The sequence below is a fragment of the Muntiacus reevesi genome, chromosome 1, assembly GCF_963930625.1.
Source record: "Muntiacus reevesi chromosome 1, mMunRee1.1, whole genome shotgun sequence".
Taxonomy (NCBI): Eukaryota; Metazoa; Chordata; class Mammalia; order Artiodactyla; family Cervidae; genus Muntiacus; species Muntiacus reevesi.
This window is the reverse complement of record NC_089249.1, coordinates 6,112,577-6,184,665: the sequence shown is the minus strand read 5'-3', so window position 1 is coordinate 6,184,665 and position 72,089 is coordinate 6,112,577. Positions and strand designations below refer to the sequence as shown.

The following is a 72,089-nucleotide window of genomic DNA, read 5'->3' as shown; positions in this document are numbered from 1 at the left end:
AGGACTTTGAGATATGCATGCTCAGATGAGACTACTGGAATAGTAATGACAAAGTAATAATAATTTGTAATTATAGAGTGGTGTAGTGGTTAGGATATCAGTTTTTACTGTACCAAGTAAGTTCAAAATATTGGTGACTTAATATAGAAGGTTATTTTTCCTTTACAACATGTCTAGGAAATGTGACCAGGAATAGTAACGTAACTGCACAGTTTCAATGACTCAGGATCCGTCTCTTTTGTTTTTCTGCCACCCAAAAATGCAGCTTAAAAAAAAAATTTTCTTGAATATAGTTGATTTAAAATATTGTGTTAGCTTCTGGTATATAGCAAAGTGATTCAGTTATATATGTATCTGATAGTTTGCATCTGCTAATCTCAAGCTTTCTTGGTGGCTCAGATGGTAAAGCCTCTGCCTGCAATGTGGGAGACCTGGGTTCACTCCCTGGGCTAGGAAGATCCCCTGGAGAAGGATATGGCAACCCAGCCAGTACTCTTGCTAACCCCAAATTCTTGATCCATCCCCCCCACCCCTCTTTCCCCTTGGCACCTACAAATCTGTTCTCTATGTTTGTGAATCTCTAAACATTCAGCTTTTATTCATTTCTAAGATGGTCACTCTGGCTCCAGCCATCACAGTCACATTCCAGCCAGAAGCAAGGATAGGTGATGGGGAAGGGAGTGTGTGTAGCGAGAAGAAAAGGTGGATACAGACTTGCTCTTGGAGTACATACACCAGTGACCTGAACTTGGTTGCCTAACCATGCATAACTGTGAGGGATGCTAAGCTATTCTACACCCAGCTTCACCTTACATTACAGATGAGGACAAAAAAGCAGATATTGATAAATTTCAGTGTCCCATTTTTCCTCACAAGCAGGTTACAGATCTTAAAACACAGCAAGTGAATCATATTTTCTTCTCAGCGTGAGACAAGTAACATGGTCAGTATTATTTCCCTTTTAGATGAAAAACTAGGCATAAGTGACAAGTGGCCGATGTTGACTTTGAACTCAGACAAATCTATAATGACAACCTGCCCGCCAATGCAGGAGACATAAAAGACACGAGTTTGATCCCTGGGTCGGGAAGAACTCACTTCAGTATTCTTGCCTGGGAAATCCCACGGACAGAGGAACCTGGCAGGCTACAGTCCATGGAGTCGCAGAGTCCGGCATGACTGAAGTGACTGAGCAAGCATGTTCCTATTCTTTCCACTAGACTGGGATGTTTTCCGTTTAAAACAATGTGCAGATGGAGCTTTTCTGACGTTTCTGATTGTTTCCAGTAAGTAATGACAACTTCTGCCCCTCCAGACACCTAATTCAGACTACCCCTTTTACTCTCCTCCCTACCCCACACCTCCCACTCCCATCCCTCCAGACCCAGCTGGAGAGAGATTTCTAGCTCCCTCACTTTGAACTCAACAGCTGCCAGGAACCAGAGGGCTATATTTTGTGGTAATTTTAATACTGGTTTTGGGAGCAGCCTTTCAGTTTAATCCTCGGCAGATAAACTCACAGTAGAGAGATTGGGAGTTATTGACGAAGACTTGCTGGCTGTAGGAGATTGGACAGTTATTAATCTTTTCAGCTGAGGTTGAGGGAGCCCATTTTAATCAGAATTTGTCCAGGAATAATCCTTTCTTTAAATTCGGGTCCAATCCCTCCAATAATTGCAATCAGGGCAGTGCTCTTTGGAAGGTAGTGTGTTAATATGGAGTTTAAAGGGATGAAATTGGCCGACTGAAACAGTCCCAGAAAAGAACCCAATGAAATCTCTGATTAATGCTCTTGCATAATTTAAGGTGGCCATGGTGGAAGGGGTGTAACAGTTACTGTCCTTCCACCTGTGTCTAGGGGAGACTTGTGTGCGGTTATGCCTCATGTGACCCTGGAAAATGAGAAAAAACTAAAGACCCTTATGACTCTCTAGAGAATTTTACTCCAAGAAAGAACCCATAAAATAAGAAAAGATTATTTTCAAACAAGTCGATGGGGGAAACTTCTTATGACAGTGCCATTGAGTAAATATATAATCATATTTCTGTGGGGAAGACAGTATCAATCAACTGTAAGCCAAGAGACCACATATGTTCATTTGAGATCTTTCAAAAGCAGATGCCAATATTATATTAAACAAGCAAGAGAGTTGGGGGCAGAGAGAGATGCCTCTGAAAGATTAAGGGGAGGGAACATACGTAGGAAGGGACATCCCTCAGACTGTAATGCAGGTCTGATACCTATGACAGGAGAGGGGAAGGAAGCAGGCTTGTGCAGGAAGAGACTCTGAGTGCAGCGTAGTCATGAGAAAGCTTTGGCTGTGTCGGTCATGAACCCCTGAGCCCAGATGGCCTGTTGGAGCAACCCTGCACGCTGCGGGGCCTGTCTTGTGCTTAGTCATCCACTAGGAGCACCACACAAGTCACGTGGCATCCATGGTGGTGCATCTGGAGTCAGTGATGCCCCCTACCATGGGCTCTTTTTCAGAAGATCCCAGTAGCCATTTCCAAGGCCACTACACCTGGGTTCTGTTGTTTGGCTTGAGTAATTTCCTTCCCAACTTGGGTTTCAGTTTCCTCATTTGTAGAGCAAAATGCCTGTAGCTAGTTGCCCTTTAGGTCCCATGTATTTCCTTCCATCTCTGATTTTACAGTCTCAACCTTGTAAAGGGTGAATGTGTGTATATGTCGGGCAGGGTCATGAGCTGGGGAAGGTTGGAGCAGAGAGAAATGTGTTAACGGCTGGGAGGAAAGCTACATCATTTCTTAAGGTATCTTCTTTCTGTCTCAGCCCTTCTCCTTTTCCAGTCTTTGTGCTCCAACCTGGGCAGTGTCTGAACTGGCCACAGCTTCAGCCTGACCTAATCTAATCTATCAGAGAGGTAATGAACTATAAAAGTGTGGATTCAATTACAATTAGAGGGGAGTTTTGTGTTGGCTGGAGGCTGGTGCTAGCCAGAGAATAGAAACTCAGGCTAGGTTGAAAGGCCCCATCTGTGCAAGCCGGGTCTGCTGTTAGGGGCTGGGCAGAACCCGACTGAACACAATGAGAGAAGAGCTGAACTCCCACCAGTGATTTTTCCAAAGGGATAAAAGTATTTTTAGATTTCGTCTTTTTTTCAGGACAGGACCAGAGTAAAGAAAGACTTCCTTGATTTTCTTGCCTTAATTTTTTGGCTAGAGCCCAGGCATACCCAATCTTTATGGCTTTGACTTTCCTCTTGAGGCCTCCTAGAGCCTCGCCTCTCACACTCTCCCCTCTCTCTAAATGGTAAAGTGTTAGGCAATGGGATAGGCTGTCCTTCGGGTTTCAGGAAACATCTCATTCTCTAGGAATCCAAAAATTCTGCTGAAGAGCCTTAGAGATAGTCATTCTTCCTTTATTTCTGTAGTCCAAAATTGTACCCATCTTTCAAAGTACAGCTTTCTGGCATTTCCTAAGGATGTACCCTCAGAGAAATCTCAGAGAGATGGGATTTTTTTGCTCTCCTAAACTTGCATTCCTCTATACAACTCTCCCAGGCAAATCTATCCTATTTTGCCTTGCATTAGAGACATTTGTGTTCTTGTTTTCACTCACTTTTCTTATCATCTTTACTGTGATAAATCTCTTTGATTTCAGGGACTCCCCCAGCCCCACTAATCTCTATATCCTTTGCCCCGAGCCCATTGTTAATTAGTGTATAATGTTCATTAAATACAAGCTTATGAGAGAATAAATACAAACTTGAGAAAGATTGTCCCGGCTGTTCTCTTTTATCTCTTTGCTACCCTACTTTCTTGCTTTGCTTAATTTCCTTTTTCAAAGGGAACACTGAGCAAACCAGTTAAAAAATAAAGTGAATTTTAAAAAGCAAAATTTTTTTTCCATGCTATTAGCATGGAAGAGAAGACCCTTGTTCCTTGACCCAATTATAATTATTCTAACCTGAAATGTTATAATTTAAAGTATAAGTTTGTAGAGTCCCACTACAATATATGGCTTTCCTGAAATTCCATATGAACTTAAGATGGTTTCAATATTCATCCGTCTATAAGGCAATGTGGCAATATTCTTTACATATAGATATTTTATTTTTACCTTTAATTAAGCAAGTAATAAAAGCATACTTTATCCCAGTTCTGTCTCATACTAGTTTTATGATATGGGGCATACAAACTTCTCTGTGCCTCAGTTTCCTTATTTTTAAAGCAAGTATGATAATTGCATCTTCCTCAAAGATCTTTTGTGCAAATGTTGTCTTATAAAGCAAGTAATAATTAAATATTTGCTGTGTTTATTATTTTACAGTCAAAATAATTAAAATAGAGAAGCAAAATTTTTAAAAACTCTATGAAAGTCACTCATAATTCACTATCATGTATCTTGATTTCTTTGGAGAAATTTTTTTAAGTGGCTAAAACTTTTCTTTCATCTTTCAGTGGACACATTTGTGTTAGCGACCGAACCGTTAATATTTTGAGAATTTATAAAATGTTGAAAAAGAGGGCTGGACCTACGTCTTTACAGAGGCTCTCACATTAGACCAATCTGACGAGCTGAAGAACACCTGGCTCATGCAGGGTGTGAGAATTCATGCTCTGTATTAGGGAGTGGGACCCACACACAGGAGGGCTTCTATTTTAAAATCAAGCAAATAACATGAAAATCAGATGCAAAATAAAACCCAGATTAGCATATAATCACATTAGCAGACTAATTGAGTCAGGAGCTCAGCACTTTGGGTAATAAGGTTGCATCCTTCAAAGGGAGAGCAAGACAAAGTCCAAATTGTTTATCCATCCTTCTATTTCAATGCAGAGCAGAGGGTCTTGGGACCAGATGTGGCCAGGGTCCCATCCGGGCACTTCGCACAGTATCACTTACTCTAGGGGACCTATAAGAGGGGATTAGGGGTCATAGACTAGTGGGGCAGCCCCCTAAGGCCTGAAGGATTAGCATTTGATGCAGTCAGCTTTGCAGAAAATCGGACTCAGATGAGGATCTAACCTCCTTTATTTATCTTTGTTTTTCAAAAGCTCCACGAGTGAGGGGGTTTCTCTCTCTTTTCATACTGCGACATTTTTTCGTCCAGAGGAGCCAGAGTGGGGACAGATATGTTGGATCTACAGGTATTGGACAAATCTGAAATAAACTGCCTTTCCTTAAATCCAGACTTCCTCTCTTTCTTTTGGACCTTTGTTATTTCTGCATAGTTACCTTTTATCCATTCTCAAATATTTTAAATGGAATTAGTTCCTGTATTCCTCTTGAGTCTGAAAGGAATCAGTAAAATAAATCCTTATTTTCTAGCCCCCTCAGTGCACTTGAAACAGTTGTTAATGTTGCTACCTTTGCTTTCAGTCTCTCAAAATTTATCTGCATAGTGCTTAATACATATAGTCAGGGTTTTCTAAGCTTCCTGTCTAAATCATTATAATATAATGGAGAACACTAGAACAAAATATTCTAGAACCGAATGTAATTATACATTTAGATTAATTGCTAATTCATTTGGTTTACTTCCTTCAATTTTCCTGATGAGTAGGATAAATTTATGAGATATTTTGGAAGGTGTTCATGACCCCAGGTCTAGATATTGGATGACAAAGCCATATCCAGGATCATTCACTTTCATAACAGTGTTCTTTTCACTATATTCCTGATGAACAATCATAGCTGACCCTTGAACAATGCTGGAGTTAGGGGTGCTGACCCTGGTGTAGTCAAAAGTACATATATAACTTTTGACTTTCCCCGAACTTAATTGCTAAAAGCCTACTGTTGACTGAAAGCCTTATCAATAACATAAATAGTTCACTAATATATTTTGTAGGTTCTATGTATATCTACATGTATTTTATGCATTCATGACACATCTAGCTTAATTTTTTTATATTTATAGGCTATGCAGTTTGTAATATTTTTCAAATTGCTGCAATTCCCAAAAAGTTTTCCAATTTATCCATTGGAAAAAAAAATCCAGGTATAATTAGATCTGCATAGTTCAAATCCATGTTACTTAAGGGTCATTATATTTCATTTGTCTGTTTCCCTCTACTATTTTTTTCAACATCTCATAAAGTTGCAATTCTTACAACTTATCTGCAGCAATTGAGATTCATCTGAAAGTGGAGTATTTTGTCCCCATTTATTTTCTCCCTCAAATTTGCATTACACATTAACCAAAGGGATCAAACATTTCTATGAAATACTCCTATTTCCTACCTTTTTCTCTGAGGCATATGAAAAGCACAACAGCAAACCATACAGAACCAATTTCTTAGTAAATCTTCAAGCTAATAAGATGCATAGACGTTCTTAGACTAATGATGCTTTTAATATTTATTACTTGTGTGGCAGTGGGCAAGATTCTCTGTAAGATTCAATTATATGCACTGTATGTAGAGGGTTCCCAGGGGGCTCAGCGGTAAAGAATCCCCCTGCCAATGCAGGAGACGCGAGAGACGATCAGGAAGATCCCTGGAGGAGGAAATGGCAACCCACTCCATTCTTCTTGCCTGAAGAATCCCATGGACAGAGGAGCCTGGCAGGCTGCAGTTCATGAGGTCAAAGAGTGGGACATGACTGAGCGACTGAGAACACACACACTTAAATCGACACATGGAAGTGAAAAAAGTGAAAATGGAAGTTGCTCAGTCATGTCTGACTCTTTGTGACCCCATGGGCTGAATACGCCATGAAATCCACCAGGCCAGGATACTGGAGTGGGTAGCCCTTCCCTTCTCCAGGGCATCTTCCCAAACCTGGGTCTCCTGCATTGCAGGCAGATTCTTTACCAACTGAGCCACCAGGAAAGCCGGCACCAACCAAATAGCAGTCTGTAAGCAAAAATATTTCTTAAATTGTCTTAAACTTTGTAGACTTGGCATGGAGACAAAGGGAGTTTAAAAGGAGGAGAATAAAACAGAGTTTATGGCCCAGAGACATCAATAATCCAAAGAAATGCCTGAAATCCGAAACTGCCAGCTCATAGACAGAATTCTAGTTTCTGATTCCACATGTAAGGGGCTTGGAAGTTCCCTTTCTGTCCTAGCAAGTAAAAGCTGAGAAGACTGAAAAACCAACAACTCTTCTTGGATTCACAAGAGAGGGGAGGACGCAAGGCAAACCATTATCCCGGAGATTGAGGAGACAGACAGGAGAACACAGGTGATCCAATTCACCAGAGCAGAGGCTCACACATGACTCCGCTAAAGGCGAGGCACCTGTGCTGCAGATGATGGATTGCTGGAGGCTCCGTGCGGACACCTCTGAGAGTGAAACTCCAGGGCATCCCATCACGAGGAGCAGGGACGCACAGGTTTGTGATTTACCTGTGGGAGCTTAACCAGATTCTCGCAGCGATAACAGAAAAGTCACTGGGTGCTTCAGGCAGTTGGAGGGAAAGAAACAGCTTTTTGTTTTTGTTTTTTACTTGGCGTATCATTGCTTTACAATATTGTGTTAGTTTCTGCGGAACAACGAAGTGAATCAGCTATATATATACACATATCCTCTCCCTCTGGGACCTGCCTTCCACCTCCCCTCCCCACCCCACCCGTCTAGGTCATCACAGAGCCCTGAGCTGGGCTCCCTGTTCTATACACATAGCAAGTTCCCACTAGCTATCTAGTTTACACATGCTAGTGAATTTATGTTAAGTCTTGTCTCCAAATTCATCGCACCCTCTCCTTCCACCCTGTGACCACACGCCTGTTCTCTACATCTGCGTGTCTATTCCTGCCCTGGAAATAGGCTCATCTGTTCCATCTTTCTAGATCCGACATTCATGTGTTAATATACCATATTTTTTCCTCTTCCCAACTTACTTTGCTCTGTATGACAGCTTCTAGGTCATATCTCTACAAAAGACTCAGTTTTCTTCCTTTTTTATGGCTGAGTAATAATACCATTGTATATATGTATCACGTAGTTTTGAAATATTTTGGAGCACTCTATTCTTAACAAGGCCTGCCTTCTGCAGAAACAAGTTCACCGGAGCCTGACTGACTAGCGGGTGTCAACGCCCCATGCCAGCCACCTCTAGCTGTCGTGTCCCCTAAGCGGGAGAGGAGAGAACTGAGAGGTCCTCGTGATGCTCAGTCCTGAGGCACAGGCTCCTTAGGAGACAGAGACCCTGACTGTAGGATGATAGGGGCTTCTCTTCTTCACGCACCTCACAACCACATCACAAAAGGTCTACTTGTAACAGTTCCATTTACCCATTATGATTGAAAGGTCGGGTATGTTGAGGCATGCCCCCAAAAAGTGCCGCAGACAAGTTCCGGAGGCTGGCTAAACTTCCGGAACCGACCCCCTGCAGCCTGGCCCAATCAGGAGCCGACACGGAGCCCTTGGACACCCACCGCCGCTGTAGCCCGCGCTTTCTTCCTTACATGGAAGGACCTGGCCTGGACGCCGGCCCGGGCTATAAAACCTCTCCCCACCTCTCAAACCTCGCAGACTCCCTTCGTCCCCTCGCTCACCCGCCCCCGGGAGTTCTGCCTGAGAGCGACCGCCCAATACAGGCCTTTACCAACGGTCCTTAGAGGTGGCTCTTTCTTCCCGCGGCGTTTTCTAACAATGATATGTCTGGTTATTAAGAAGAAATTGCAAGGCATACCAAAAAGGTAAAAAAAATCCCCTCAATTTAAAGAGACAGAGCAAGCTTCAGAACGAGATATGACAACGCTGTTGAAAGTAAAACAGAAATCAACAAAATTCTGTAAAGCAATTATCTTTCAATTAAAAAATAAATAAATAAATAAAAAACTGCACCCCCTGCAGTGGAAGCACAGAGTGTTAACCACAAGACCATCAAGGACATCCTCACAGATGTATTTTAGAAGTATCTTCAGGCTTCCCTGCTGGTTCAGTGGTAAAGAATCCACCATGCAGGAGACGCAGGAGACACTGGTTTGATCCCTGGGTCAGGAAGCTCTCCTGGAGAAGGACGTGGCAACCCACTCCAGTATTCTTGCCTGGAGAATTCCACAGCAGAGCCTGGTGGGCTACAGTCCATGGGATTGCAAAGAGCTGGACATGACTGAGTGACTGAACACACACACACACCCACCCACACCCACCCACACCCACCCACACACCCACACACCCACACACCCACACACCTACCCTCCAGGATTTCATGTTGGGATAAAAAGCATAAGTTGCTGATCCATTCTTCAAGGGCATTGATGCCTAGGCAGAGACAGATATTACACTGCCACAAAATATATGATGCTTGCCACTATGAAAGTATCGATCAAGTACTACATGACACAGGAAAAGGAAATTTGTATAGACAGAAGACAGAGGCTGTTAGACGATTAAGTTATGCATTAAAGGATAAAAGTAGAGAGAAGCATTCCAAGCAACGGGGATGCCAGGGCAAAAGACAAGCTTGAGAATAACTGAGTTGTGCTGGGAATAAGGGATGTTCCAAGAGCTCACTGGGCAGTGCTGGTGGTTGGTGATGTGTGTGGAGGCGGTCGGTTAAGGATGAGTTCAGATAAGCCATAACTAAATAATGCCATTCTGATCTTACCAATGATAGGGGACACTGGCATTTTTTACACAGAGAAGTGGCAGGATTCAAAGTCAGTATCCTGGTATCCTGGTTCTAGAATTGGTTTATTTTGGAGAGTATGCTTAGCACACCAGTGTATCCTGGTGGGATTTTTGTTGTCTGTTAGGATGGTATGGTGTGTTTTCTCTGAGTCGGATTTAGGGAGACATAGATCACTGAGGGCCTCATTGATGAGTGAGGGGTGGATTAGAGGCAGAGATGGCCCATTGAGGGAGTTCTATCCCTAGACCTGGACTCCCCGCCCACCCCTCTGTGTGCTCATGAGAGACTTTTTCAAGGTGCCAGTCTGGTATTCATACCCCATCTGTCATGATTCCGGCCGCAGCCCTGACTCTTATTACAGTGGTGGGCAGCCCCCTTCCTGGCCACCTCCACTGCCCTCTCACCCAGCCTCTGCACCCAAACAATCGGGTGGAGTTCGGTTGATTGTTTCCTATGGAAATCAGGCATGTGGAGCCCAGGGGGAATAGCTCTAGTCTCTTATATTCATTTTCTTCCAGAAAGGACAGGGTTTGGGGAAGGCAGTTTCTAGCCCTTCACATTTGTCTGAGAGAGAGGGACAGAGAATGATTTAGGGTAGAAAAGGGTGAGGCAGGAGCAACAGAACTGCTTGCTTACATCACAGACACTTCTGATGGAAAAAGAACTCCAGATTTCCAGGGTGTTAAAAACCAAGAGAGGCAACTTCAATCCAGCTATCCCAAATGTTAGTAGATTAACAATGTGAGGATATTATCATAAAGTAGGATAAAGAGACACCTCATTTGTTCTATTACACCAAGAATTCTATAAGCAATCATAACATCATCTAGGGCTGCAGGTCATTTGCTTATTTTTGTTCTGTAGTATAGAGCTGCATAAAAGCATTTTTTCCCTTTTAACTTGGTTAGTTATTCAGTGATGTTCAAAGAGCCAGAAAGCTAATGTGCAGATAAAAATATCTGCAGGTTTGACAATTATTTTAGACTTCATGTGGGTAATGACTTTTGATAATTCTTCATTACTTTCTAACTAAACTAGAACTTCTAGTTCTAATCTAACTTAATCTATACCTGTACCTCCTAGACATTTTGTTGTACGTTCAAATTTGTATTAATTGCACCTTGCCTGTGGCCCGCCCTTTGTACCTACCCGAACCCAAATTTTTGCAGAGAAAACAAACATGAATTACTGTGTAATTATTTTTTAAAATTCCAAATTGATGTATTTTGTTGGAGAAACTTTGATATTATGAAATCAGGAATATTCCTGCCAATTGGACATGTGTATAAATTGGAGGTTGATCTAGGCTCAGGGCCCAGGTGTTCTCCCTGGGGGGCGATATGGGTGGATGATGCGGGTTGGGAGTTGGATCAGAGGGTGAGTGAATGGACAGACTCAGACAGCTGAGGTTTTTGTTTGATTTGATGATTTGATTTGATTTGGGAAATTTGTTCCTTAGATACAGAATAACCCTGTTCCTTTAGTTTCGTTTGCCTAGTGTTTATTTTTGACAGCATCTTATTAGCACACCTCCTTCTTTTTTTTAGAAATTATAAGATTTCCCATTTCTTATTCAATTAAGTAGTAACACTGAGGACAGTCTGTCATTCAAAGCCTCCACCAATAGCTTAAATCTATTACCCTAATCATTTACCCAAATATTTCTGCTTACAAACTTTATATACACTTTTAAAAACAGACCCCAATTTTTTTCTACTAGTACAGGCTCTGCTTTGGACTTTCCTAGACAGTGCTTTTGCTCCTACATGCACTTTTGCTTGGATTTCTTATAATATACCCCTCTCTCACTTCTGAGACATCCCATTTTTGCCGATTTCTTGAAATCAGTCAGATGGAATTTGGCTCCTTCATTTAAATCTTCAGGATAGTTCTTACTTCACTGATGTTATTTGCAGGTTTTTTGTATTAACTTTTTAAAAGCCACATATCAATTTCACAACTGTAGTCCAGGCCCTCGTTGGGGTAGTGGGTGACCTCGTCTTATCCTCATCCCCATCTCCACCCCACCAGGTCCCTATACCTGAAAAATACATTCCCTCTCCTACTAATCAGAGAAGAGGTAATACACATTTTAAGTTATATGTGTGTGTGTGTGTATGTGTGTGCTAAATCGCTTCAGTTTTGTCTGACTCTTTGCAACCCTATGGACTGTAGCCCTCCAGGCTCCTCTGTCCATGGGATTCTCCAGGTAAGAATACTGGAGTAGGTTGCCATGCCCTCCTTCAGGGGATCTTCCCGACCCAGGGATTGAACCCGTGTCTCTTATGTCTCCTGCATTGGCAGGCAGATTCTTTACCATTAGAGCCACCTGGTAAGCCTATATACATAAAGTTGGAAGATGCAAAGATACTGAAATTCACACACACACACACACACACACACACACTATATATATATACCTTTGCATCTTCCAACTTTGGATCTCTATTTATTCAATGTAAAGTTAAAGGGGTTTGATTCAATGGTCTTTAACGTGTATGACTGATTGATTGACAAAGTGTTACAGATTCTACAGAGCTTCCTAACTGCTTCATTAAGGGCATTCTTTATGATTGTTGGAGGGCAGGGACTAGCCTTTAGAAAGGGTGTCTTACAGAATCTGTCTCATAAATATTTATTTGAATTAAAAGCAAATGTCTAGAGTCTTCTTTACTTTGAGAAGTTCAAATAGATTCTCTTCCCCCCCTCTGTTGCCTCCCCAGTTAGCAGAAACCCTGCTGTGACTGTGCTGTCCCCGGGCCTGGGTCACAGCTTGCTGAGGCTCACTCCGCTTTCCGGAGGGGGCTGCAGACGCTGGGGGGTGACAGATGGCTCAGTAGCAGCAACAGTTTAGGAAGGAGTCACCGAGGGGAATCTGAGAAGACATGTGTCAGGTCTTCTTAAGAGGTAGAAGAAAAGACCAAAGGGGATGTAAATATCGTGTTGTTTCATTTTGGCAAATTTGTTGTTTTGGCACATTCGGACTAAGGAAACACAAAATCCAAAGCTTCTTCCTTGTGTAAAGACTTAAAATTTCCACTTTCTCTACCATCTTCAGAATTTTCCAATCGCTCTGTCCCTGCCGTCTCTTCCTGGTGAAACTCTTTCTGTACCTTCTGACAGGTACTTTTTTCTGATTCACCAGGTTCTGGGGAGGGGTCAACACCTCTCTCTGGCCCAGGGTTAAGGCCCTAACCTGACACTTAAGTTGTAAGCCTCAAGTTCTAGAACACTGAACTTTCAGGGCTGGTAGGAGGCTAAGGAGCCACTGAGATTTAAACACCTGGGCCAAGGCCCTGGAGTGGCAGGAATGACCAGGGTATGGACAGGACAGGGGTCCGCTATGATTTTATTTCCAGTTTGTCTTTGTGCAAGTGATTAAATCTCATGGCGTAATCACCAGGCTGTTCACTCAAGTGCAGCCTTGGGGAGAGCCCCTCCCTCTGGGGCCATTAATTCTGGAAATCCTCAACTTTCTAAACCTATTATACCAGCACCTCAGTCGGGATTAGACAGGGTGTCCATCTAGTGGCAGCACAGAACAGTAGCTTGGGAGAGCTGTGTCCCTTCATTCTCTCTAAGATGCTGGGAGACAACAGGAAGGAGTGACCTCGGGAGACCAGTCAGCCCTCTCACCCGCACTAGGCTGAGGCCAGTGTTTCATAACACTTCCTTCGGGCACATTCTTCCAAAGGACCAATCTTATTATTTATGTGAAAGGCTATCACTGAGTGCTTTATAGTTTATGAAAATGTTTTACAAAAGCTACAACTTTTATCACGTATAATGCTATGGTAGATGGTCATGAGAGATGGTTAATATTAAAATGTAAGTTATACTAATAGGATTTATACAATTAAGGATATTAATTTAAAAGAGGGCTTCCCAGGTGGCGCTAATGGTAAAGAACACTCCTACCAATGTAGGAGACTTAAAAGACAAGAGTTGGATCTCTGGGTCCGGAGATCCCCTGGAGGAGGAAACGGCAATCTACTCCAGTATTCTGAAGATGATTTAAGGTGACTCTGACCATTTCCTAGATGGGAAATCTGATGTACAACATGAACAATGACCACAGAAGAAATCAGGGTCAAAATGAAATCAGACTCATCACACTGGTTTTCAATAATTCTAATATACACAGCTGGCCCTCTGTATCTTAGGGTTCTGACCCGTGGATTCAAACAACTGCAGATCAAAGATATTCCAAAAAATTCCAGAAAGTTCCCAAAAACAACACTTGCGTTTACTCCACGCTGGCAACTATTTCTGCAGCATTCACATAGCAAAGGCTTCCCAGGTGGTGCTAGTAGTAAAGAACCCACCTGCCAATGCAATAGATGTAAGAGACTTAGGTTCAATCCCTGGGTTGGGAAGATCCCCTGCAGAAGGAAGTGGCAACCCACTCCAGTACTCTTGTCTGGAGGATTCCATGGGCAGTTGGCAGACTACATACAGTCCATGGGCTTGCACAGAGTTGGACACGACTGAAGTGACTTAGCATGCATACAGGTATTATAAGTAGTCTAGTGAAACTGGATTCGCTCAGTCGTGTCTGACTCTTTGTGGTCCCATGGACTGTAGCCTACCAGGCTCCTCCTCCATGGAATTTTCCAGCCAAGAGTACTGGAGTGGGTTGCCATAAGTAATCTAGAGATGATTTAAATTATATGGGAGGATGGGTGTAAGTTATATGCAAATACTATGCCATTTTATATAAGGGACTTGAGCATCTGTGGATTTTGGTATCCAGAGGGGTCTGACAACCAATTCCTTGTGGATACAGAGGGATGACTGTACTCACATATCAAACAAATGCCTTCTATCTAAGGCACTTGTTTCTTGAACATGCCTGAGCCTGAAGTGAGAATTCAGTTATCCTTTGAACTCAGAGCAGTAGAAATAGGATATTCCTCCCACATTTTCCCACTCTCTTCACCAAAGGTGTTTAGTGGGGTTTAAAAGACAAATTATTACAAGTCTTAAAGGAGGTAAGGGGGAAAAGAAACCATATCACTGAGATAACTGTGGGGTGCTTTACATTTGTCATTCAAAGCTTAAACCTAGCAATAATTTTAAGAGAGAATATAGTGAAAGAACCCAAATTGGAGAGAGCCTGAAAGATTTTCTGATGTGAATCGTCATATATTGGAAGAAGTGCTAAGTGGCACTTATGCAATTTCCTGCCTAAATACTTTAAATCCTTAAGGGGCAGATGAAACATGTTTAGTGATTATTTATTCAAAATAGTCTCTGTGTCTACGTAAAACATAACAACTGTCTGGTATAGTGATAATCATCCTCATTTTATACAGGAGTCAACTGAATATTAGAGATTTAAAGCTAAAATGTCACTCTAGCTCACACAGCTGGTAGTTGACTCTAATGTTCTTTCTCTTTTTATTATGCAACAGGTACGCCTTGTTTTATTGCACTTCCTTCTTTTGTACCTTATAAATACTGCAATTTTTACAAATTGAAGGTTTGTGGCAGCACTGAATGGAGCAGGTCTAATGGAGCCGTTTTCCCAGTAGCGTTTGTTCACTTCATGTCTCTGTGTCACATTTAGATAATTCTTGAAATATTTCAAACTTTCCCATTATTGTTGTACTTGCTGTTGGTGATCTGTGATCAGTGATCTTTGATGCTACTACTGTAATTGCTCTGGGGCACCAGGAACTGCACCCATGTAAGACGGTGAACTTGCTTGCTGATGTGACAACAAAGGATTTAGAATAAACCATAAACTTAATTGATAAAGCAGTGACAGGGTTTGAGAAGATTGACTCCAAAATGGAAAGAAATTCTACTGTGGGTATGAAACTATCAAATAGTACATACTACAGAGAAACCATCCGTGAAAGGGACAGTCGATTGATGTGGTGGAATTCATTGCTGTCTTATTGTGAGTAACTGCCATAGTCTCCCCAACCTTCAGCAACCACCACCCTGATCAGTCAGCAGGCATCAACATCTAGGCAAAGTCCTCCACCAGTAAAAGGATTACGAGTTGCTGGATGGTGTTAGCATTGTTAGCAATATTTTAAAATGCAGGTACGAATGCTGATTTTTGGATAAAATGCTATTGCATACTTAATTGACTATGCTATAGTGTACAAGTAACTTTTGTATGCACGGGAAAACCAAAAAATTTATGTGACTCACTTTATTGTGATATTCAGTTTATATTGCGGTGGTCTGGAACCAAGCCTGCAACATCCGTGAGGTCTGTCTGTGTGTGGATGTTACACACCTAGACTTCTGCTGTCCCATACATTAGCCACTGGCCACATGCAGATATTTAAATTAATCAAAATTAAGTAAAATAAAATTTCTGTTTCTCAGTCACATAAGCCATATTCCAAATGTACAACAGTCCCATGTTGCCAAGGGTTACCCTACGGGACAGAGCAGACATAGAACATTTCCGCTGATGCAGGGAGTTGTAGACAGAATAAGATCCTGTCTAGGTGAGAAATGGTACCATGTAGTGAATGAGGGCCAGGCTCTAAGAACCCACAGATTTGGGCTTGAAGCCTAGTTTCTCCACTGTTAATTTGATAATCTTGAGTGAGTCACTTCTTTAAACCTCAATTCATTGGTTTGAAGCATGAGAACAAGAAAAGATTTCCTCTCAATAGGTGATTATGAGTCAAACGGCAGAATCTCAGAAAACTGGCAAGCATGTGGCAAAAGTTAGCTCTTATTACACACATTCAAGTTTTAAGAAAATAACTAGGTTTTGTTAGAAAGAAGCATAAAACTGGTTCGATTTACTGGAGTTGTAAAATAAGCCAGTTTGGTGTGGGAGCTTCCCTAAAAGGCATACAGGAAAAATGTGACATTCTGCGCAGACCTGGGCAAACTGGGAAGGTTAGTTCCCTGACTGCATTTAGCCTGAAGAACGTTAGTAAAGTCAACTTAAAGATTTACCTATTTTTTTTTTATTACTAATTTGTATTGGAGTATAGTTGCTTTACAATGTTGTGAGATTTTATAGTCTACTATTACTTTAATCTAGCAACATTCATTCATTTTGCAGTTAAACATATGAGGTTCCTGTCAAAAAGAATTGATATCCCAGTTGCTCCCATTTTGTTGTGGGAAGGGATTAGAAAATAGGAAGACCTGCAGGTCAGGACTGGGACTAGACAAAGAGGAGCAGGACCCAAGAAAAAGCTGCTTGTTGCCTAGTTTTCATGTTTTATTCCAAAGCATCATTTCTCTTCGCGACCACCATCATTTGGCTTTGGGTTAGGGGAAGGGCATGTTGAAAGATTTTTACACGACTAGGGACTGGGCCCTGGAGGCCAGACGAGGTTCTGATTCCAGTTCTGTCCATGAACTGCTTGTTTGACTTTGGAAAACTGCTTGTTAACTTTTCAGAAATTAGGTTTCTTTTTTGGAAGGTGAAGGGAAACTTGGGCTAAGTTGATCCTGAATTTCTTCCTAAAGGTAACACTTCGGATTTAACGGGGACATCTCACTCAAGGTTTTCTGAGCATAAAGTCAGTGCGGAAGCGGTGCTATTGTGGGGACGTGCTGCCACCTCGTGGTACCTTGGATGGTCTGCATGCACTCCTTTGGAAAATGTCCGATTTGATACTGAATTTTAATACTGGTTTCTATTAAAGGAATGCAGATATTTGCTTACTATTTGGATGTTTTAAGATAAATACTTGATACTTGAGCTTGTTTCTAGTGACTTTAAGTAATCGGGCACCATGTCTATACACATAATTTTTTTTGGTGAAAAAGTTGAATGCATTTCATGAACTTCTGAGATTTAAGTCAGTTATTTCTTAAACTTATAATACAAGGTATTTATGTCATCCACACAAGCCAAATTTTTTTCTTAGTAGTTTTTAGAATATGCATTTCTCAGTACCATGCACACATGCCCCTTTATATAGAGACATTTTCTAGGACAGTATCTTAACTACTAGTGAGCATCCTCATCAGTCTATTGCAGGAACAACAACAGACTAAGTATGTACCTCCATTCTCCAGAGTGGAGCTACCCGCTCCAGTATTCCTGGGCTTCCCTAATAGCTCAGTTGGTAAGGAATCCACCTGCAATGCAGGAGACCCCGGTTCAATTCCTGGTTTGGGAAGAGCCCCTGGAGAAGGGAAAGGCTACCCACTCTAGCGTTCTGGCCTGGAGAACTCTCTTTGGGCCACAAAGAGTCGGGCATGAATGAGCGACATTCACTTCACTTCACATATTAGTGTGCCTAGTATGTACCTAGCGTCTTTTGTGTTGTCATTCGTCTAGGTACTTAACAAACATGGCTTTAAAAATATAGATACTAAAGTATAGATCTAAGTACTTTAGAAATATATTTTGAAATGTATTTCCTTGTATCACTTTTACCTCGTGCCTCTCTTCTTCAAAGTTTAATCAAGCTGAAGTGGGCTCTGGAGAAGATGGGATGGTGTAGATGCTTCTTTAAGTCTTGGTCTTGATCTTTGGACCTTCAGTCCCCACTCAGAGTAAAAGACACCTCAGATGTCTTACTCTGTACAAAAGTCACTGTGTCTTACAAAAACCCCTGCATCTTGAGCAAAATGGCTGTTTTTATTCAATGGCAGTTGGTAGACATGTGTGGGGAGATTTTTGAGTTTGGAAGAGCTACTGGCCACTTAAGGGTTCATCCAAGCACGTGGTGAAATTACTCCTTCAAACTATATCCCAAAGAGAGATGTAAGAGGTGCTGGGGTGTGAGATTAGGTCAGCAGGTAGAATCTGGGATTGGCTGATGTCACCTTGTTCTGACTGGTATCACACGTGGGATGGGGGTAGTGAGAAAGAAAAACTGGGTTCACATGCCGGTCAGGCACCAAGGAGTCAGGATAACGCATAACTGCGCTCGTTACTGTTGCGAGTCAACCTCTTCTTATGTCTGTTTCAATGCTTAAGACAATTAAAACCCTTCAACGGTATGCAAAGTACTGAAAGCAGTATAATACATGGACATCTAGGAACAACCTCAATTTAGCAAATTGAACGTTTCCCATGTTTTGCTTCAAACCTCTGTTTTTAAAATTAAACAATGAAGTGATGCTTACCATCACTAAAATCTTAAACTTCTGTTATTTTATGCTCTCTCTCATGCATAGATTTTTATGTCTGCTATTTATGTTTAGATCTATAGATAACACATGCTGTATTTAGTATAATTAATAGTTTATGAAAATTATGCCCTTTCATATATGATTTAACTTCTTGTCATTATTTAGTGTTATGCTGGCAAGAGGTACATATCCTGATATACATACATATATGTATACATATTCTGTTCATTCATTTAGAAAATTTATAGCATATATATCAATAAATTACCCATCTAATATTATATTGATTAGAAGTTTGTCTCTTTATTTTTTTCATTAAAAATGAAAATATGTGGATGTCTGTTATGCACATGTAAGGTTTATCACCCTACTTATTTAACTTATATGCGAACTACATCATGAGAAACGCTGGGCTGGAGGAAACACAAGCTGGAATCAAGATTGCCAGGAGAAATATCAATAACTGCAGATATGCAGATGACACCACCCTTGTGGCAGAAAGTAAGGAAAAACTAAAGAGCCTCTGATGAAAGTGAAAGAGGAGAGTGAAAATGTTGGCTTAAAGCTGAACTTTCAGAAAACTAAGATCATGGCATCCGGTCCCATCACTTCATGGCAAATAGATAGGGAGACAGTGGAAACAGTGGCTAACTTTATTTTTCTGGGCTCCAAAATCACTACAGATGGTGATTGCAGCCGTGAAATTAAAAGATGCTTACTCCTTGGAAGGAAAATTATGACCAACCTAGACAACATGGTGAAAAGCAGAGACATTACTTTGCCAACAAAGGTCCATCTAGTCAAGGCTATGGTTTTTACTGTGGTCATGTGTGGATGTGAGAGTTGGACTACAAAGAAAGCTGAGTGCAGAAGAATTGATGCTTTTTAACTGTGGTGTTGGAGAAGACTCTTTAGAGTCCCTTGGGCTGCAAGGAGATCCAACCAGTCCATCCTAAAGGAAATCAGTCCTGAATATTCATTGGAAAGACTGATGCTGAAGCTGAAACTCCAATATTTTGGCCACCTGATTCGAAGAATTGACTCACTTGAAAAGATCCTGATCCTGGGAAAGATTGAGGGCAGGAGGAGAAGGGGACGACAGTGGATGAGATGGCTGGATGGCATCACCGACTCAATGGACATGGGTTTGCGTGGACTCCGGGAGTTGGTGATGAACAGGGAGGCCTGGCATGCTGTGGTTCATGGGGTCGCAAAGAGTCATACGACTGAGTGATTGAACTGAACTGAACTGAAAGGCCTAGAAATGGAATTGCTGAATACTGTGATATACAAATATTTTCTACTTTGATACATATTTATAAATTACTTTCCAAATAGGTTTTGCCAGTTTACACTTCAGGTATAAAAATGTCCATTTTTCTTTTCCCTCTTTTGTCAGTTTGAAGAGTGTGAAAAATAAGAATTTTAACATTTACATGATTATTAGTGATTTTAAGAGCAATTAAAAATTTTTGTTTCCTCTTATATAAATTTATCTTTAGTCTATTTATTTAGTTGTTCTTTTAAAAAATAATTTTCTTATAAATTTATATGAAATAATTATGTGTTGAATAGTAACTCTTTGGAGGTTGCATTTTGCTCCAGCCTTTGGGTTGTTTTGTAAATATTGTTTGTGGTCTATTTTGTCATACAGATTAAAAAAATTTAAATACAGTCAAATTTGATAACTCATCATTGTCTTCCAGACAGAAACCTAATCCTGATTTTGAAAGCCCATTTACTAAGTAAAGAACTCATAGCTGTAGATTTCTAAACTAACAATCAAATTCATGTTTCTTCCTGGTTGGGCTTCAAGGAGATCCTCTTAACATGTAGGTATCTCTAAGTCTTTTTTTTTTTTTTTTTTTTTAACTAAGAAGAATTTGGCTTATGGCTCAGGTAGCGGGCGAGAGAAAGGAGGTGTGTGTGCAGACTTGCCCCGATGAGACTAGGACATGGAGCCCTTAACAGTAGTTCACTTGTCTAGAAATCCAGATCAGTGTTCCATGTTCATCAGTTAGGAACTGCCTACCACACTCCTTTGAAAATTGTTTTTAATTTTCCTTATTGAAGTATAGTTGATGTATGTGTGTGCTTAGTCATTCAGTTGTGTCCAACACTTTGCCACCCCATGAACTATAGCACCTCTGTCCACGGGATTTCCTAGGCAAGAATACTGGAGTGGGTTGCCATTTCCTTCTCTAGGGGATCGTCCCTATCCAGAGAATGAATCTGGGTCTCCTGCATTGCAGGTAGATTCTTTATTGTCTGAGCCACCATACTTGATGTATAATATTATTTAAATTATAGGTGTACAGTATCAGTTCAGTTCAGTTGCTCAGTCATACGACTCTTTGCAACCCCATGGATGGCAATACACCAGGCCTCCCTGTCCATCACCAACTTCCGGAGTCCACGCAAACCCATATCTATTGAGTCACTGATGCCATCCAACCATCTCATCCTCTGTCGTCCCCTTCTCCTCCTGCCCTCAATCTTTCCCAGCATCAGGGTCTTTTCAAATGAGTCAGCTCTCTGAATCAGGTGGCCAAAGTACTGGAGTTTCAGCTTCAGCATCGGTCCTTCCAATGAACACCCAGGACTGATCTCGTCTAGGATGGACTGGTTGGATCTCCTTGCAGTCCAAGGGACCCTCAAGAATCTTCTCCAACACCACAGTTCAAAAGCATCAATTTTTCAGCACTCAGCTTTCTTTATAGTCCAACTCTCACATCCACACATGACTACGGGAAAACTATAGCCTTGACTAGACAGACCTTTGCTGGCAAAGTAATGTCTCTGCTTTTTAATATGCTGTCTAGGCTGGTCATAACTTTCCTTCCAAGGAGTAAGCGTCTTTTAATTTCACGGCTGCAATCACCATCTGTAGTGATTTTGGAGCCCAGAAAAATAAAGTCAGTCACTGTTTCCACTGTTTCCCCATCTATTTGCCACGAAGTAAAGGGACCAGATGCCATGATCTTAGTTTTCTGAATGTTGAGCTTAAAGCCAACATTTTCACTCTCCTCTTTCACTTTCATCAAGAGGCTTTTTAGTTCCTCTTCATTTTCTGCCATAAGGGTGGTGTCATCTGCATATCTGAGGTTATTGATATTTCTCCCGGCAATCTTGATTCCAGCTTGTGCTTCCTCCAGCCCAGCGTTTCTCATGATGTACTCTGCATATGAGTTAAATAAGCAGGGTAAATATACAACCTTGACGTACTCCTTTTCCTATTTGGAACCAGCCTGTTGTTCTATGTCCAGTTCTAACTGTTGCTTCCTGACCTGAATATAGGTTTTTCAAGAGGTGGGTCAGGTGGTCTGGTATGCTCATCTCTTTCAGAATTTTCCACAGTTTATTGTGATCCACACAGTCAAAGGCTTTGGCATAGTCAATAAAGCAGAAATAGATGCTTTTCTGGAACTCTCTTGCTTTTTCGATGATCCAGCGGATGTTGGCAATTTGATCTCTGGCTCCTCTGCCTTTTCTAAAACCAGCTTGAACATCTGGAAGTTCACAGTTCATGTATTGCTGAAGGCTGGCTTGGAGAATTTTGAGCATTACTTTACTAGCGTGTGAGATGAGTGCAATTATGCAGTAGTTTGAGCATTGTTTGGCCTTGCCCTTCTTTGGGATTGGAATGAAAACTGACCTTTTTCCTGTCCTGTGGCCACTGGTGAGTTTTCCAAATTTGCTGGCATATTGAGTGCAGCACTTTCACAGCATCATCTTGTAGGATTTAAAATTGCTCAACTAGAATTCCATCACCTCCACTAGCTTTGTTCATAGTTATGCTTCCAAAGGCCCACTTGACTTCACATTCCAGGATGTCTGGCTCTAGGTGAGTGGTCACACCATCATGATGATCTGGGTCGTGAAGATCTTTTTGGTACAGTTCTTCTGTGTATTCTTGCTACCTCTTCTTAATATCTTCTGCTTCTGTTAGGTCCATACCATTTCTGTCCTTTATTGAGCCCATCTTTGCATGAAATGTTCCCTTGGTATCTCTAATTTTCTTGAAGAGATCTTTAATCTTTCCCATGCTATTTTTTCCCTCTATTTCTTTGCATTGATCACTGAGGAAGGTTTTCTTATCTCTCCTTGCTATTCTTTGGAACTCTGTATTCAAATGGGTATATCTTTCCTTTTCTCCTTTGCTTTTCGCTTCCCTTATTTTCACAGCTATTTGAAAGGCTTCATCAGACAGCCATTTTGCTTTTTTATATATTTCTTTTTCTTGGGGATGGTCTTGCTCCCTGTCTCCTGTACAATGTCACAAACCTCTATCCATAGTTCATTAGGCACTCTGTCTATCCGTATGGTGATTCACAATTTTTAGAGGTTATACTCCATTTATAGTTATTATTAAGTATTTGCTGCATTCCTTTGTTGTGCGATACATCCTTACAGCTTATTTTATATTTAATAACTTTAAAGGTAAACAGGGGAGCATTCTGAGTAGGCTTGATATGTAAAATGTAAATGTTGTGCATGCACATGTATTTGTGTGTGTGTGTGTGTATGTGTATACTATTTCAGATCTTGTATGTATTCCCCCAATTTGTGCTGCTCTCTTAATAGCAGGGGAGTTTACCCTTTTGGGAACCTCACAGATTGATTCTAGTGTCGACTTTGTTTATCTTTAGTTATCTCCAAGCGGTCTTATTTTTGTTAGATTATAGGCTCAAATCACTCTTTCCCATCTTTTTCTCCCAGTAATGTCAAATGTACTGAATTGAATAAGATGCATTTAGCAGCAAGTACCTAAAGACTCACTGAAAATAGTTTAAGCCTTAAGAGGTCCACTACTTCACATTGCAGGGTTGCTGGAGACACCTTGACTGCAGGGGTGGGTCACTGGCATGAGGGCTTCATCAAAGACACAAGGTCCTCTCTGCTTTTGCTCTGCCATCCCCAGCAGGTCAGTAACACCAGTTATGGTCACATCATGGCTGCAACAGTTCCAGGTATCAAGTCATTGTTTTTGTCTAAAGGAAGAAATTTTTAATTTTCTCCTTTATAGGTCTTTAAAAAACAAGATGTTTATTATAAAAATTTCAAAATATACAGACTATAATAAAAGAGAAAAATAGTAAAATACCCTTCTATATACTCACTACTTTAATGCAATATTTTGCATTATTTTATCATACAGGATGAGAAGCACAGTTATACTTCATTCCTTATACTTAACAGACTTCTCCAAAAATGGAGTGTTCTCCTTACATTACCAATTCATTACATGCTTTAACAGGTTACTGATAATTCATTATGTCATTTAATATTCTTCTAAAAGTAAAAATCCCTGACTTCCCAAAATGCGTATTTTGTGACTGGCTTGTTAAAGCCAAGAGTCAATCAAGGAACACTCACTGCATTTGATGCTATGTCAGTTTGTTTTTAATCTCAAACAGTTGAGTACTTTCATGATAAGATTTGTGTAGGAACTAGGCTTATTTTTTTTGTAAAATGACCCATTCTGGTTTTGTCTAATTGTTTCATTGTGGTGATGGTGAACTATTTAAAAAAAAAAAAAAAAAAAGGTGAACTGCAAACCTTTTCAAAAATGGAACTGCTCAAAGACTTTATCACCAGTAGATCCATCCTATAAGAAATGTTAAAGGAAATCTTTTTGACAAAAGGCAAATGATGCCAGGTAGGAATCTGGGTTTACATAGAAGAATAAAGAACCCACCTAGAATAGCAATAATAAGAATTTTCTTATTATTTAAATATCTTAAAACAACTTTTTATTTTATATTGGATTATAGCTGACTAATAGTGCTGTGATGGCTTCAGGCACACATCAGAGCTGCTCAGCGTATGTATCCCTTCTCCCCAAGAGCCCCCTCCCTCCAGGCTGCCACATGACACTGAGCAGAATTCCCTGTGCTATACAGCAGGTCCTTGTTGATTACCCATTTTAAACATAGCAGTGTGTACAGGTTCGTTTCAAACTCCCTAACTGTCCCTTCTCTCCACCCTTCCTCCTGGTAACCATAAGTTCATTGTCTAAGTCTGTGAGTCTGTTTCTGTTTTGTAAATAAGTTCATTTGCATCATTTCCTTTTAGATTCTACATATAATGGATATTGTATGATATTTCTCCTTCTGTTTGTTTCACTTCACTCAGTATGGCAATCTCTAGGTCCATCTGTCTTGCTGCAAATGGCATTATTTCATTCTTTTCAGTAGGTGAGTAATGTTTTATTGTATACATGTAGCATGTCTTTATCCATTCATCTGCTGATGCAAACCAGCCAGCACCAAGACTGCATAGCCAAGATTAGCAGAGTTGCCTGGTTGATGACCCCAGTCTTGGGAGGTTATATGACACTGATGTTTTATGCAATCATAAAATCTCCATAGATTTTGCAGTAGCTAGCCTGTAAATAGGCTAAGGAACATTTCATTTCATCATTTTATCTTGAGCATTATATTTTCAGTCTTTGATAAGTGAATTTCAGTATACAATAAACTAAGAATGGCTACAGTTCTACATGTTCATTTCCTTCAAGTCATTACTGTTTTCATTACCTGTGTTTCAGTGTAACAGGCACATTCTGATATCTGAACCCTCAAACCTGTGGTCCAGTTAGAACCATGTTCTCAGCCCACCAGAGGTGACAAAGCCTTGACATAATGATTGTCACTTATTTTCAAATATATTTGCTTAGTAGTTGACTTTTGTTTATTCATTTAAATTATGAATGCACTGATAAAATGGTCTATAAATGTTTTATGGTATGATATGAAAAACAGAAACCATCCAGCAGAGAGTAAGATCTTAGGAGAGGATAGGGAAATGAACTTAGAGAATGGGCTTCCCTGGTAGCTCAGTGGTAAAGAATCCATCTGTTAATGCAGGAGACACAGGAGACATGGGTTTGATCCTTAAATTGGGAAGATTCCCTGGAGAAGGAATTGGAAACCCACTCCAGTATTCTTGCCTGGAAAATTCCATAGACAGAGGAGCCTGGTGGGCTACAGTCCATTGGGTCGCAAAGAGTCAGACACCACTGAGCTTGCACTCAGAGCAGAGAGAGAGAGCCTAAAGAATATAAGACTATTAGCTGCCATGTAAAAGCATCAATAGATGAATTCAGTGTGATTGTAGGAGGGAGAAAAAACTGAGGAATGAAAATTATGTGAGATAATATATTTTAACTTTAAAACAAACTTTTCTAATAAGAAATTGTTTCCCAAAAGACCTAGAGATGGTTCAGGGTGAGTTGGAAGAGTAGATAATATTCTTTCTTTTGTTTCTTTCCTATATGGCCCTCGTGGGATGGACTTGGAACTTGGCACTGTTATCACCCCATAATTGACTTTATTTTTAGCCTTCCTCAGAGGGACCTTTTCATGCAGTTCATGCTGCAATTATTTGAAATAGTTGCAACAGAGATGACTAAGGCTACCAGGTTGCCTCCTGCTCTATTCCCCCAGGTCATCGGGGACTACTTCTCCTCACTGGTGATATTATCTTTTCTGTACTTAAATTCCATTTGGCTTTCATCGTTCTCATTCTAAGACCTGTAAGATATGTCCTCATGTGCATGACCATGCAATGTGATTCTTCAGGTTCAGGTGCATTTTCTTTTCAGTTTCCATAAAGAAATGGCCACAGGGTTAGAGTCCTCATCAGGTCATCTCTGTCATCCTCTAGAAAGAGATAAGAGGTCTATAGCTATAGGGGATTTTCAGGCAAAAACACAACAAAGGAAATGAAAAGGCTATTCTTAATTGAAAAATGAGATATTAATCTCTGAGCAGAGCTCAAAACTAAATAAAATTATATATTTCAAAACAAGAATTTATATCTCATGTAAAATTTTAATTCTTAAAATATGCTGAATTTTGACAATGTCTTTAATTTCCCTTCTCTGGTTTTACACTCCTTTTTCCATTTCTAGGATTAAACACAATAACTTTTGTATCCTTGCTTCTACCATTAGGAAATTGCTCCACCAAAGTAAGGTGAGAAATATTCAGGTAAGAGATGAGATAATGTCAAATTTGTACAGAAATTTTTAGGAGCTGTCAATTTTTCCAGTAGCATGTCCGAGGTTTGTCCACTTTGAGAAGCTGAAGATGCCTTCATTTTGGATGAAGGTTTTGGATAACCAGATAACTCTCTTGCTATTCTACTTTAAACTCTCACAAACTGTTTAGCTATTGACCTGTTTTAATCTCTACCACCTACTTGCGGAATTTAAAATTACTCTTTTTGGGCTTCCCCAGTGGCTCAGTGGTAAAGAATCTGCCTGCCAACGTAGGAGACACAGGAGACAAGGGTTTAATTCCTGGATTGGGAAGATCCTCTGGAGAAGGATATGGCAACCTACTCCAGTATTCTCATCTGAGAAATCCCATGGACAGTGGAGCCTGGAGTGCTACAGTCCGTGGAGTCACAAAAGAATCAGATACAAGTTAGTGACTATACAGCAACAAAATTGCTCTTCAATTTGATCCTTTTGTTGTAAAATGGAAGCATTGAAATGAATTTGAAATTACAGAGAGCAAATATTATTTATCTCTCAAAATCTTCAGATATGTTAGACTTGCTATGTAAATCAAATGAGGAACTAAACAGGTATAAAGAGAAAATGCTTTATGTGTGAAAGTCAAGTGCATTATAATGGAAAGAGGACTGGAATTGGAGAATCACACTAGAAAACTATGAGTTAGGTGACTCAAATGTGTGCTGATGGGCAATTACAATATACCTCAGAGTCAATTCCCACAAAAGGATGCGGCAAATCATACATAACACAACAGAATCTTATAAAGGAGATGATAATACAAATTTCAATGTCTTATAACAAGAGGCAAAAGATATTTTGTGATACCAGGAAATAGGTAGAAGTCTCTGTTTTAATCTTATCTTGTACCTCTCAGCAGGTTCTTGCCATGGGTGACAGGGAAGCATGCAACCACTCAGATGTAACTGACTTCATTCTTGTAGGCTTCAGGGTCCGTCCAGATCTCCACATTCTCCTCTTCCTCCTATTCCTGCTTGTCTATGGCATGGTCCTTTTGGGGAACATTAGTATGATTGGCATCATTGTGACTGACTCCCAGCTGAACACACCAATGTATTTCTTTCTAGGCAATCTCTCCTTCATTGACCTCTTCTACTCCACTGTTATTGCACCTAAGGCCATGGTCAACTTCATGTCTGAGAAAAAGACGGTCTCTTTTGTAGGGTGTGCTGCTCAGTTCTTCTTTTTTGCACTCTTCATTGTAACAGAAGGGTTTGTCCTGGCCGCCATGGCCTATGACCGTTTCATTGCCATCTGCAACCCTCTTCTTTACAATGTCCATATGTCAAGACGCCTTTGCACTCAACTGGTGGCTGGTTCCTATTTCTGCGGTTGGGTCAGTTCCATCCTCCAAGTCACCGTAACATTCTCAGTGTCTTTCTGTGCCTCTCGAGTCATTGATCACTTCTACTGTGATTCTTACCAAATTGAGAAGATCTCCTCTTCTAATATCTTTGTCAATAAGATGGTATCTCTTAGTTTGGCTGCCTTCATAATTTTGCCCACAATAGTTGTTATTGTAGTATCCTACATGTATATTGTAACCACAGTCCTGAAGATCCCCTCCAGTGAAGGGAGAAAGAAAGCCTTCTCCACTTGCAGCTCCCATCTTGGGGTGGTAAGCTTGCTTTATGGGACTGTCTCCTTTGTGTATCTCACACCTCCAAGCAATCCTGAACTTCGTAAAGTGGCTTCAGTAGTTTACATATTGGTTACACCCATGCTAAACCCTCTGATTTACTCTCTAAGAAACAAAGATGTCAAGCAAGCTTTGAGAAAAATCTTATGGAAGAAGAAAGCTTTATCCTAATTCTACTTTCTTGTGATTTCCTCATTAATGGGCCCATCGATAGTTTCAGCCTGATTTGCTTTCAGTGTGGAGTCAAGCTTGAGTCATTTGAAGATCCTTTACATTGATCATTCCATAGATGAATTATTTTCAGTGAAGGAGTGGTAACAATTTATCATTTACTCTTCATCATTCACTCTCCCTTAAGAGCAGTGGTATATCTCATGCATCAGTAAAATTTGCAGTCATCCTATAAACAGAAATATACTCCTTACTCTTTTTAGGTAAACTTTATGGAGTGAAGGAAAAAGAATTTAATTTTATTACTGTTATTTTTCTTTGGGCCCTATTTTTAGATAGTGGGCAGAAAAAATGCTTTGGTAGAATGCTAAGCTCAGAATAATGTTTAGAAGAAGGGTCAACCCAAGACAGGGTGATTCTGAGTTGTAAATATTTAATTATTTTATGAAATTTAACTGTGAATAAATTTATTCACAATTACATGATTTGGGGCTCATAGTTCTTGAATAAATATCATGGTATAAGATTGCTTTTTGTCTGTGCCATCATGAGTTTATCAGAACAACTCAATAAATCATTGGTGTTTAACTGTATCTTACTGTATCTTATTGTTTGTTATTGTTGTTTAGTCACTAAGTCATGTTAGACTCTTTTGCAACCCCACGGATTGTAGACCCACTGTGCATCTCTGTCCATAGGATTTTCCAGGCAAGAAAACTGGAGTGGGTTGCCAGTTCCTTCTCCAGGTGGTCTTCCTGACCCAGGCATAGAGCTCACATCCCCTGCATTTCAGGCAGATTCTTTACCACTCTGCCACCAGGGAAGCCCATATCTTATTGTTACTTATTTTAAATAATGTTATTGATTTATTATCATGTCAAAGATTTGGAGAAAGGTATCTTGTATCCAGTTTTCTAAAAACAGGATATACAAATCCACAAAGATAAGACTTTAGTACTGATGTCCTATCTAGAAGGGTTAAAAATTGCATTAGATTTAAATCATTGATCCCAGTTTACTGGATTACTCTGTTCTCTTTGGTAAATACTATTAAATTAAGTTTTGTGTCTTCAAAAAAAAAAAAGAAAAGTGAAAGTTGCTCAGTCTTGTCCAGCTCTTTGTGACCCCATGGACTATACAGTCCATGAAATTCTCCAGGCCAGAATGCTGGAGCGGATAGCCTTTCCCTTCTCCATGGGATCTTTCCAACCCAGGGATCAAACCCAGGTCTCCTGCATTGCAGGCTGATTCTTTACTAGCTGAGCCACAAGGGAAGCCCAGTTACTATTTATGTGTACACAATTTTTGTTTGCTTTGTATTTTAATTACATGTGATATTTTAATTTTCCTAACACTTGTTTTGTTGGTGCTGTACTTTAAATGAAGCTATTTATATTTCTAAAGTAATATCTGTGTTGTCATATTGTTTTAATTTTTCCAATTCAGGTTGTGCTTTCAGATGCAAATTGTAAGGAGTTCAATTCTCCAAATACATTTGTGTGAGTGTGCTTAGTTGTGTTGTGTTGGATTTTTTGCAACAAGATGGGCTGTAGCCCACCAGTCCAAATATGTTTGAATCAACAGAAAACATTGTTGAAGAAGATGGTCAAGATTTTGCATCTATTGTATCCCTTTAATCTATGCATTTGGTAATAAATTTGTTGATGGAAAGATGCAGAAGGCAGAAGTAAGAGGATGTTCTATAAGATGAACTGTTTAATGTGTGTTTGCCTGCTTCTGCAATTTCAGATTGTATCAGTAAAGTCAATCAATGTTGAAAGAGCTCTGTGATTGTAGAGAGAATGCAACTAATTGTAGAGGGAATGCAACCCTTTGCAAATATTAGAAAAGGAGGGGCTGAGTAGAGAGGGATGGCGGTTGGGAGAGCAGAGTGTCCTGGTATTTCTCATACTATTAATAAAAATAGGTTTCTTCTCTAATTCTTACATATTCCAACTTAGACAATTCCTTAACCAAAGACTACATCAATATTTTTTCTCAAAGGATGAAAGATTTTTTGTACTATTCTGAATGTGGTTCTTAAATTCAAAAATTATTATTTTTTGCTCCTTACTAATATTTCTAATAAATCAATTATTTTATCATTTTCACTTCAACTACACATATCCATTTTTATTTGCTTAATTGTGTGTGTAACAGTTAGGTTTATTTTTTTTCAAAACCATTGAAAATTACTTTGGCTAAAGTAAACAAGGGAAATTTATTAGAAGGATATGTGAAAGAGAAAAGCCAAGGAACCAGCCTTGAAATTGGGTAGGAACCAAGGAGTCCCAAGAAACAAAGAGACAAAAGTTTTAGGAGTCTGCTAGCAGAAATGTTGCATTGAACACCATATTTGGAACATGGAAACTCCAAGCATTTTCAAGCTTCTGTAAACTGGAAAAAAAAAATACATGCAACCTAAAAATTGAGAAATATGTTTTATTCAGTGGAAATTTTTAGGACTTAAGTCCAGGTGGCAGCATCTCAAGGAACCCTGAGAGAACCGCTCCAAAGAAGGGGGAGGGAGGAGCCAGGTTACATATAAGTTTTTCAACAAAAGGCAAGTGGTCTGAATGTCAGTTTTTTTTTTTTTTTTTTGTAAATAAAAAAATCAGATATCCCAAGTTAGGGGATTTAGCATATGGGAAGTGCAATTTCTGTGTATGGGAAGATACAAGAGTCTGGGCTTACTGAAATCTTTCCTTTGATACATACCTCAACTGTCTGGGTTTTTCATGTTCTGAATTTCCTTGGTGGTTCATGATAGGAAGTGACTGCAGTTTGATGGCTGCTAGATGGCAAGTATTCTTTCCTTCCTGAGTTCCCTCAGGGATCATCAGCTCACCATCCATGGTGGCTGCAACTGCTGATGACTGTGACATCTTTGTTTACTGATATGGCAGGAATATTTAATTTCTCACTTCCTTTTCCCTTTTCTGTCAATTTAAGTCCTGATACAGTATACTATGGATTTCTCAGGTGGTTCAGATGGTAAAGAATCTGCCTGCAGTGTGGGAGACTGGGTTCAATCCCTAGGTTGGGAAGATCGCTTGGAGAAAGGAATGGTGACCCACTCCTGTATTCTTTTTTTAACTTTTGGAACACTATAATTGACAGAATGGAAGTATACAAATGAATTTCAAAATGAAATCAATGCACCCAAGAGAGAGATCTAACATGAGATCAGCTCAAAATGAAAATCTGGTCAGATGGAAGAAGGCCAAAGTGTAAAGCAGAGAGTGAGGAGGGATGTGTAAGAGAGAGGAAGGGCCCTGGGACCGAGTTTTCAAGACATGCTCAGCTGATGTCTTCAACTTCCAGGTCCCCGAGGCCTTAGTTGGTGGTTTGGGACAAACATGTTATTTGGTCACATAGAGCAGCGGTAGAGATCAGCTGTATCTGGAATGGGGAGGGAGGTTAGAGATCTGGGGAGACTGTAGACAGTCTACGACAAAGAGGACGGAGGTATGAGGGTGCGAGTGCTAATAAGGCTCCGTGTCCCCTTACCAGAGGCGCCAACCAAACCACAGCACTGTACTATGAAAACGATTCAAGTTACTACTTTAGTGGAGGATATGAAATAGCCACAGGAAACGTCCGCAGAAAAGGTTCAGCTTATATGGACAAAAATACACATTCAAGCACTGGATTACCTATAGTGCCGCACTCGGAGTTGGTAGAGAAGGGGAGCTCTTTCTGGGTGACTTGCAGAAAGAAGACAGGACAAGATGAAGACTAACAGAACTTTGTAGACAACCGAATGCTTCAGTCCTCTCCATGGAGAAAAGATGACCTTCTGCGAGTCTTCCACTGCAGTATTCTTGCCTGGAGAATTCCATGAGCGGAGGCACCTGGCAGGCTACAGTCCATGGTGTCGCAAAGCGTTGGACATGACTGAAGCGACCAAGCACCCACACACAGAGCCCTATGCTGGTGGTACCTGATCAGGCTTTGGGTGTGTGTCCCTCCCTTTACTAGAGAATGGCTGGACTCTTGGCTCTGACTTTATTTAATTGTAAAACGTCTGAATCTTTAAAACATAATGACACATTTATTAAAAGGGCTTAAATAAAAAAATTGACAATATTTCATACTGGTGAGGATGTAGAGCAACAGGAAGTATCTTTCAATCTTCATGAAGATGGAAATGGTAGAGCAGACAGCTTGACAGCTCCTTATAAGTTAAACATAGACTAATTGTTCAAATTGGAATTTGTGTTCCTAGATATTTACCCAACTGATTTAAAAACTTACTGGGGTGGCTACATGACTTTTTATCATTTGTCAAAGCTCATAGATTTTTATGGTACAAAGAATAAAAACTAAGTTTTTATTCTTTTACCAACTACTCTGGTTGGTAATGTCATTTCTCACAGAAGTACAGGTTTACAACTGTAACAATTCTGTGCACGTATACTGGCATTGAACAAATTAAAGTGAATAGACAACAAATGGTGATCATAAGGTTTCTCAATGTTGGAATGGGAGGTTATAGATTAGCAAAAGAGAAAGCTAGAATGAACATGGGAGATGGGATAAGATTAATATAGATGCAGATGGATAAATAGAGAAAAAATCATAGCTATATATGTATACACATATGGGCTTCCCTGCTAGCTCAGTGGTAAAGAATCTGACTGCCAATGCAGGAAATGCAAGTTTGATCTCTGGGTTGGGAAGATCCCCTGGAGAAGGAAATGACAACCCACTCCAGTGTTCTTGCCTGGGAAATCCCATGGACAGAGGAGCTTGGCGGGCTACCATCCATGGTGTCACAGAAGGGTCGGACACAAGTTCATGACTAAACAACAATCATGTACACACACACACACACACACACACACACACACACACACACACACATATTCTAGTTACTTACTCAAAGAGCCTGGAAGCAATGATACCTCAGTAGCAATAAGGACATCTAGCAACTCAATCCCGATTACTAATTACATTCCCTAATAAAAGGAACTAAGAATCATTGGAGAAAAGGTTGATTCTGAGCAGGACCCTGTGAGGCTTTCCCAGGACAGTATTTCCTCCACTAAATTCTCTGCTTTAGTTCCTCTTTGAAGATAATAGTATTCGATGCAAATTTCCCGAGTTGTTTTGTAGATGTGGAAACCCTCCATCAGTTGGAAGGTGTTAACTACTTGATGACCGTAAGCACAGAGCCCCAGGCCACCGGGAACCTAAGAATTGATAAATTAACTCCTGCGACACTACCCTGGTCTCTCATCATCAGCCAGTCGGAACTGTGCAGGATCTTATCACGTACCTTGGGACACCTCCTCCCTCACCTGATATTTTAAAAATGCTTTGCCAAGACCTCTCTGGTAGTCTAGTGGTTAGGAATCTGTCTTTCGATGGAAGGGATGTGGGTTCGATCCCTGGTCAGGGAACTGACATGCCACATGCCTTGAGGAAAGAAAATCAGTCAGTGTACACCACAACCACTAAGCCTGTGTATCTGTTAGAGAACCCACACGCTCTGGAGCCCACCTGCCACAACCAGAGAGAAGCCAGTGTCCCACGACGAAAGACCCACATGCTACCATAAATAAATAAATATTAAACAAAATTCCTTTCTGGAAACCCTGTGGGGAGTTCAGGACTTTTTAGGGCAGGAGTCACCTGTCTCCTCCTGTGGCCTTGCAGTGAACCTTTCTCTGACCCAAACTCTTACATTGTAGTCTGCTTGGCCTCACTGTGCTCTGGGCACACAAATTTGTCTTAACAATTCTAGGGATGGGGTAAAGGCCATTCAAGACGAGCCTGAAGAATCCTATAATATCAGACAGTAAGGGAGTGCTTAAAAACTACAACAAAACCCCCTCCAAGCATTTAAAAAAGACACGGGAATCAATTTGAAAGAGTTTTAAATGAACAGAGCTAGAAAAAATTGAGCAAAACATAAAGAACATGTGTGTGTGTGCTAAGTCACTTCAGTAAATATAAATAAATATATATATTATATAAATAATATATATCTATATTTTATATTATATATAAATATATAAATGATATATTTTATATTGTATATATTATTCATACAATATATATTTTTACATATATATAAATTTATGCCATCTGCCAAAGAGAATTTTGCTACTTCCTTTCAGATTTGGATGCCTTTTCTTTTTATTGCCTAGTGCTCTGGCTAGGGTTAGGACTTCCAAAATTATGTTGAATAGGAGTGGGCACTCCTGTCTTGCTTCTGATTTTAGAGGGAAAGCTTTCAACATTTTACCATTGAGTCTAAAATCACGTGCATTCTAAGTTGCTTCAGTAGTGTCCAATACTTTGCAACCCCATGAGCTGTAGTCTATCAGGCTCCTCTGTCCATGGGATTCTCCAGGCAAGAATACTGGAGTGGGTTGCCATGCCCTCCTCCTCCTGAGCTGGGGATCTTCCCAACTCAGGAGTTGAAACCGTGTCTCCTGTGGCTCCTGCATTGCTGGCAGATTCTTCACCGCTGAGCTATCAGGGATGTGGGTTTATCAAACATGACCTTTGTTATGTTTATGTATGTGTGTATATTATAGGATGCAATGACTACTAATTTTACATCATAGTATTTAAGTTATGGGATATAAAGGAGTAGAGTAAACATCACTCAAGGGTTTTACCTTCTTTTTTGGGGAAGTGATTAGTGTATTTGGATTGTATGTAAGATAGCTGTATCATATTAGGTGGAGTTATGACCTTATTATTGTATTTTTTTGGGGGGGGATTAAGTATGGCTCAGGCTTCCCTGGTGGCTCAGGTGGTAAAGAATCTGCCTACAAGGTGGAAGATTGGGATTCGATCCCTGGGTCAGGAAGATTCCAAGGAGAAGGAAGTGGTAATCCACTTCAGTATTCTTGCCTGGAGAGTTCCATGGACAGAGGAGTCTTGTGGGCTACAGCCCATGGAGTTGCAGAGTCAGACATGAGAAAGCAACTAACACTTTGACTTTGAATTATGGTTCAGAGAGATGTGCATGGTTTCCAAGTTGAGAAGGGGTGAATTTATTATTAATTTATTTCATGTGTCAACTTGACTAGATAACAGGATGATCAGATATCTAATTTAATATTATTTCTAGTGTGTCCATGAGGGTGTTTCTGCAAGAGATTAGCTTTTGAATTGGTGGCCTGCATAAAGCAGACTGCCTTCTCCAGTGTTGTAATGCTCATTGGCCTAAATAGAAGAGGCTGAATTCTCTCTCTCTGCCTCTGACTGTTTAAGTGAAACATCTAGCTTTCCCTCCTCTTGGACTGGAATTTACATCACCACTTTTTTGTGTCTCCAGCTTGCAGAGGGCAGACTGCGAGACAGCCTCTGTAACCTCATGAGTCAACTCATGAGCAAACCTCATTCTAGATATCTCTATCTTTGTATTATCATTTATCATCATCATTCATCTGTATATCTATCTACTATGTATCTATCTATACATCTATGTAGTTCTATCACCTGTTCATCCTATGGGTTTTGTCTCTCTGAAGAGTCAAGATTAATACAACTATTAAATGGTAGAGTTTTATTTGTAACTTACTATACTATGATATTTTGATACTTCTTCCAAGAATTCTCAAAAGGTTTGTATTATTTCTTTTTCTTGTATGGTAAAGTTTCTTAGTCTTGGTGTATCTGAGAATATTTTTATGGCATCCTTTCATTTAAATTAGAACATTTTTAAGTCCTAAGTTCTTAACTCAATTCCCTCAGTGCAGCCTTTAAAAAGTTAGATGGCAATATCATTCTTTTCCCCCTTAAGGTTATCTATTCTTTCTTTCTGAAAGGTTTTAGAAATTCTTAAATATTACTATATTCTAAATAGCATGTGTGCATGCTAAGTCATTTCAATCATGTCCAATTCTTTGTGACCCTATGGGCTGTAGCCCTCCAGACTGCTCTGTCCATAGGGTTCTCCAGGCAAGAATACTGGAGTGGGTTGCCATGCCCCCCTCTAGGGGATCTTCCTGACCCAGGGATCAAATCTGTGTCTCTTAAATCTCCTGCATTAGCAGATGGGTTCCTTACCACTAGCACCACCTGGGAAGCCCTCTAAATAGCATAGATATTCTTAAATTTTATCATACTATGTATCTGTGTTTTCCTCCTTAAATGTTATGTTTAGTCTTCTATGAGCGTTTTCTATTTGAAATTGTATACACACACATATGAAATTCAGATAAATTCTTAATATAACTGTTTTTCCACCCGTGTCTAGCCTGGAGCAAAAAAAATAATGAGATGACTGTGGTGTTCTCTAAGTTCAAAAGAAATATCTATTTATTTAAAGATTGTGATTCTTTCTTTCCCCCAATTGCTTAGCGGAAAGGAAAAGAAAACATGAAAAAGTTATTGTCAGACAGAAAAGTCTTTCTTAAACAGTGTTTCCTAAATCATGGTCTTTGATTCTTTACTTCTACTTTTACAATGACAATTAAGAAACAATGATTATAACAATGACAAAAATTACCAAAACTTGACTAGGCCTATAAGGCACTATGCCAAATGAAGCAGAAAAAAATTACTCAGAAATTCATTAAATTTAAATCTATTACACACTATCCTCTGTCTGAAAACAACTTGTGTATAATAAATCCCAGTGGGGAGATTCTAGGTCTGTTTGATAGGACAGTAATGAAGGTAGTTTTTGTACAATGTAGTTACAAACATTAAAACTTCAAGAAGAGAAGCTGTAAGATCACTGGTGATTGGGAGACATGTTTCTTCTGTATATGCAGTTTCAACTCAAATATCGCAGATGATTTATCATATGTCATCAAGTGACTTTTTCTGTCCTAATTCATCTCTTCTAACTTCTGAAACTGAAAAAACTCCTAGACAATCTCTATTAGCACCAAAATTACTTAATGAATATATTACACAATTGTTTATTTTAGTCCCCTATTCTGATATTATTTCTAAAAAATTTATTCAATGTGGATAATAGATCCTAGGTTCAAGGAGTAGAATTATTTATTCTTCATAATTAGAAAAATATATCAGTTCCTAAGCTAATCTCTAAATTTTTCTATCTTTTAAATTTTTAAAACAGTGGATTAAACTGAGTTGACTGTTAATTTCTTTTTTTAATTTTTAAATTGAAGAATAATTGATTTAATTTTATTTTAAAATTGAAACATAGTTTTATTTAATTTCTGCTATACAGCAAAGTTCTTCTGTGTATAGTTCTTATGTGTATTCTTGCCACCTCTTCTTAATATTTTCTGCTTCTGTTAGCTCCATACCATTTCTGTCTTTCATTATGAAGAACTTTACAAAAAAAGATCTTTATGACCCAGATAATCATGATGGTGTGATCACTGACCTAGAGCCAGACATGCTGGAATGCAAAGTCAAGTGGGACTTAGGAAGCATCACTACACAGAAAGCTTGTGGAGGTGATGGCATTCCAGTTGAGCTATTTCAAATCCTAAAAGATGATGCTATGAAAGTGCTGCACTCAATATGCCAGGAAATTTGGAAAACTCAAACAGTGGACACAGGCTTGGAAAACCTCAGTTTTCATTCCAATCCCAAAGAAGGGCAACACCAAAGAATATTCAAACTACTGCACAATTGCACTCATCTCAGGCTAGCAAAGTGATGTTCAAAATTATCCAAGCCAGGCTTCAGCAATGCATGAACTGTGAATTTCTGGATGTTCAAGCTGGATTTCAAAAAGGCAGAGGAACCAGAGATCAAATTTCCAAAATTCGTTGGATCATTGAAAAAGCAAGAGGGTTCCAGAAAAACATTTACTTTTGCTTTATTGACTATGCCAAAGCCTTTGACTGTGTGGATCACAACAAACCATTGAACATTCTTATAGAGATGAGCATACCAGACCACCGGACCTGCCTCCTGAGAAACCCGTATGTAGGTCAAGAACCAACAGTTAGAACCAGACATAGAACAACAGACTGGTTCCAAACAGGGAAAGGAGTATGTCAAGGCTGTATATCGTCACCCTGCTTATTTTACTTATGTGCAGAGTACATCACGTGAAATGCTCGGCTGGATGTAGCACAAGCTTGAATCAAGATTGTCGGGAGAAATATCAATAATTGCAGATATGCAGATGACACCACCCTTATGGCAGAAAGTGAAGAAGAGCTAAAGAGCCTCTTGATGAAAGTGAAAGAGGAGAGTGAAAAAGTTGGCTTAAAGCTCAGCATTCAGAAAATTAAGATCATGGCATCCGGCCCCATCACTTCATGGTAAATAGATGGGGAAACAGTGGAAACAATATACTAAGGCTTTATTTTCTTGGGCTCCAAAATAGTTGCGGATGGTGATTACAGCCATGAAATTAAAAGACACTTACTCCTTGGAAGGAAAGTTATGACCAACCTAGATAGCATATTAAAAAACAGAGACATTACTTTGCCAGCAAAGGTCCATCTAGTCAAGGCTATGGTTTTTCCAGTAGTCATGTATGGATGTGAGAGTTGGATTGTGATGAAAGCTGAGGGCAGAAAAATTGATGCTTTTGAACTATGGTGTTGGAGAAGACTCTTGAGAGTCCCTTGGACTGCGAGGAGATCCAACCAGTTCACCCTAAAGGAGATCAGTCCTGGGTGTTCATTGGAAGGACTGATGCTGAAGCTGAAACTCCAATACTTTGGCCACCTGATCTGAAGAGCTGACTCATTTGAAAAGACCCTAATGCTGGGAAAGATTGAGGGCAGGAGAAGGGGATGACAGAGGATGAGATGGTTGGATGGTATCACCAACTCAATGGACATGAGTTTGAGTAAATTCCGGGAGTTGGTGATGGACAGGGAGGCCTGGCATGCTGCGGTTCATGGGGTCGCAAAGAGTCGGACACGACTGAGCGACTGAACTGAACTGAACTAGTCTTGCCTCCGCATTTGGAAATCCTATGATATCACCAGCCTCTCTCCATGAGATCTGTGACCCCTCTCCTCAAGAAGCCATATTGAACAGCATCTTAGAAAGGGTGCGTAGCTCATGTCTAGTCTACAGGTAAAGCTGGCACATCTTGCCCTGAAAATGTGGAGGCAAACCTGCCTATTCCGTGACATCTGTTCCTCTACCTCAAAGTGTTTAGCCTGCTAATTTCTTACCCTTTTAATTTCTTCCCCTTTTAAAGGGCTTATTTCTTGCCATTTTAATGCTGTACACTGTATCCCACTCATGTGAGGAGACGCATATTACGCTCTCCAAGCCAACAGGACCAAACTACAATCTTGACTTCAGCTTAAGATGGAAGTATATCACACTTCAGATCCTTGTAGACCAAGAGAGAGGTGCACTACACAACAGTTTTCCTCTATGTCCTTCTAAATCCTCCAGACTATTTTATATACTTACTGCAGATGAGAGGTTAATGGTTGTGTTAGTAAGTTTTAGCCACCTCTTTTTGAGGTTTGTAGCTGCTAGAACTGCCCTTGGAATAAAATGTTCTGATTGTATTTCACCTGAAAGTCAATGTCTACATTTTATAACACTGGTTATATCTAATACATATATGTTCCTTTTGTAATTCATGAAATTAATAATCTTACAAAAAGACAGCATACAGAAAGGGAGTAAAATATTTGCAAATGATGCAACTGACAAGGCCTTGATTTCCAAAATATACAACAGCTCATACAACTCAACAAATAAACAACAAAAACCCAATTGAAAAATAGGCAAAAGACCTTGATAGACATTTAATCAAAGAATACATACAAATGGCCATAGACATGTGAAAAGATACTCAACATTAATAATTATTAAAGAAATGTAAATTGAAACTACAGTGAAGCAAAGTTAAACTACACTGAAGTACCATCTCACATTCTGACTCACACCAGTCAGAATGGCCATCATTAAAAAGTTTGTTGTTGTTCAGTCTCTAAGTCATGTCCCACTCTTTGCAACCCCACAGACTGCAGCACTCCAGATCCTGTGTCCTTTACTATCTCCCAGATTTTGCTCAAACTCATATCCATTGAGTGGATGATATCCAACCATCTCATCCTCTGTCATCCCGTTCTCCTCCCACCTTCAATCTTTCCCAACATTAGGGGATTTTGCAATAAGTCAGCTCTTCACATCAGGTAGCCAAAGTATTGGAGCTTCAGCTTCAGCATTGGTCCTTTCAATGAATATTCAGGGTTGATTTCCTTTAGGATTGATTAGTTTGATTTCCTTGAAGTCCAAGGAACTCCAAGAGTCGTCTCCAGCACCACAATTCGAAAGCATCAATTCTTCAGTGCTCAGTCTTATTTATGTTCCAATTCTCACATCCATATGTGACTACTGGAAAACCGTAGCTTTGACTATGGACCTTTGTTGGCAAAGTGACGTCTCTGCTTTTTAATATACTCTATAAGTGTGTCATAGTTTTCCTTCCAAGGAGCAGGCATCTTTTCCTCTGTCATCCCCTTCTCTTCCCACCTTCAGTCTTCCCCAACATCAGGGTCTTTTCCAATGAGTCAGTTCTTCACCTCTGGTGACCAAAGTATTGGAGTTTCAGCTTCAGTATCAGTCCTTCCAATGAATATTCAGGGCTGATTTCCTTTAGGATTTGATGGGTTTGATCTCCTTGCAGTCCAAGGTACTCTCAAGAGTCTTCTCCAACACCACAGTTAAAAAGCATCAATTCTTCAGCACTCAGCTTTCTTTATATTCCAACACTCACATCCATATATGACTACTGGAAAAGTCATAGCTTTGACTAGATGAACCTTTGTTGGCAAAGTGATATCTCTGCTTTTTTATATGCTGTCTAGCTTTTAAACTAGACTCTTGAGAGTCCCTTGGATGGCAAGAAGATCCAACCAGTACATCCTAAAGGAGATCAGTCCTGAGTGTTCATTGCAAGGACTGATGTTGAAGCTGAAACTCAAATATTTTGGGCACCTGATGCAAGGAGCTGACTCATTTGAAAAGACCCTGATGCTGGGAAAGATTGAAGGCAAGAGAAGAAGGGGACGACAGAGGATGAGATGGTTGGATGGCACCACCAACTCGATGGGCATGAGTTTGGGTAAACTAAATTCTGGGAGTTGGTGATGGACAGGAAGGCCTGGTGTGCTGTGGTCCATGGGGTCTAAAAGAGTTGGACATGACTGAGCAACTGAACTGAACTGAGATTGGTCATAACTTTTCTTCCAAGTAGCAAGCATCTTTTAATTTCATGACTGCAGTCACCATCCGCAGTGATTTTGAAGCCCAAGAAAATAAAGTCTTAGTATACTGTTTCCACTGTTTCCCCATCTATTTACCATGAAGTGATGGGGCCAGATGCCATGATCTTAATTTTCTGAATGCTGAGCTTTAAGCCAACTTTTTCACTCTCCTCTTTCACTTTCATCAAGAGGCTCTTTAGCTCTTCTTCACTTTCTGCCATAAGGGTGGTGTCATCTGCATATCTGCAATTATTGATATTTCTCCCGACAATCTTGATTCAAGCTTGTGCTACATCCAGCCGAGCATTTCACGTGATGTACTCTGCACATAAGTAAAATAAGCAGGGTGACGATATACAGCCTTGACATACTCCTTTCCCTGTTTGGAACCAGTCTGTTGTTCTATGTCTGGTTCTAACTGTTGGTTCTTGACCTACATACGGGTTTCTCAGGAGGCAGGTCCGGTGGTCTGGTATGCTCATCTCTTTAAGAATGTTCAATGGTTTGTTGTGATCCACACAGTCAAAGGCTTTGGCATAGTCAGTAAAGCAGAAATAGATTTTCTCTGGAACTCTCTTGCTTTTTCGATGATCCAGTGGATGTTGGCAATTTGATTTCAGTTCCTCTCCCTTTTCTAAAACCAGCTTGAACATCTGGAAGTTCACGGTTCACGTATTGCTCAAGCCTGGCTTGGAGAATTTTGAGCATTACTTTACTAGCATGTGAGATGAGTGCAATTGTGCAGTAGTTTGAGCATTCTTTGGCATTGTCTTTCTTTGGGATTGGAATGAAAACTGACCTTTTCCAGTCCCATGGCCACTGGTGAGTTTTCCAAATTTGCTGGCATATTGAGTGCAGCACTTTCACGGCATCATCTCTGAGGACTTGAAATAGCTCAACTGGAATTCCATCACCTCCACTGGCTTTGTTCGTAGTGATGCTTTCTAAGGCCCACCTGACTGCACATTCCAGGATGTCTGGCTCTAGGTGAGTGATCACACCATCGTGATGATCTGGGCCGTGAAGATCTTTTTTATACCATCCTTCTGTGTATTCTTGCCACCTCTTCTTAATATCTTCTGCTTCTGTTATGTCCACACCATTTCTGTCCTTTATCGAACCCATCTTTGCATGAGATGTTCCCTTGGTATCTCTAATTTTCTTGAAGAGATCTCTAGTCTTTCCCATTCTATTGTTTTCCTCTATTTCTTTGCATTGATCACTGAGGAAGGTTTTCTTATCTCTTTTTCCTATTCTTCGTAACTCTGCCGTCTAATGGGTATATCTTTCCTTTTCACTTCTCTTCTTTTCACAGCTATTTGTGAGGCCTCCTCAGACAGTCATTTTGCTTTTTTGCATTTCTTCTTCTTGGGGATGGTCTTGATTCCTGTCTCCTGTACAATGTCACAAACCTCCATCCATAGATCATCAGGCACTCTGTCTATCAGATCTAGTCCCTTAAATCTATTTCTCACTTCCACTGTATAGTCATAAGGGATTTGATTTAGGTCATACCCGAATGATCTAGTGGTTTTCCCTACTTTGTTCCATTTAAGTCTGAATTTGGCAATAAGGAGTTCATGATCCGAGCCACAGTCAGCTCCTGGTCTTTTTTTTTGCTGACTATATAGATCTTCTCAACCTTTGGCTGTGAAGAGTATAATCAGTCTGATTTTGGTGTTGGCCATCTGTTGATGTCCATGTATAGAGCCTTCTCTTGTGTTGTTGGAAGAGGGTGTTTGCTATGACCAGTGCTTTCTCTTGAGAAAACTCTGTTAGCTTTTGCCCTGCTTCATTCCGTACTCCAAGGCCAAGTTTGCCTGTTACTACAGGTGTTTCTTGACTTCCTACTTTTGCATTCCAGTCTCCTATAATGAAAAAGAAATCTTTTTTTGGGTGTTAATCCGAAAAGGTCTTATAGGTCTTCATAAAACTGTTCAACTTCAGCTTCTTCAGTGTTACTGGTCAGGGCATAGACTTGGATCACCATGATATTGAATGGTTTGAAGCAAGATAGGTAACTAGAAAAAATTTAAAGTAATTATCCTCACCAAGGGAAACATAAGGAATTGGAAAGCATTCCTGAAAAACTTATAAAAACTCTTAGTGAAATAGTCATTTTTTCCAAGATTTTCTTGGCATGTCCCTCATGGCTCAGTGGGTAAAGAATCCACATGCAATGTAAAATACACAGGAGATGCGGGTTTGATCCCTGGGTTTGGAAGATCCCCTGGAGGAAGAAATGGCAACCCACTCCAATATTCTTGCCTGGAAATTGCGTGGAAATAGCCTGGCAGGCTACAGTCCATGGGGTTGCAAAGAGTCAGACACAACTGAGCGAGTAGGCAAGCAAGCAACGTGGCATGTGAGTATCATGGTAGCTCATAACAGCCCTTACAAGGTGGGTCTAAGTCTACACTTTCATAAGCTTTTTACATGATTAGTACTTTTTTTTTATTGTAATATTATTAAACGAACAGTATCCATCAAGTAAGAATTTTGTTCTTTCCCCTTCCTGACCTCTCATTATGAAATGTTATGAAACATACACAAGATGGGAGAGAAGAGTTCCCAGAAAAAGAGAAATTAAAGCTTGGTTCTATTCTACTACTGTAGGAGTCTTCTCTTCAGCAAACTCTATATAAGTGTGCTGTGTTTTAAATTATGAGATAGTTATTCACCTACTCTTTTGTGAATTTTACCTCATGGTATAATATACTTTGAAATGTGGTATGTATCATGTGTGTACTTCCAGCTAAAATACCCATACACTAGTGTCATAAACCATTCCTTTATTTTCATCCACAGATGTACATTTACCTATAGGTAATATCATGGGAGGTCTTCCAAGGCAGGTCTAAGTCTATAATTTTTTTTGAACTTTTAAAATGATTACTACTTTTATCTGTAATGCTATTAAATGAATAGCATCTTGGGTCAAAGCCATTCCTGTTCAAAACATAAAGCACATATACAAATAAGCTTATTTCCCAGAGATATCTACTGTCAACATTAATGTTTCTGTATATATCTATATAAACACTATTTGCTATTTAAGGGAAATTGTACTGCATAGGTTTTTAATTCAGCTTTGCCTATTTATTAATTTTATTAATTGGTTACATTATTTTTATCATTAATTTTCTTTTACTTTTCAGTTTTTTTTTTTTTTTTTGATTAGATGTGGTTCAAGCTGCATTATCTCAACATATTTTGGGGGGTCTTTAATCACACAAATATTTGATGAATGTCTATGTGCCAGAGATAACATTTATGCTGTTTCAAAGTCTCCATTTTGTTATTTTATATTAATTAAGGGTTTTATTTTATTTTTTTGTGGCCACATCAGATTTCAGTCTTAAATATATAAAACAGAACTATTTTTCTTTTAAATTTAGCTTAATGTCATCCTTTCTGTTATCTGGAGATCTTTTTCTTGGTACCTAACATATTCAAGTAGACGTTTAGAAATGTGTGCTGCTTAGAAAAGTAGACATACTTGAAGAAAGGAATGGTAATGCCCAGTAGTAAGAGAACAGGAGGGAGACCCCTTAAAAAACTAGGAATAAAACTTAACCATATAACCCGAATTTTTAAAGGCATTCCCATACTGTTCTCCATAGTGGCTTTATTAATTTACATCCCCACTAATAGTGCAAGAGGCTTTCCTTTTCTCTACATCCTCTCCAGCATTTATTATTTGTAGATTTTTTGATGATGGCCATTTTGATTGGTGTGAGGTGATACCTCATTGTAGTTTTAATTTGAATTTCTCTTACAATGAGCGATGCTGACCACCTTTTTGTATGTTTAGTAGCCATCTGTATGTCTTCTTGGAGAAATGTCTGTTTAGGTTTTCTGCCTACTTTTTGATTGGGTTGCTCTTTTGGTAGTGAGCTGCATGAGTTGCTTGCTTATTTTGGAGATTAATCCTTTGTTGGTTGTTTCATTTGCAATTATTTCCTCCCATTCTGAGGGTTGTCTTTTCATCCTGTTTATAGTTTACTTTGCTGTGCAAAAGTTTGTAAGTTTAATTAGGTCTCATTAGTTTATTGTTTTTATTTCCACTACTCTATGATATCTCTGAGGAAAGCCTTCCTCAGCGATCAATGCAAAGAAATAGAGGAAAACAATAGAATGGGAAAGACTAGAAATCTCTTCAAGAAAATTAGAGATACCAAGGGAACATCTCATGCAAAGATGGGTTCGATAAAGGACAGAAATGGTATGGACATAACAGAAGCAGAAGATATTAAGAAGAGGTGGCAAGAATACACAGAAGGATGGTATAAAAAAGATCTTCACGGCCCAGATCATCACGATGGTGTGATCACTCACCTAGAGCCAGACATCCTGGAATGTGCAGTCAGGTGGGCCTTAGAAAGCATCACTACGAACAAAGTCAGTGGAGGTGATGGAATTCCAGTTGAGCTATTTCAAGTCCTCAGAGATGATGCCGTGAAAGTGCTGCACTCAATATGCCAGCAAATTTGGAAAACTCACCAGTGACCACGGGACTGGAAAAAGATCAGTTTTCATTCCAATCCCAAAGAAAGGCAATCCTGAAGAATGCTCAAACTACCACACAATTGCGCTCATCTCACATGCTAGTAAAGTAATGCTCAAAATTCTCCAAGCCAGGCTTGAGCAATACGTGAACCGTGAACTTCCAGATGTTCAAGCTGGTTTTAGAAAAGGGAGAGAAACTGAAACCAAATTGCCAACATCTGCTGCATCATCAAAAAAGTGAAAGAGTTCCAGAAAAACATCTATTTCTGTTTTATTGGCTATGCCAAAGCCTTTGACTCTGTGGATCACAATAAACTGTGGAACATTCTTAATGAGATGAGCATACCAGACCACCTGACCCACCTCTTGAGAAACCTATATGCACGTCAGGAAGGAACAGTTAGAACTGGACATGGACCAACAGACTAGTTTCAAATAGGAAAAGGAGTATGTCAAGGCTGTATATTGTCACTCTGCTTATTTAACTTATATGCAGAGTACATCATGAGAAATGCTGGGCTGGAGGAAGCACAAGCTTGAATCAAGATCACTGGGAGAAATATCAATAACCTCAGATATGCAGATGACACCACCCTTATGGCAGAAAGTGAAGAGGAACTAAAAAGCCTCTTGATGAAAGTAAAAGAGGAGAGTGAAAATGTTGGCTTTAAGCTCAACATTCAGAAAACTAAGATCATGGCATCTGGTCCCATCCCTTCATGGCAAATAGATGGGGAAACAGTGGAAACAGTGTCAGACTTTACTTTTTTGGGCTCCAAAGTCACTGCAGATGATGACTGCAGCCATGAAATTAAAAGACACTTACTACTTGGAAGGAAACTTATGACCAGCCTAAATAGTATATTATAAAGCAGAACCATTACTTTGCCAACAAAGGTCTGTCTAGTCAAGGTTATGGTTTTTCCAGTGGTCATGTATGGATGTGAGAGTTGGATTGTGAAGAAAGCTGAAGGCGGAAAAATTGATGCTTTTGAACTGTGGTGTCGGAGAAGACTCTTGAGATTCCTTTGGACTGCAAGGAGATCCAACCTGTCCATCCTAAAGGAGATCATTCCTGGGTGTTCATTGGAAGGACTGATGTTGAAGCTGAAACTCCAATACTTTGGACACCTCATGTGAAGAGTTGACTCATTGGAAAAGACCCGGATGCTGGGAGGGATTGGGGGCAGGAGGAGAAGGGGACGACAGAGGATGAGATGGCTGGATGGCATCACCAGCTCAATGGACATGAGCTTGAGTAAACTCTGTGAGTTGGTGATGGACAGGGAGGCCTGGAGTGTTGTGATTCATGGGGTCGCAAAGAGTCGGACACGACTGAGTGACTGAACTGAACTGATGATATCTCTACAATGATAAAAATAATATACAAGAGGTTGACGCTAGTAGGTAAAATTGTTTTGAAGTTCAAAATATGCAGTTTATATGAAAGTGCTTAGAAAAATGCTTGGCATAATTTGAGTTTTTAATACGTTTAATAAATTATTTTGTCACAACTGTTTCCGAATTACTCCAAAAATCATTTTTAGAATAAAAAATATATGAATTCAATGAATTAAAAACAAAAATTTTTTTGACTATAGGATTAATAAGATGAAATATGCAAAGCAACTTTCAGTCACATGTCTTAAAAGAAGTATATATCTCAAATAATTAGGCAGTGATATTTCAAGATGGTAGATTATATCTCGCCTGATATCAAATATTGGCAATGGGATCTTTGCAAGGGACACTAGCAAGGTATGATAAAAATTATTCAGTTGCTGCTGAAAGGAGATCCTAATTGAAAGTAGGGACATTGCATCCGGAGATCAGAAGTAGTATGGGACAACAATGCATTTGTCTTTTTACCTTTTAAAAGATGCCATTTAGAGAATCAAAGAAAGATACTGAGTATTGATTCAGGAGCAGAGTTTTGGAAGGAAGCTCTGATAGTCAGGTGGGTAGAACTTTGCTACAGAGAAGCAAACTTTAAAGAAAGAACTTTCTAATAACGAGTCTTGTCCAAAATAATTTAGTCCCAAGAGTATTCTATAAGTGAAGAAATCACTCTGAGTGTTCCTTGTGTAGCCCTCATGGGATGGTTCTGGAGTTTGTCCTTGTTACAAAATTATAATTGACTTATTTTACAGTCCCCTCTCAGAGGGACTTCTTCCTCCAAAATTCTGAAACACTTTCTGCTGCAATTCTCTGAAATAGTTTCATGGGACTGGAAAAAAATTTGACTACCATGGATTCTGGCTGCTACTATTTGTGTAGCTCACCGGGGACCAGGGAGTCTAGCTGCTTGTCTTAAATTTCCATTTTGCTCCCATCTTCACTCTAAGGCCTGTGAAGCATGTAGCATGGAGGCAAGAAATTTTCATGTAGTTTGATTTCATAGATTCCTTGTCACCTATTTCAATTTTGGTAGCAAAGTATCCATAATTCTCTAAGAGAATGAAAGAGACCTAGTCCATCATCTTCACCCAGTGTTCATGCAGACAGATACAACAGGTTTTCAGACAAGACTGTATTAAGAAAGAGAAACCTTTAATAATAGGTAATGGAAAATTATGGACCTATAGGCAATACCACTAGCGAAGAATATGGTCATGCCATGCTTAAGAGTGTTGCTATTTTATTGGGGAGCAAACAATATTTGAGATTAATTTTGATATTGTCTTTGAGAGTTTTTATTTTTCAACTACATCTTTTTTCCTAGACTGAAATAAAAAGAATTTGGATCTCTGCAATTTTCATGAAAAAGTTCACAAGATAGAAATATACATTCAGGTAAGAATAATTATAGAAAAAGCACACCTATTTTAGTCACAAATAAGGCAGCCAAGAACACTTTCTATATGATTAAAAGATATTTTTCTTGAATTTCAAAATGTGCCATGAGTGAAAGATTATCAAGATGAAAGTGAACCTTGATAATTCACATTCCAATGCTTGAAGGAAGGTCATGGTTAAATCAGACTGGAGAATGATAACTGATGTTTAAAATATATTACTAAAGATGTATATTCTATGATCTTTTTTATCTCTTGTTGCATTTCTTAGAATTCAAATTATAAATATCCTCTGTTTTCTCTAATTTAATTATTTCTTGCCTAATACGAACTCTTTATAATTCTTCTATGAATAGAGGTGAATCTTTTCATAGTTCATATCCTATAATTTTGTACAAAGGTGATATATATGATATTACTCTACTATATTACCCTAGGTTAGGTTATCCTTGAAATATTAATATATTACTTTTATTGATATGGCATCAAAAATGTAACATTTGACTTGGCCTATGAACAAATTTTCTTCTCCTTCTCCATCTTCTACTCCTTCTTCTTCTTTGTCTCCTTTTTAAACAGGAGCAAAGTGCAAGGTTTATTAATCATGTGACTCTTTGCAGAAAGAAGTTACATGTAAAATAATTTTAGCATATTTCAAAGGTGCTTTCTCTTTTGAGTCTTTTTTTGACTGTAAACCAACACATGGTGACCTATGCTTGAAAATGTTCCATTCAGCTTTATGCCTAAAAAGAGTCATTCTATCAGTTCTAGAATAAAATTTAACTGTCTTCATGGATGTTAACCTGTAAACTTAATTTAATTTATTCTGTCACATCCTTTTAAAACCAAATTGCAATTATTTGAATGTGTTTCACACATGTAGTTTAGCAGTAGAGTGAGGCTAGTGACTGAGAATAGTATTATTTTGTTCAGCCATTTACCCATGAATTAATTTGCTTGTGGGACCTTAGTTCTCCAATCAGGGATTGAACTTGGGCCCTTGGCAGTGAAAGCATGGAGTCTTAACCACTGGACCACCAGGGAATCCCCTTATGTTCTTTTTGAGAAAGTTTTTGGGAAAAGCAACAAATGAAAGAAGCAGAGAAACTCATGAAGGTTTCAGGATCCAGGGGATTTTTTGTAGACCATAAAAAACACAAAATAAAAGCTCTTACAATTGAGGGAATCTTGAGATTCAAAATGAAACTCAGCATATTTTCTAAGGTTTTGATTGTTAGTAAACATTCATTTTAATTTTGTTAAAAATATTTTGTGGATCATTTGCTAGCTTTTATTATTCATACCAGTCTTTGAAAGGATTAAAGACAGTTGGATGAAGTATCATCAAGAAGAAAAGATGTGTAAGGTTATCCTTAATTGCTAGACAACTTAATTGACAATCAGTGCATTGTTTCATAGAGAAATAATAAAAATATTTAAAATTAACCAAAATTGTCTTGATTGCTTAACAGGTCATCCAAATTCAAATAAGTTAATTTGGATGCTTCCAGGAAGTCAATACTTTTGTTCTCAAAACTACTCAATACTACTGAGCTCTAACCTCATATTACGAGTTCAGTGAAATTTGCTGTTTAATATATTCTTTTACACAGTTAACATTTTTGATTGGTTCTTTCTCTCATTTGGAAAAGTTTGAGATGAAGTGAATGTCTTGACAGATTTACATAGAGAAAACCAGGATCAATAAACTTCACAGGATAAAAAATATAAAGGTATCACTCACATTTTACTTTCTCACTTAAATAAAATTAGACTAGTTCCAGAAGTTGAAGATTTATTTTATTTTAAAAGATCTCAAAGTAAGGCAGTTTAGTTCTTTAGTAATGTACTTGGAATTGTAAGAGCTTTTTGTGTAGAAATTTCATATAATCTTGGAATGTACTTTTAGCTTCTTTTCCTTCATTAATCTTTTATTACTGAATTAAAGCAAAGTATTACATATAAAAGTGAATATTTAATGATAAAATTTATGGAAGTGTCTTTTTCTTAGTACAAACTTATTAGATTTTAGTATTTTGAAATCACAGATGACATCTCACAAAATATCTCATTTGACAGACTCTGTTGTGTTGAAATTAATGCTAGACTTGATTTCAAAATATTTCATCTTGAGTCTAAATTCCATTTTTAACTAGTTGTGTTACCGCAGGCAACTCAAACTCTCTCTCATATTTCTTTTGCTTTGTGTAAGCTTAATAGAATAATGGATATGAAAATATTATGTCAACTATAAAGTATTTTTAGATGTAAAGTGTTATTTGTGATACTAGCGAGAGAGGAGAAACTTCGCTGACTTTCTCTTGTGCCTTTAAGCAGAAGTCTGCATGGGTGACCAGGGAGGAGACAACCGCTCAGAAGTGACCGACTTCATTCTCGTCGGCATCAGGGTCCGTCCAGAGCTCCACAGTCTCCTTTTCCTGCTTTTCCTCATTGTTTACTGGATGGTCCTTCTGGGGAACCTTAGCATGATTGGCATCATTGTGACTGATCCCCGGCTGAACACACCAATGTATTTCTTCCTAGGCAATCTCTCCATCATTGACCTCTCCTACTCCACTGTTATTGTACCCAAAGCCATGGTCAACATCCTATCTCAGAAAAAGACCATATCCTTTGCAGGTTGTGTGGCTCAGTTGTTTCTTTATGCACTTTTCATGGTAACAGAGGCCTTTGTCTTGGCAGCCATGGCTTATGACCGCTTCATTGCCATCTGCAACCCACTTCTCTATACTGTCCGCATGTCAAGAAGTCTCTGTATCCAACTGGTGGCTGGTTCTTATCTTTGTGGCTGGGTCAGTTCCATCCTTCAAATCAGTGTAACATTTTCAATGTCTTTCTGTGCCTCTCGAGTCATTGATCACTTCTACTGTGATTCAAACCCAATTGAGAAGATCTCCTGTTCCAATGTCTTTATGAATAAGATGGTGTCACTTAGTTTGGCTATTCTTATTATTTTGCCCACGATAGTTGTTATTGTAGTATCTTACATGTATATTGTGTCCACAGTTTTAAAGATCCCCTCCAGTGAAGGAAGGAAGAAAGCCTTCTCCACTTGCAGCTCTCATCTAGGGGTTGTAAGTTTGCTTTATGGGACTGTCTCCTTTGTGTATCTCACACCTCCAAATAACCCGGAACTTCGTAAAGTAGCTTCAGTATGTTACATTTTATTCACACCTATGCTGAACCCTTTAATCTACTCTCTAAGAAATAAGGATGTTAAAGATGCTATGAGGAAAGTTGTATGGAAGAAAAAAGTTTTACTCTAAGTATGCTTCCACTTTTACTTTTTCTTTCATCCTTTGATTTTGTTCTCCAAATCTTCTAGACTTATGCATTTAAACCTCAAGTTGTTTCTCAAACCAAAGCAAAACCAAAAACCTTAACAGTTTTATTCAAAAGCATTAATAATATCCTATAAAAAATTCTACAAATTCACTTTTCACTATTTACTTTTCATTTTTCCACAAGGCAACGTTAAACCTGAAAGTTTTGGACAGCCATAAGAAAAATTCATTGTATATCTACAAAGAGATGTATTTTTCACTCTCCAGGTAATAATATATATGTAAATGGAGAAGAATAAAATATTATTGTTTCTCTTCCAAGTATACCTAAGTAAAATTTAGAAAATATCTAAGTATAAGGATTCATTTGGAAACTGTGTGACCCAATTGGTTTACATGAAAATAACAGTATAAATGCTAGTGTTGTGTTTTGTTTTCGACATCATGCCAAAGATGTGAGGACATGTGTATATGATGTAAAGAAAAAGGAAAGATTACATAAACAGTGATTTTTGTTGAATTAAATAGGGGCCAAATAAAAATGAACATGGGAAGATTGCATTCATTTGGTTTAAATTATGACATTTGTTTGGTTTTCCTTGAATGGCATGGTCATCCTACTTTCCTCCCATATGATGAGAACATTTTATGATATTTATGACGTTTTATAGCTCATGTCCTCTATCTTTTGGGTAATAGAAATTATTGGTAGTGAATATGCTATTAACGGGGGGCTTCCCAGGTGGTGCTAGTGGTAAAGAATCCACCTGCCAATGCAGGAAATGCAAGAGATACAGGTTTGACCCCTGGGTCAGGAAGATTCCCTGGAGTAGGAAATGGCAACCCATTCCAGTATTCTTGCCTGGAAAATCTTATGGACAGAGGAGACTGGCAGGTTACATGGAGCCGCAAATACATGACTGAGTAACTGAACACACACACACACACACACGCACATGATTAATGAAAACACTCAGTTGAAATAAAGTCAGTTTGAAAATCTCAGTTAAAAAGATAAGGCTTTATAATAAGCTCTACGGATAGTTGGGTTATACATAAATGTACATACATGATTGTGTGCATGCATGTGTGCATTTGTCTGTGTATGAATGTGTTTGGGTTATTTGAATATAGGGTAATTTTAAAATGTGATTAGTTCTAAATATCAGGTGTCAATTGAGAAGGGAAGGCAGGTTAAAGGAGCATTCCATAGGTCTGATAGGTATTAAACTTAGGAAGCCAAGTTCTAGAGAAAGTTGTGCCAGAGTTACCATTTTTACAGTTGATGTAAGTAATGCTTTAGCTAAAAATTTACAGTGCCTAAGTCAGGACAACATTAAATTCTAGGCAAGAACTAATCTTAGGAAATAAAATAAAATTATGAGCTTTGTCCATACACTTGGCATTGAGAAAACCTAAAATATGGGTCTTTGATAAGGTCTTCTGTTTTTCTACTTTTATGGTAGCAAAATCTCCTTTGATGAATGCACAAAGGCAAACATCATGGGTTAATGTTGATTAGGGTAAGAGATTTGAGAAAAGAATATTCTTATTGAATAGACAAAGTGAGAAGCTAAGTGACTTAATAAATCAAGGTTATATTTATCTTTCTCCCTAAACTGGTGAATATACCGTTTTTCTTGATGCTCAGATGCTGCCATTTTCCTTGATATTCAGAAAAATATCATTTAAGAGGGAAATGTGAATTCAAATCAGCTTGGGAAATTGATCTTTGGCATTGATTATTATAAGCCTGGAAAATACCCTTTTTAGGTTTCAGTTTTACTTATTTCCATTGCATATTTGATACCCTTAGAATGTCACTCTTTGATGTCTCTAACAAGTGTGAGTTATTAAGGACTACTTGGAAAAAGCAACAAAATACTGATTAACAATAAGGCCTAGATTCATTTGCTTTAGATTTTAGTCTGGCAGGTTATATTTTCTGTTTTGCAGCTATAACAGATTACAGTATTCCAATGCTTAACCTTCAAAGTGGCACTGCTTAAACCACTCCAGGTGCTGGAAGAAACTTGGGAAAGTTGAAAATCAAGGCAGAACGCTCTCAAGGGTGTTAAGTTAAGCTCTCTCTTACTTTCTTCTAATTGTCATAAACATCATTCTTGGTAAATTCTTTTTCTGTTTCACAGGCCTTATGTGAAAACTAGTGCCTAATTTATATCTCTCCCATTATGTGTGCCATGGAGATTCCATCTGAACCACCTGATGTCCTATCAACGTTTTGTTGGCTTCTATTGACAAAGTGTTTCCTTTTTCAGTGTTGCATGAATTGCTTATGAAACACCATCACATTCCAAGGGAGTCTGAAAATTGTATTCTCCATCATGTACATCATAAGTCATTACTTTGGGGGAACTTTAAGTCTGTATTCACATGTAAAAGTCTCTCAATAGTGATATGATATTGAGAGGCAGAAGATTACATTAGATGTCTCAAACACTCTCCTTCGCAATGCACTGTCTATTCCTCCCCGGTTCCAAGTTTTGGGACATGTGCATATATTGATTGTCCTATAATTCCATGTGTTACATTTTGTCTTTAAATTTTTTGGATTGTTAATGTTTACCTAATGTTTAGTGCATTGAGCTTTGGTGAGGACATTTAGAATATTTTCTATTGCCAGAGTGCTAAGATGATCTGACTTAGATAATTTCAAATGATAATTCAAATATTCATAAATATAAGTTAAAATTACTAAATTAAACATCTGTTGGATAAGCACCCAAAGCATGTTCCATTTGCTTTCCTTAGGATAGTTTTAACTCTTATTATGAGGTTTAAATTGTTGTAGTAATTGGAGTAGCTGAACAGATTAGATATTGCAAAAATGTTGAAATTTGAATTGATATTGGACTGTTACTCTTGTGAATTGAGTATATGTCACTTTATCCCATCCCATAATACCAGTATAAGTCATAAAATCAATAAAAATTTTTGAGTGTGTGTACGCTATTATATAATTGAAGACAAAGCTATTTACTGTTAAGGGCTGGGCAGGGAGGGAGGGGAAGAAGAGGGATAGGATGGGATAAGAGAGAAGCAAGGTATCCTGGAACTTAAAAAGGAATCCATTTCTATCATTTCGTTTTTCTTTTTAACGTGAAGTACAGATTTTATTTTTAAAAAATATTCTTTTTCAAATTATTTTCCCATTTAGGTTGCTACGTAATATTGAACACATTTCCCAGTGCCAAACAAGTAGGTCCTTGTTGGTTATCTGTTTTAAATATAGCAGTGTGTCCATCCCAAACTCCCAATCTATCCCTCCCACTCTCTTTCCCTCACCCTTCCCCTCTTGTAACATTAAGTTCTTTCTCTAAGTCTGTGAGTCTGTTTCAGTTTTTTTAAATAAGTTCATTTGCATCCTATTGTTTTTTAAGATTCCACATATAAGTGATATCTCATGTGGCTTAATATCATCAAAAGAAACAGCCCAGTTAAAAAATGGGCAGAGGCATATGTACACCTATGGCTAATTCATGTTGATTTGACAGAAAACAACAAAATTCTATAAAGCAATTATCCTTCAATTAAAAATTAGATAAATTTGTAAACAATGGACAGAAAACCTATACAGACATTTCTTCAAACAAGACATACTGAGGGTCAACATCATTTCTTAGCTATTAAAATACTGTAAAACAACAACAACAACAATAACAACAACAAGACAAATGCCCCCAAAAAACTTCAGTCAAAGACTAAAGTTGGCTTAAAACTCAACATTCAGAAAACTAAGATCATGGCATCTGGTCCCATCACTTTATGGAAAATAGTTGGGGAAACAATGGAAACAGTAAGGGACTTTATTTTTTGGGACTCCAAAAATCACTGCAGAGGTGACTGCAGTCATGAAATTAAAAGATGTTTGCTCCTTGGAAGAAAAGTTATGACCAACCTAGAGAGCATATTAAAAAGCAGAGACATTACTTTGCCAACAAAGGTCCATCTAGTCAAAGCTATGGTTTTTCCAGTAGTCATGTATGGATGGAAGAGTTGGATCTTAAAGAAGGCTGAGAGCCAAAGAATTGATGCTTTTGAACTGTGATATTGGAGAAAACTCTGGAGAACTCCTTGGGCAGCAAGGAGAGCCAACCTGTCCATCCTAAAGGAAATCAATCCTGAATATTCATTGGAAGGACTGATGCTGAAGCTGAAACTCCAATTGTTTGGCTACCTGATGAGAAAAATTGACTCATTTGAAAAGACCCTGATGCTGGGAAAGATTGGAGGCGAAAAGAAAAGGGGATGGCAGAGGATGAGATGGTCGGATGGCATCACCAACTCAATGAACATGAGTTTGAGTATGCTCTGGGAGTTGGTGATGGACAGGGAAGCCTGGAGAGCTGCAGTCCATGGGATTGCAAAGAGTTGGACATGACTAATCAACTGAACTGAACTTAATTTTCATAGTTCTTACTTTTACTGAATATGACCTCTAGATTTTAGAAATAGTTTTTTCCCCCCCTTATCAATGTGTAAACATTGTTTGACATTGTGATGATTGATATCGGGTTTCTCAATTTCATGTCTTATAGTTGGGTGTCTATAGTGGTAACCTACATAAATGAACTTTGGATATTTTAAGCAAAGGACAAATAATTAGACACATACTTTTTTCTTTTGCTCCAGCTGCACATACACAATGAGAGGGCTGGAGAGGGTGAGTCCTTTGGCAGCAATCTAGGAAGTTAGAATGTGAAAAATAGACAAGAGTCTTCAAGTAGGATTCAAACTTGTCAACTGTCACACTATTAGAAACTTTTACTGTAAGAAATTTCAAGTTCTTTGTCCTTCTGCTGGATAGTCCTGAGACAGGATCTAATATATAGCTCTGTTGTTGTTATTGCTGTTACTGTTGTTTAGTCATTAAGTCATGTTCAACTCTTTTGTGATCCCATGGACTGTGGTCCTCCTGGCTCCTCTGTCCATGGGATTTTCCAGACAAGAATACTAGAGTGGGTTGCCATTTCCTTCTGCAGGGGATCTTCCTGACTCAGGGATGGAACCCATGTCTCCTGCATTGGCAGGTGGATTCTTTATCCCTTAGACACCAGGGAAGCCCAATAAATAGCTCCTATAATGCCACAAAATGTTTGGAGAGTTCTTCAGACATTTTCTTCAGTGTTCAGTCATTTGAAAATTAGTCACCAAAATATTTGGAAGGTTTTGGAAGGAATTCAGTTCACATCTTATTCAAGAGTGAATTCAGTGATTTCAGTTCACATCTTATTCACATCTTCATTCCACTGACTCTCTGTGACTCAGCTCAGGTCTAAGAATTGGGAGATGGACATTATCTGAATCATGGTTGCTCAGGTCAACTTTTGATCTTATCTAATGCTTCTCTCTTTTTTTCTCTCTGTCTTTTGCTCTCTCTCTAAAGAGGGTTCACTTATTTTCTTCCTAGATACCTTATGATTAGCTAACCTTAGGTGGAGATTACTATACCATATTCATTTTTGAACTAATAAGTTGCTACTATCATGTTAACCAAATCTTCCTTTGCTCTCAGTCAGAAGCCATAATCTGAACACTCTCACTCCTCTATTCTCACTGATATTAGAAAGGCCACTTTAACCTTAATGTCTGCCACCAGCATCCTTAGAGAGAAGTATCACATCTGCTTTGAAAATTTCTAGCTGTTTGCTTTGTCATTGGTGGAGGAACACCTCAGGGACACCTAGCCAGGATATATGAGAACAGAATATCTATGGTTAATCCTCCTTAGCACTACTGTCTCCTAAAGATATTAAATTTCCTTTTCTATATTTTCCCCAAAGTATTTCTAGTGTCTTAATTTCCTTTAATATCCAGTATTAATTAATAAATTACACTTGTCATCTCAACCAAGCATTAGACTTCAACTTAATGACATTAGCTAGCACACTAATTATCAAATTTTGGTAAGTAAGAATTCTGTCAAATAACTCCCTCCCTCTCAAGTAAAAGAAACCTAAAATTCATTCACATCAAAGCACTTTTGTCAATATGTACCCAAAAAATATACAAAAATTTAAGCCAGTCTTCTATAAATACTCCATTTGCCTTGGGACAGTATTCATGTTCTTGCACTAATAAATGAGGTCATAAAATGAAAATGAGGAGTGGAAAGGTGGAACTATAGCTTCTTTCTTCAAGGAAACTTCTTCAGGTAAAGGAGCAGCAGCATCTTAAATTGAGCAGGGAATAACTATTAGGAAGATAGGTCTGCTTCCTTCTGCAAAGGTGGTTGAGGTAGTTTCCAAAATGTCAGGATTTTCAAATGTTTTAAGTATTGTTACAATTCAGGACTCTTGCCTGGAAAACCCATGGACAGAGGAGCATGGTAAGCTACAGCCCATGGAGTCACAAAGAGCTGGACATGACTGCACAACTTCATTTTCACTTTCACAAACCAGGAATCGTCAGTTAATTGTGTGAGAGAAATTGAAGGAATGAATCAACATACTTTGTGTTCAGCAAGCCAAAGATTCATACTCTGGGTTTAGCTTTCAGCAATTTCAACTCTGCAGCTGTTAACTATAGGAGATTATTTTGTCATGGTGACAAGTTCCCTATAGAAACAGAATTTAAAGATCTGAGTTCAATTTTTGCTTTAATTTGTCAGAAGTACTAACAGCATGTTGCAGTCCTTGAATTGCCCATGCCATAATTACAATTCAGATGGTGACTCTATTGGTCCATCAAATTCTTGCTTTCAGTGGATATATGATTCAATTTAACTTTCTGGTAGGTCAGTTCAGTTGCTCAGTCGTTACCGACCCTTTGCAACCCCATGGACTGCAGCATGCCAGGCTTCCCTGTCCATCACCAACTCCTGGAGCTTACTCAAACTTATGTCCATCGAGTCAGTGATGCCATCCAACCATCTCACTCTCTGTCATCCGCTTCTTCCACCTTCAATCTTTCCCAGCATCAGGTTGTTTTCAAATGAGTTAATTCTTTGCATCAGATGGTCAAAGTATTGGAGTTTCAGTGTCAGCATCATTCCTTCTCATGAATATTCAGGACTGATTTACTTTAGGATTGACTGGTTGGATCTTCTTATTGTCCAAGAGACTCTCAAGAGTCTTGTTCAAAACCACAGTTCAAAAGCATCAATTCTTTAGTGCTCAGCTTTCTTTATAGTCCAAATCTCACATCCATACATGACTATTGGATAAACCATAACTTTGACTAGATGGACCTTAATTGACAAGGTAATGTCTCTGCTTTTTAATATGCTGCCTAGGTTGGTCATAACTTTTCTTCCAAGGAGCAAGCATCCTTTAATTTCATGGCTGCAGTCACCATCTGCAGTGATTTTAGAGTCCAAAAAGATAAAGTCTCTTACTGTTTCCATTGTTTCCAAAACTATTTGCCATGAAGTGATGGGACCAGATGCCATGATCTTTATTTTCTGAATGTCGACTTTTAAGCCAAAATTTTCACTCTTCTCTTTCACTTTCATCAAGAGGTGCTTTAGTTCTTCTTCACTTTCTGCCATAAGGGTGGTGTCACCTGCATATTTGCAATTATTGATATTTCTCCCAGCAATCTTGATTCCAGCTTGTACTTCATCTAGTCTGGCATTTCGCATGATGTACTCTGCATATAAGTTAAATAAGCAGGGTGACAATATACAGCCTTAACATACCCCTTTCCCGATTTGGAACCAGTCTGTTGCTCCATGTCGGGTTCTAACTGTTGGTTCTTGACCTGCATACATATTTCTCAGGAAGAAGATAAGGTAGCCTGGTATTCCCATCTCTTTAAGAATTTTCCAGTTTGTTGTGATTCACACAGTCAAAGGCTTTGGTGTAGTCAGTAAAGCAGAAGTGCTCTCTCTTTCGGGTGCTCTCTTGCTTTTTAAGTGATCCAGTGGGTGTTCAGAATTTGATCTCTGGTTTCTCTGCCTTTTCTAAATTCATCTTGAACATTTGGAAGTTCACGGTTCACATACTGTTGAAGCATACCTTCAGGAATTTTGAGCTAGCATGTGAGATGACTGCATATGCGCAGTAGTTTGAGCATTCTTTGGCACTGCCTTTCTTTGAGATTGGAATGAAAACTGACCTTTTCCAGTCCTGTGGCCACTGCTGAGGTTTCCAAATTTGCTGGCATATTGAGTGCAGCACTTTCACAGCATCATCTTTTAGGATTTGAAATAGCTCAACTGGAATTCCATGGCCTCCACTAGCTTTGTTTGTAATGATGCTTCCTCAGGCCCAGTTGACTTTGCATTCCAGGATGTCTGGTTCTTGATGAGTGTCACATCATCGTGATTATCTGGGCTATGAAGATCTATTTTGTAAAGTTCTGTGTATTCTTTCCACTTCTTAATATCTTCTGCTTCTGTTAGGTCCATACCATTTCTGTCCTTTATTGAGCCCATCTTTGCATGAAATTTTCCCTTGATATCTCTAATTTCCTTGAAGAGATCTCTAGTCTTTTGTTCTATTGTTTTGTTCTATTGTTTCCCATTCTATTGTTTTCCTCTACTTCTTTGCTTTGATCACTGAGGGAGGCTTTCTTAACTCTCCTTGCTATTCTTTGGAACTCTGCAGTCAAATGGATATATCTTTTCTTTTCTACTTTGTCTTTCACTTCTCTTCTTCTCAGCTCTTTGTAAGGCCTCCTCAGACAACCATTTTGCCTTTTTGTATTTCTTATTTTGGGGGATGGTCTTGATCACTAACTCCTATACAATGTCACAAACCTCCATCCATAGTTCTTCAGGCACTCTGTCTATAACAGACTTTTGGACTCTGTGGGAGAAGGCAAGGGTGGGATGTTTTGAAAGAACAGCATCGAAACATGTATATTATCTATAGGGAAACAGATCACCAGCCCAGGTTGGATGCATGAGACAAGTGCTCGGGTCTGGTGCACTGGGAAGAACCAGAGGAATCGGGTGGAGAGGGAGGTGGGAGAGGGGATTGGGATGGGGAATACGTGTAACTCCATGGCTGATTCATGTCAATGTATGACAAAACCCACTGCAATGTTGTGAAGTAATTAGCCTCCAACAAATAAAAATAAATGGAAAAAAAAAAGATCTAATACCTTGAATCTATTTGTCACTTCTACTACATAATTGTAAGGGATTTGATTTAGGTCATATCTGCATGGTCTAGTGGCTTTCCCTACTTTCTTCAATTTAAGTCTGAATTTGGCAATAAGCGATTCATGATCTGAGCCACAGTCAGCTCCCGGTCTTGTTTTTGCTGATTGTATAGAGCTTCTCCATCTTTGGCTGCAAAGAATATAATCAATCTGATTTTGCTATTGACCGTCTGGTGATGTCCATATATAGAGCCCTCTCTTGTGTTGTTGGAAGAGGGTGTTTGCTATGACCAGTGCGTTCTCTTGGCAAAACTCTATTAGCCTTTGCCATGCTTCATTCCGTACTCCAAGGCCAAATTTGCCTGTTACTCCAGGTATCTCTTGACTTCCTTCTTTTGTATTCCAGTCCTGTATGATGAAAGGACACATTTTTTGGGTGTTAGTTCTAAAAGGTCTTGTAGGTTCTTATAGAACTGTTCAACTTCAACTTCTTCAGCATTACTGGTTGGAGCATAGACTTGGATTACTGTGATATTGAATGTTTACCTTGGAAATGAACAGAGATCATTCTGTTGTTTTTGAGATTGCACCCAAGTACTGCATTTAAGATTCTTTAGTTGACTATGATGGCGACTCCATTTTTTCTAAGGAATTCTTGCTCACAGTAGTTTATATAATGGTCATCTAAGTTAAATTCACCCATTCCAGTCCATTTTAGTTTGCTGATTCCTAAAATGTTGATGTTCACTCTTGCCATCTCTTGTTTGACCACTTCCAATTTGCCTTGATTCATGAACCTGGCATTCCAAGTTCCTATGCAATATTGCTCTTTACAGCCTCAGACTTTACTTCCATAACCGGTCACATCCACAACTGGGTGTTGTTTTTGCTTTGGCTCTGTCTCTTCATTCTTTCTGGAGTTATTTCTCTACTGATCTCCAGTAGTATATTTGGCACCTACCAACCTGGGGAGTTCATTTTTCAGTGTTCTATCTTTTTGCCTTTTCATATTGTTCATGGGGTTCTCAAGGCAAGAATACTGAAGTGGTTTGCCATTCTCTTCTCCAGTGGACCACATTTTGTCAGACCTCTCCACCATGACCCGTCCATCTTGGGTGGCCCTACATGGCATGACTCATAGTTTCATTGAGTTAGATAAGGCTGTGGTCCATGTGATCACATGTTTTTCTGTAATTGTGGTAGACAATTTTGCCACAAATCATGTGAACATCTAGGCTTCATGCCCAGTATAAAGGTGTTTTTTTTTTTTTTCATCATATTTTTGGCCATATAAGCAATTATCAGATCCTAGTTTTCCCTGAAACAATTATATTGGAACAGTGTTTGAGTATCTGTTTAAAGTTTTGGGTGCTAATAACAGAAACTCAGTTAAGTAACTGATGCAGATTTGTATATTAGAAGGGAAAGGGCATTGATTAACACACAACATTGATAGGAAGGCAGAAGTTTCTGATTTAAAAGAGGGTAAGATCAAATACCCTTCAGAGAACGAAGAAGCAAGACATATAGGAATGGTCTGGGTGGGACCCATCTAAAAATAATGTCACAAGTGGGAAATGTAAACTTCAAGTATCATAGTTCTCTGAGCCACTCTGCTAAAACTTCAAATTCCAGTGAGAATACATTACATTGGCCTTTATTGTCATGGGCCTGTTTGTTTGTCAAAGGAAGATAAGACATCTAAATTGAGTCCAGTAGGCTGTATCAAACTGAAAATTATTAATGCCTCAAAAATAAGTTAGGCATTATTAAGGAAGGGAAAATGGAAACCAGATGGCAAAAAAGCAATACACAGCCACTATACAGTTTGTATTTCATGGAATAACTCATGAAAAAGAGATAAGAATTATATATATAGCAGTGTGTATATGTTAATCCCAAACTCCTAATTTATCTCTCCACTATCCCCTTTGGTAAACGTAGGTTTGTTTTCTATGCTTGTTAATTTATTTCTATTTTGTAAATAAGTTCATGTGTATCTTTTTTTAGATTCCACATATAAGTTATAAGATATTTATCTCTGTCTGACTTACTTCACAAAGTATGATAGTCTCTAAATCCATTCATGTTACTGCAAATGGCATTTTTCATTCTTTTTTATGACCAAGTAATATTCCACCACACATACACATCACATCTTCATTCACCTGTTGATGACATTCAGGTTGTTTCCATGTCTTGGCTATTGCTAGTGCTGCTATAAGCATGTGTCTTTTCTTTAGATATATACCCAGGGGTGAGATTGCTGGATCATGTATTAACTCTGTTTTTAGTTTTTAAAGGAGTCTTCATAGTGCTTTCCATAGTGGCTGCACCAAATTGCATTCCCACCAACAGTATAGGAGAGTTCTCTTTTCCTCACACCCTCTCCAGGATTTATCATTTGTGGACTTTTAAATCATGGACAGTTTGATTGGTGTGAGGTAAAAGTAAGCCCCTTGGCCTTCAAAGCCAGACTTTCTGGAAGCTCATCTCATCTTCCCAGAACAGGAACCTCATCTTGGGGATCCTGATATGAGCCTCAGATCACTCACTCCTTGGGAAGAACCTCTGAAACTGAAACTGTAGTTATTTTTCTGTTTGTGGGTCACCCAGCTAGGAGTATGGGTCTTGGCTATACTGTGACTCTGTGCCCCTACCCTTATCACTGTGGTTTCTTCTTTATACTTTAAGCTTTGAAGATATTTTCTTGTAAGTTCTGATTTTATTTATAATGTGCCCATGAGAGGAGGTGAGCTTAGTGTGAGGGGAGCAGAAGTAACGCAGCTTAGATTAGGAGTAGGCCTTCCTACTTGGTAAGATTATCAGGTAGCTTTTGCTTAACAATGACCACTGTTTGCCAATTAGGACCAATTACCTTTCACTTAACACTGACCGATGTTTGCCAGTTAGGAAATTAGGAACGGGGCGGAAACCCCCAGGAAAGTCCCACGCACGCAAAAGTATTGACCAATGAAATTGCTTTGCAAACGTGCAACCAATCCGCTTCTCACCCTATAAATTTGTGTAACAGCTTGGGCTCGGGGCTCTCTGACCCACACCACTGCGTTGGTTGCGGCAGAGAGTCCTGGCTCGAGTCAGTAATAAACTTCCCTTCCTGCGAGTTGCATTGTCTTGGAAGCCTTCTCTCTTCCCGCTCGGGGATTCGGACATCGGGCATAACACTCAGGATCTTCTTACTCCACCATCTTGGGAATTCTCTGGTAAAATTGCTTCTGCTCATACCATCCTATTAGAACTCAGCAAATTCTTTGCTCACTATTATACCATATTGTACTGGTGCTTTGGCATAAGGCTTACAGGACTTCCCTGGTGGTTAGCAGTAGAGTCCACCTGCAATGCAGCAGCCACAGAAGACGCAGGTTTGATCTCTGGGTTGGGAAGATCCCCTGGAGGAGGGCATAGCAACCCACTCCAGTATTCTTACCTGGAAAATCCCATGGACATAGGAGCCTGGTGGACTGCAGTCCATAGGGTAGCAAAGAATCAGACATGACTGGAGTAACTTAGTATACACACCTGCCCTCGTTTCTCAAGAAGAGAATTAAGTCAATGCACTCATATCCACAAAGGTCAAAAGAACTATCACGCATCTGGTCAGTCAGATGAACTTATGGAATTGTGGAATCACTTATTGAAGTGTGACTTACTAATTTGCTGAACCAATTAGATGGCAATACTTTACAGAAGTGGATTACTGTCATCTAGGATATGGTCTGTGCTCTGCATTCACAACCAATTTATGAAGATATTTTTTTCATAATCAGACTATGGTCCAAGTACAGTGGGTCAAAGTGGGAATGCCAACCATCACTATAAAATCTACTAACCCACTCTCAACATATTTTCTTCACTGCCTGAGACATTTGACATTGATGAATTAGAATATTTACTACCAACAGAGGGATGACTTTACTAGGGAACACAGCAATTGTTCCTGCCTCCTTGGCATACAGGTGAACCACAGGTGAACAAAACACTCTGCATTCTTTTGGGTAAATGATACTGATAAGCAAAAGATATTAATAAAATGGAGACAAAGAGGAGTATGGTAGTGATCCAGGGAATTTTCCAGGATGCCTCCTAATACTATTAATGAACATTTCAGCACTATTAATGAGCATTTCAGCATGACAAGACCACATGTGATCAGATCCTTCATTAAAGAATATTTACATTCCCCGCCCTCCGCACCTCCCCGGGAATACAACTTCTAGATACTGTGGTCATTAGTGAGACCAAGGAGAATATGGAAAGGAAAATACCAACTATTGCCTGTAAACAGTTGCATATATGAAGATTTTATGAGTCATCATTATTTTCTTCCTTTTTACCTATTCTCCTTCCCTTACTATGTTACAAGATGTATTTATGGCAGTTAATGATTTTGTTCATATCAAAAACAAATCAGGATTTTCTTGACTGATATGGAATTGTTTAACATTTATTTTGAAGTGTATAGCTATTAAGAAATTAGCTTTTGCACAACAAAGGAAACTATAAGTAAGGTGAAAAGACAGCCCTCAGATTGGGAGAAAATAATAACAAATGAGGAAACAGACAAAGGATTAATCTCAAAAATATACAAGCAACTCCTGAAGCTCAATTCCAGAAAAATAAACGACCCAATCAAAAAATGGGCCAAAGAACTAAACAGACATTTCTCCAAAGAAGACATACAGATGGCTAACAAACACATGAAAAGATGCTCAACATCACTCATCATCAGAGAAATGCAAATTAAAACCACAATGAGGTACCATTACACGCCAGTCAGGATGGCTGCTATCCAAAAGTCTACAAGCAATAAATGCTGGAGAGGGTGTGGAGAAAAGGGAACCCTCTTACACTGTTGGTGGGAATGCAAACTAGTACAGCCACTATGGAGAACAGTGTGGAGATTTCTTAAAAAACTGGAAATAGAACTGCCATATGACCCAGCAATACCACTTCTGGGCATACACACTGAGGAATCCAGATCTGAAAGAGACACGTGCACCCCAATGTTCATCGCAGCACTGTTTATAATAGCCAGGACATGGAAGCAACCTAGATGCCCATCAGCAGATGAATGGATAAGGAAGCTGTGGTACATATACACCATGGAATATTACTCAGCCGTTAAAAAGAATTCATTTGAATCAGTTCTAATGAGATGGATGAAACTGGAGCCCATTATACAGAGTGAAGTAAGTCAGAAAGATAAAGAACATTACAGTATACTAACACATATATACGGAATTTAGATAGATGGTGGCAATAACCCTATATGCAAAACAGAAAAAGAGACACAGAAGTACAGAACAGACTTTTGAACTCTGGGGGAGAACGTGAGGGTGGGATGTTTTGAAAGAACAGCATGTATATTATCTATGGTGAAACGGACCACCAGCCCAGGTGGGATACATGAGTCAGGTGCTCGGGCCTGGTGCACTGGGAGGACCCTGAGGAGTCGGGTGGGGAGGGAGGTGGGAGGGGGGATCGGGATGGGGAATACGTGTAACTATATGGCAGATTCATGTCAATGTATGGCAAAACCCACTGAAATGTTGTAAAGTGATTGGCCTCCAACTAATAAAATAATATTTAAAAAAAAAAAAAAAGAAATTATTAACATAATATATGACAACTGGGTAAACATCTTTGAATCAATTAAAGTTACAAAGTGAACCAATCTCTAGATCTCACCAACCATTATTTATTCTTCACTTAACTAATTAGGGGGCACTTATTGGGTTTTGTCTTTCATCTTGTTCATGGTACTGTATTTTTACTATCAATTATTTGATACAATATACCTAAATAATAAATATGGGGAATTTTGAGTGAAAATGAAATGAATGTTATGGCTAGGAGAAAAATTTTCTATAAGTTTTCCCTCATAATATAATATTTCCTTTCATATTTATTTCTATTTTCCTACCAAAACTTTGCTGCCATGGTAAATTGAAATGATACTTTTCAGTGGAGAAGACTGAAAGATCTTCTTCATCCCTCCCAAAGGATTCTCATGAGTAAACAGCTCTTGTATGTGTGCTGACTCCTAGTAGACTCAGGCTGCTTTTCCCCTCCATTTTCTTGTTTCTTTTTTAAATTTGGAGTCCCTATCTCCAGGTCTCATGGACCTTGGCTCTGGAGCCTAAACATCTTAATAACTAATTTAGACTTCTTTTCTTCCCCCAGGAGAACTATTTCCCAGAAGGTAAATGAAACCTCAATGCTGCAATTATTACAAAAATTGATACTGTTATGCCAAAACCATAGCCATTATAAGTAACTGCTGCTGTTATTTTGGAAGATTATCGGAGATTCCAGGTGACTCAGGGCCTCTGCTTGGATGAATAAGACAATCTATTTTCCTTCTTAAAAGCATTCAAACACTGGAGAATGCAGGAGAGAGATTATCCTGCTGATGGATTCCTCAGGTTCACCTTGCAAAACTACAGAATATAATTTCTGGAAGAATTTTAGATTTAGCCAAGCATCATTGGAAGATTCATTTGTGTCTCTTCTACAAAGGACAGTAACATTTCCCAATGTCAACTACTAAAGGAAAGGCCAGTAGTTTACATAGAGCAATAGGAAAATATGCCTATTTTCTCTATGGGAAGAATCTGAAACTGGGAAAATGAACACTTATTTGGAAATACTGAGAGGAAGAGAGTTCTTTTTATTTTGACATAAAGATTTTTTCAGTATTTGTAGTTTTAACATAGTCATTAACTTTGTTTACTCTTTCTAGAATTAAAACAATAACAAGACGAAAACATCAGAATTCTGCTGCTTTTTACAGAATATGACAAATTACCAAATAATATAAGGTAAGAGCAAATTTTAAAGCATAATCATGTAAGTTTTTGACAAATAGTAAATCACTAACTGACTACTTGTCTATTGACTACTCTGGGAAAAACACTATCTCTTTTACAGATATAAATGTCTTCAGCCATAAGTGAAGTGAAAGTCATTCAGTTATGTCCGACTCTTTGTGACCCCATGGACTGTATAGTCCATGGAATTCTCCAGGTCAGAATACTGGAGTGGGTAGCCATTCCCTTCTCCAGGGGCTCTTCCCAGGGATCACACCCAGGGCTCCCACATTGCAGGTGGATTCTTTACCAGCCGAGCCAACAGGGAAGACTGCTGACTACTCTGGGAAAAGCACTATCCCTTTTCCAATTTTAAAGGTCTTCAGTTTTTAAGGAATCTCCTCTCTGTTCTCCATAGTGGCTGTGCTAGTTTGCATTCCCACCAACAGTGTAAGAGGGTTCCCTTTTCTCCACACCCTCTCCAGCATTTATTGCTTGTAGACTTTTGGATAGCAACCATTCTGACTGGCGTGTAATGGTACCTCACTGAGGTTTTGATTTGCATTTCTCTGATAATGAGTGATGTTGAGCATCTTTTCATGTGTTTGTTAGTCATCTGTATGTCTTCTTTGGGGAAATGTCTGTTTAGATCTTTGGCCCATTTTTTGATTGGGTCATTTATTTTTCTGGAATTGAGCTGCAAGTGTTGCTTGTATATTTTTGAGATTAATCCTTTGTCTGTTGCTTCATTTGCTATTATTTTCTCCCATTCTGAAGGCTGTCTTTTCACCTTGCTTATAGTTTCCTTTGTTGTGCAAAAGCTTTTAATAGAACTGCCATATGACCCAGCAATCCCACTTCTGGGCATATATACCGAGGAAACCAGATCTGAAAGAGACACGTGCACCCTTATGTTCATCGCAGCACTGTTTATAATAGCCAGGACATGGAAGCAACCTAGATGCCCATCAGCAGATGAATGGATAAGGAAGCTGTGGTACATATACACCATGGAATATTACTCAGCCAATAAAAAGAATTCATTTGAATCAGTTCTAATGAGATGGATGAAACTGGAGCCCCTTATACAGAGTGAAGTAAGCCAGAAAGAGAAAGACCAATACAGTATACTAATGCATATATATGGAATTTAGAAAGATGGTAATGATAACCCTATATGCAAAACAGAAAAAGAGACACAGATGTACAGAACAGACTTTTGGACTCTGTGGGAGAAGGCAAGGGTGGGATGTTGTGAGAGAACAGCATCGAAACATGTATATTATCTAGGGTGAAACAGATAACCAGTCCAGGTTGGATGCATGAGACAAGTGCTCAGGGCTGATGCACTAGGAAGACCCAGAGGGATCGGGTGGAGAGAGAGGTGGGAGGGGGGATTGGGATGGGGAACACGTGTAAATCCATGGCTGATTCATGTCAATGTATGGCAAAAACCACTACAATATTGTAATTAGCCTCCAACTAATAAAAATAAATGAAAAAAAAAAGTCTTCAGCCATAAACTTATTAACTATAGAATGAGTTTGATAGGAATAAATCTCAAAAATTAAAGTGATCTGATCCCTGTCCCTGTTTAGGATTAAAGAAATATAAATGACATACTATTTTTCAAAAAACATTTCAGAACACAAATTACAGTGTTTCCTTTCACTGCCCAAATAGTTTATACTTCTTCAGAACCTAAATATGATCTATTTAAAATCTTGCCCCTTTTAAAATATAATTATTTGCACATTCAAGTTTTAATGGAGCTGATCAATAACAAAAATCTATCAAGAAGACATTATGCCATTTTCTTGAAAGCCATCTTTTTCTCAGGCAAATATACTTCTCTCAAATTTCTTTATCAAAGAAAAAGATGATAGATATCACACAATGTTTAAGAGCATGGATTCTGAAGCCAGATTTCTTTAAAATTTTGACCCTAGTTTGTGTCTTTCAACATATTTTATTTCTTGGTACTTCATTTTCCTTACTGTAAACTGGGGAATACAGTAGTACTCACCTCATATTATTTTTTTCACCTCATATTATTATTGCATGTATTAAATGAGCTACTATAAAAGCACTAGGAAAAGTAGCCTATAAAAGATGCCACATAATATTTGTTATTATTGTTGTCTACACAGAGTCATGCATATAAATGAAGGGAAAGAATGATCTTATGTGAACCGTCTAGTAAATGAACTAATGACTGTGAAAGTTACATTCAGGGTAAATAAGAATGCAATCAACAGTTTCTTCATTGTTCAGTATCTGTATCTAAAGTAATTTTATATAGACAGTATGAGTCTCTTTCTTAAAAACTATGAGTTGTCAGTTGAGGAAATGAGGGAAAATTGTTTTTATGAAAGAGATTTTGAGGCTCATCTGGAGAAATTCTAGCATGCGAATGCTAATAATTTTTGTGTTTGGTTGTGCACAACTTATTCTTTCTGAGTGTATAACTTACATCAGAATCTAAATTTTCCATGACACAGAAAAAACAATTGCACCTTTTAAATAGTCTTAAAATTCAATCATTTTCTTTAGATCTACAGGTATCCTAAACCCGTCAAGCTAAGTTTTACCAAACTAGACTGATGAAGCCCTTAATATATTTGAAACTAGACACCAAGATTGCTTCCAAAATGTCATTTATTGAAATATTTGTGCTCTTTTCCAATCACTGTTTCCTGGCATTACATTTATTGCACAAATCCTGAGTTGTAAATATGTACAGAAGTGATACTTGCAAATGTGAAAAGTATTTGGTGGAAAGGCATTGAAGTATATTCAGAAGGAACAGATCTAATTCCATGACTTACATGAATTAGTATTTTTAAGGTTAAAATAAATAATGATTGTAGAATAGCTTTATGACTCCCATACTGAAAGAGATGATTTGTAACTAGGATGAATGTCAAGAGTTCATTTGTTTATTTTGCCTTGTACCTCTAAGCAGGTTTCTGCCATGGGTGACAGGGAAACACGCAACCACTCAGAAGTCACTGACTTCATTCTTGTCGGCTTCAGGGCCCACCCAGAGCTCCACATTCTGCTCTTCCTCCTATTTCTGCTTATCTACACTATGATCTTCTAGGGAAGTTTGGCATGATGGTCATTATTACGAAAGATCCACAGCTGAACACACCAATGTATTTCTTCCTAGGCAATCTTTCCTTCATTGATCTCTTCTATTCTTCTGTTATTGCACCCAAGGCTATGATCAACTTCTGGTCTGAGAGCAAGTCCATCTCCTTTGCAGGCTGTGTGACCCAGCTCTTTCTCTTTGCCCTCTTCATTGTGACTGAGGGATTTCTCCTGGCAGTCATGGCTTATGACTGCTTCATTGCCATCTGCAACCCACTTCTCTACTCCATTCAGATGTCAACACGTGTCTGTGTTCAGTTGGTGGCTGGTTCCTATTTTTTGTGGCTGCATCAGCTCAGTTCTTCAGACCAGCATGACATTTACTTTATCCTTTTGTGCTTCTCGGACCATTGACCATTTTTACTGTGACACTCGCCCACTTCAGAGGCTATCTTGTTCTGACCTCTTCATCCTGAGAATGGTTTATTTCACCTTATCTGGCCTCATTATCTTGCCTACCATCATAGTTATTGTTATTTCATATTTGTATATTGTGTCCACGGCTCTAAAGATACTCTCCCCCTAGGGACGTCAGAAAGCCTTCTCCACTTGCAGCTCCCACCTGGGTGTCGTGAGTGTGCTCTATGGTGCTGTCTTTTTTCTGTATCTCACTCCTGACACATTTCCTGAGCTGAGTAAAGTGGCCTCCTTGTGTTACACCCTGCTCACTCCCATGTTGAATCCTCTGATTTACTCTTTGAGAAACAAAGATGTCAAAGAAGCTCTAAACAAACTTTTGGAGAAGAAAAGTACTATTCTGTGATTTTTATTTCTCTTCTACTAATGAGTGGTGTCTGTTTATT

The 72,089-nt window shown here is 38.9% G+C and overlaps 2 protein-coding genes and 1 pseudogene across 2 annotated transcripts; all 3 read left to right on the top strand.

The window, feature by feature from the left end:
- The first annotated feature begins 27,538 nt into the window (after window positions 1-27,538).
- On the top strand, window positions 27,539-28,480 carry LOC136163627 (olfactory receptor 9K2-like). Its single transcript, XM_065928128.1, has one exon. The coding sequence runs from the start codon at window positions 27,539-27,541 to the stop codon at window positions 28,478-28,480; it is 942 nt and encodes a 313-aa protein (XP_065784200.1).
- Window positions 28,481-51,274: 22,794 nt separating this feature from the next.
- Window positions 51,275-52,216, top strand: LOC136159054 (olfactory receptor 9K2-like). Its single transcript, XM_065920845.1, has one exon. It carries the CDS (start codon window positions 51,275-51,277, stop codon window positions 52,214-52,216), a length of 942 nt encoding a protein of 313 aa, XP_065776917.1.
- Window positions 52,217-71,107: 18,891 nt separating this feature from the next.
- Window positions 71,108-72,049, top strand: LOC136159046 (olfactory receptor 9K2-like; annotated as a pseudogene).
- The last annotated feature ends 40 nt before the right edge of the window (window positions 72,050-72,089 follow it).

Bases quoted from the DNA above. Each gene is read 5' to 3' on its own strand.
- LOC136159054 (XM_065920845.1), top strand. From the start codon at position 51,275: ATGGGTGACCAGGGAGGAGACAACCGCTCAGAAGTGACCGACTTCATT.
- LOC136163627 (XM_065928128.1), top strand. From the start codon at position 27,539: ATGGGTGACAGGGAAGCATGCAACCACTCAGATGTAACTGACTTCATT.